Raw genomic sequence first — 72,089 nt, forward strand, 5'->3', positions numbered from 1 at the left:
GTAAATCTCTGAACTTTAGCGTACTGAGTTTGTACAACTTCCATGATTTGGCTCTTTGACATCACTTTTATCTGATCAGTGAATAAATGTGACAACACAATATAAGCGAACATCAGATCCCATAGTCTGTTACTGAAATAGTTTGACTTTTCCAAAAATTGGGCAGGTGTCATGATATAATTTTGTGGTAACAGATTATCAAGGTGAATATTGCAGCTTGCCGTGATTTGTTTTGAACTCACGAATTTCAGGTGAAGCAATGTAAATTTTTTTCATAATGTAAGGACTAGATTTTCAGTTCCCCTTTTGGCTGATAGAAAAATTAACAACATGGTTTTTGTTGTAATTTGAACTGAACCAGACATCAGATCCCCCAGTATTATCCTTTACTAAGTGGTTTATTGCTGACTATCCATAGTTCTGGGCTATCACTTTTTTCACTGACTGCTTCAGAATGGCTCCCTAATTCCTACAGGCTGGGTTGATAAATATATTTCAGGAGGAAAAAATGATCAGTTCAAAATGGATTCTATCATCTGCCTTTAAAACTCGATGGAAACTGCCAATCAAACTAAACACGCAAGCTGTTCATCTTTGAATTGAATGGGCGGACTTTCTTTCAGATATCTGAACAGACACAACCTCTGTATTCTGCATTCTTGTGAATGCAAATAGGCTGGTTTATTTTTCTATCGGTGAATCTGCTTCTTAACCCCATATGTCCTGGGAAAGGAAGAATGAAGGCAAATTTGTGAAGCATCACCAACAACATTACAGCAGGTGTTTAAACACAATTAGGATGAATAATCTGCCTGTTAGATTATTGAGATAAAATAACAGTCTGGATAAGGGCTACAATTAAAAAGAATTTGAATTAAAATTTGTGCAACAAAACCTGCAGAGCCTGTGGGGCAAGTCAGTCACAATACAAATTTGTGTTTGCTCCTTCATCAGACTAAAATGGCTGTCAGTCTGATCTAAGCAGTCACTTCCAATCAGTTATATTTCTGGTTATATCAGCTATATATATAAATATATAAGGAAAGTAGGCCTATGTTATTGTCCTAAAAGTAGAAATCATTGAATTAATTTAAAAGGTGTCAAAATCTTTTAAAAAGTAATTGATTTTGATGAGCTTTCAGCTAATTCATTGTTCATTGCATCTTTATCTTACAAATATAACATTCCTGCAAAGGTACACAATGACTTGATTATTTGAAATCAAGTGGACTATTTGCAACTGTCTAAAGCCAATTCATAGCTTTTAATGAGTTTATCTGCTACCTTTACTGCACTTTCCAAAAGGCAGAAGAAAGTCAAAGCTAAAGCATCTCTAAAAAGACTAAAATAAATCCAAAGATTAAGTGGAAGAAACCTTGCTAGACAGAAACTTTGTGCATAGCTAGGCTGATGTGCAGGAGAAAACTGTTTTGTAGGATGACGGTCCACTTTCTGGGGCCTCAGGTATGAATGAGGATACTAGAAATGGTGATAAATGAAGTTGGAAAGTAAACAGCTTCAGAAACTAGTATACGTGGACACAATGAATCCCCTTCCCAGCCAATGACTGGAGGATGATCAGGACCCTGCTTGATAATGTATGGGTAGTTTTTCCAAATCCTCAAACTCCTAAATGATGTGTGATTGGTGGGGAGATGTGAGGAGATGAGAGAATTAAGTTTTCCAATGTTGAGGAAATAAAACGTTTGCTTCTGCAATAAAATTTTGAAACAAGAAACTTGCTAATGAGCAGTGAGAGCTTAACTAGATGCACTGATACTTTACCTTGCCTCATTTAAATGCAGTTTCCCATTCTCCCACACACTATCGAAACTAGTGCTGGATCTTGTGTTTTGTTGAGCTGAGTACGAGTTGCATTGAGTTTTTTGGAGGGTTTGTGGACAGTGAGACCTAACGGGTTCTGTCATGTAACTTATTACATATGCCACGTTAATCACCAAGCACATCCGCGTGGCATCATTCATGTCCGATTGCAGCCCCACTCACCCTGCACTGTTCCTACAGCAACTTGGTACTCAGCAGGTATGTACTGAAAGATTGGCACTTCCTGTGTCTTTTTGAAAGGTGACTGTGCAACTGGACTAGCAATCTGGCATTGCCCCTCACTGGCGACATAATGGCACAGCAGCAATGTGTGCCAGCGACAAGCTGTATTGCAGGAATTTATCAAGAATCCTTCGACAGTGTCTTCCAAACTCATGACCCACCATTTCGAAGGACAAGGGCAGCAGATACATGGGAACTGTAGTGATATGTTATGAGTTCCCTGATTGGAGCTGTTAATCTGGTCCAATCAGGGATCCCTGGCTGACATAAAAAGTTTAGGTGTAAAGGGTACTGACACTGTGTTGCTAACTCTGTATGAGTCAGTACTATAGTCAAGAACTGTTCATGTGTGAATAAAGGGTGATTAATGAGGGAATATCAGCGTCTGTGGAGTTATTTCCAGGAATGCAACCACCTGCAAACTCCCCTCCAAGCCGGTCATCAGCCTGACTTGGAAATATATCGCCTTACTTCATTATTGCTGGGTCAAAATCCTGGAACACCCTCCCCAACAATATTGTTGCGGTCCCTGCAGCCAGTGAACTGCAACGATTCAAGAAGGCAGCTCACCATTACCTTCTCAAGGGCACCAATGCATGACTAATGAATAGTGCCAGCCAACCTCACCTACATCCTGTGAATGAATAAAAAAAATGCTACATCCTGTCTTAACACTCTCTAAGTCAATGCCACTCTGTCCACAATACCCACTGGACCCCAGCAGCCTTGTTCTAAGTAGCTGGAGGACAATTTTTGGGAAAGAAAGTTTTCAGGAAGAATAAGTTTCATTTGACAATGATAGTGATTAAAAGTCTAGCTCAGCCTGGAGAAAGCTCTAAGGGAAGCATCTAAATTGGTTAGGACAGTGGATACTGTAGCTTATAATGTTGTTCTACTTGGTTGAAACTGGGTAGCTGATAGTACTGGTGATAATTTAATGAATGTCAAATGCTAGGGTTTAAAATTGTTTGTTTCAGCTGAGATATGTATAGAATTCCGGATCAATGGAAATATTAGAAAGAAAAAGCTGGAGTTACGACAGAAGTTTCCACTGGGAATTCATAGCCCAATATTATCCCTAAAATCTGGCTTGATAACAGTGACCGGTAAAGAAATTAATTTAGGCCCAGTTTGAGCTTGATACAAGTGCCCTACCCACTCCGCTGAGAAGCTTGTGGATAACCTAAATTTGGGCCTCAGGCTTTACTGAGACATTTCCACAGCCAGCTTAAGTGTTTTAGGTGAGAGGAATGACAGAAACTTTGCCTCACCCCTGGCAAATCATAGAAGGGAACTAATAGATGGGAAATTGAATATGGACTGGCAATGGCTCTCAGGCAATCTATGTGCTCAGGGGTAGTACTTTTTGTTTTAAGGCAGCTGATTGCTTGGTGGAACTTGCACTTTGAACACCCAAGCAGAGCAGGTTGTCAAGCATTGAACACCATATATCTGTGATATATAACCATTTGAAACACCCAGTGGTTTTAAGAGATGGGTTTGTTTAATGAAATTTAAGTTCACCCCTCAGCAACCTGACTGAGCTTTTACAGATAGGGACCAGAATGGTAAAACAAAAGAATTCAATTGATTTTATGATTAAGGTCTTCCAAAACATGTGGGAAAGCATTGGGAATAGATTTCTATTGAAAACTGTTAGATTACAAAGGGTTGGGAAATGGATGAGATATGGCCCTTTCGGGGATTCACAGGATATTGAATGAGTGGGACATTTTTCCGTTACAGGGATGAAGTCGTTGGTTAACTATGATAACATGGAATTGTGGACTACTGACATCTCCTGGAGTTTTCTTAATTACCTTATCAAGTTAGAGAGAAATATCTCAGTTGTTTCTGGATTGGTTTCAGCTTCTGTTTTCCCTGTTTCCTTGCTCCTCCCAGGAGATAGCATTGCTGGATGAATGGTCAATGACAAGGTGGGGCTTGCTTGAAGAACCTAATTGTCTGTTTTGACCTTTTTTGTTTGTCCATTTTTAGCAGGCTCAATGCTGAATTAGAGGACGTGACTAAGAATGTGAAATTTTTTTATGCTGTTCAATATTTGATTTTGATAAATGGAGGGTGGAAGACTCATCACTTGCTAAAATCATCATAAGTTGCCTGTTGTTTCAAACACGTTCTTTCTCCATTTCTCTTTAGATATGGATATGATGGAAACTTCTGCCTGATTTCTTCCTTCATTTTGAATTAGATAGTTCTTTAAACGTCTTCAGTTCTGTAAAGGACATTGCTGGGGATGATTTGTGAGTTAAGAAGCATTCTCCCTCGATATCTTTCTGACTGTAATTGACTCATTCAAGGATTCCATGCCACCTTCCTTCTGAACAACTCAGCAGGAAAATCGTCGCTGCAATAAATGAGAATGAACTGGAATGCTCTGTCCACAAAAGCAGTGGAAGCAGATATGACCAGTGTTCTGAAAGGAAATTGGGAGGCAACTAGTTTATTTTCAAGTTTATTAAAATAGGAAGAGTGCAGAAAAGATTTACTATGATGCTACCTTGACTGGAAGGTTTGAGTTATAAGGAGAAGCTGATAGGTTGGGACTTTTTTCCCCTGGAGCGTAGGAGACTGAGGACTGACCTTATGGAGATCTATAAAATCACAAGAAGCGTAGATAAGGTAGATAACTGGCAGATTCTTCTCATGGTGGGAAGTCTAAAACTAGAAGGCATAGGTTTATGGTGAGAGGGGACAGAAACAAATGGGTCCGGGGGGAAGTTTTTCACAAAGAGCATGGTGAGTGTCTGCAATGGGCTGCAATGGGTAGTGGTGGAGGCACGTGCAATTTAGTCATTTAAGGAACATTTGGACAGGTACATGAATAGGGATGGAGGGATATGGACTAAACATAGGCAAATAGGACTAAATTAATTGGTAGATTTAGGCAGCATGCTCAAGTTGGACTGAAGGACCTGTTTCCATACTATAAACTTCTATGACTTTCTGACTTGAAGCAGATATGCTTACAGGGCTAAGAGGCTAGAGCGAGGGAATTAAGACTGATGTGGTATATCCACAGAAATGTTTTAAGGTTCTTGTGGTGCAATGGTTGTGTCCCGGCTGGGAGACCAGTGTCCAAGGCCCTCCTGCTTCTGATGTGCATGATAACGTATTTGAACAGGTTGATTTAGAAAGAAAACTCCAGAGAGCTGGTATGAACACAAAAGGCCAAATTATCCTCTCCTCTACTGAAATGACACAGCTTCACTTTATAATAAGGACTAAACACTAAGGCAACAAGTGAAAACTGAGGATGTCCAGAGTGTGATTGAAATGTGGGTGGAGCATTCTTACTACAATGGTAATGGAATTTCAGAAAAATAGGATATATATATATATATATATATATATATAAAATTAAAATAAGTTCATGAAACAACTGGACGCATTTCTGAAGAGGGAACTTACAGAGAGAGAGAAATTGTGGAGACAATAGGATTAGTTTAAAGAATGCTCTTGAAAACTGTCACTCAAATGTTGGGTTGAACTTCTGCCTTCCAATTTGTAAAGATCAATTATTCTAATTAAGTAGGTAGGGGTGATCTTTAAAAAGGATGAATACATTGGGTACAAAGGCTTTTTCTTATGATTCATCTTTCTTACTACCTCAGGCATAAACTTTCCCAATAAACAATTAGCCATTGTTTGGTATGCCAGAGATCCAGAATTCTCCAACATGTGAGTCTGTTTTGATGAGAATGAGGAAGAGATTTAAATGTTGCAGTGATATTTGCTTTCATAAACTTGCAGAAATGCACGTACTAAAATTTACTTAGACACTTAATGAAGGGACATTGGCAATCACCTTACGTGTGGTTTATGTTTATCCAAATGCCATGTTATGTATGTTTCTTTTGGCTGGATTGTTGATTTGCAGAGCAATGTGATGCCAACAATGTGGGTTCAGTTCCCACCACTGGTTTAAGGTCACCATGAAGGACTTTCCTTCTCAACCTCTTCCCTCGCCTGATGTCAAGTTAAATCACCACCAGTCGCTTCTCTCTAATAAGAGAACAGCCAACATGGCCTGGTGAGACTATGGTGCCACAACATCACAATGTCACATACTTCACTGCAATCCAAGCAGAAGGGGAACAAATACTGTCTGTCACATTGTGAATGTCGCTAGAGATACCTGTAATTCAGTTCCAGTCAGTCTTTGTGAGAGCAGTCTTCCATCTTAGGCTTTGGCTTTATGAATTTATTTCTGGGCCTTATATAATTGGCCCACTCTTTTATAGGCAGTGAACATTAATGGGGAGGTGGTGGCATGGAGTAATCTCTCTGAACTAGCAGTCCAGAGTCTCAAACTAATGTCTTGATAAGTTTGAATCCTACCTCGGCAACTGACAGAATTCAAATTCAATTTTTAAAAACAATCTGGAATTGTATTTTTGCAAATCTAGTCTAATGGTGATCATGTAACCAGTGTCAACCACAGTTTAAAAAAAGACCCAACTGGTTCACTAATAACCTGTAAGGCAGGAAATCGAACATCGTCACCTTGTCTGGCTGACATGTGACTTCAGTCCTATAGCAATGTGGTTGACTCTTAACTACTTTCTCCACAACTAGCAATGGGCTATAAGTGCTGGCCCACTTCCCATGAATAAATAAAGAAAAAAATTTAACATTCCTCAGCATTCCAAGTAATGAGATCAGATCCTAAGAATCTATGAACCCATTTAGACTGGTGACATGCTGTGGAGACAGAACTTCTCTCATCCTCTTATTAATCAACATGGAATGCAGGGTCAGCTAATAGACATATCTACTGATTACATTGGGTCTATTGCACAGGGACAGGCCATTCAAGACATCCAGTCCATGTAAACACCACTAGTGCTCTCTCTCATATTTTTGTATTCAATGTACTGTCATAATCTTCCATTCCCTCTCCCCCATATGCTTGTCTATTTCGACCTTAAATACATCTAATACTGTTCACCTTGACCACTCCTTGTACTAGCTAGTTCCATATTCTGATCACTCACTGGGTAAGGAAGTTCCCTCTGAATTACCTCTTGGATTTCTTGGTGATTATCTTATATTGATGTTTTCTATTAAGCTTTTCTCTACAAGAGAAAACAATGCCTCTGCATCCAAGCTATCAAAACGTACACCTTTGAGAGTTTGCCCCTCAGCCTTTTCCCTTCAGACTTGAATCGATTTGGGACAGCACTGGCAAGGCTTTTTGCTGCCTATCCCTATCTGGTTCTCCAGATAGGAGTTTATGCCAGTTGACAGTGGTTACATGGTTGTTCCAGATGTTACAGAATTCAAATTTCACTATCTGGCATGTTGGAATTTGAACCCTGGATCTGGATTATGAGTCTACTAACATTACTACCACTATATGCAGCCTTCTCGAGAGAGAAGGGTCCCAGCCTGTACATTATTTCCTGATATAAATAGCCATACATTTCTTGTCTTAATCCAGATGTTTAGAATTACAATTCACAGGTAACATGAGAGCACACCTGGTCTTTGAGGAGGGAGGAGAAGATGATGATTGCAGCAGCAAATGGGGAGCATCAAGAATGAAAGCATTGTAAGACAGAGATGAGAGGGCTCACACAAGACTACATGGTGCTTTCAAGTATAAATGGTGTACCTGACTAAGAATCCTAAAGAAGAATATGAAAATAGGAAGAAAAGAAGAGCACACAATTTCACTAACTGACCTTTGGACGGTCCAAAGTGATATTCAGCAAAAACTTTAAAAAGCTGCTGGATAGAAGGACAATGTTTTGTACATAGACAGAGATGGCAGTGGCCTGGAGTATCATTTTGTTCTTATCCCTAGAACTTTAGGTCAGAGCTGGGAAATAAGTTCAATGAGCTGATGTGAGCAGGCACTGTAACACACAAGTCCCTGTCTATTTTCTTCCTTGAATGAGATACAAAGTAAAACACTGTTTATTCTATAAAATTCAAGGAGCTGAAATTCTTCAGGATCTCTGTCAGCATTCTTTCATAACTCCACTGGGAGACTGGCAAAACAATTCATTGAAACTGTAGTGACTCTGGTTACTCTAAGAACCTGGTCTTCCTAAGTTTCCCCATTGACTTGTGAAGACTGGAACATTTTATGGACACTCCTTACAGTGCAAATGCTGAGCAGAGGTCCCAACTGCAGGCTGAGCTGGGGTTTCCTGAAGCTGAATGAATTTACTGTTCATTCTCAGCCTACAGCTCTAGATCTCGTGATTTGTCAAACCACTGCTAGGGAGGTGGCATGACCTCACAAACCTTTCAATAGAGATAAAACAAGGGCACAAGAAAAAGATAAAGTTAAAGGCTACAAAAAATGAGAAGAACATTTTATTCAGGCTACTTGTTTCATGTGGAGAGAAAGACCAGCATTTGGTTTCAATTGCCTCATTCAGTGCTGAACTGCTCTATAATTGCTAGATCTGTTTCAATCTTTTCACTTGTATCTCCCTTCTCTCTCTCTTTCTCTCTCTCTCTCCACATTAGTGAAGGTTTTGAATTCAAACCCTTATCCAAGATTAACCTTCAAAACAATTCTGAGCTAAGTTTGGACCTCTACTCTGAGCATTTGAGCTTTCTTGCATTTCTTCCATTCAAATGAGAGAAATAAGTAAATTATGTTGAGAAATTCTAATGATGTTCTGCATCTATGAATCACATTCAAGCCAAGTGCTGGTACAAGAGCTTTGAAGAATCCTCTATGAGCAGTACTATGTCTCCTTGACTGAAAGAATAGTTTATTACTAATTTAGTGGTCCAGGTGGGCTACTGCTGGCAAATGTAAACATTTACCTGGAAAAAAAATACAATTCTCGACATATTTATGGAAAATTAGTCTCACACTCTCTCAATTTTTGAATTGGTGTATTCTTTTCCCACTGCATACATATTTTAACTCGAAGCCTCCTTGTATCCATGCCAGCTATCAGCTATTCTGTACGAAATTAATTTTTCAGTAGTCTGAATCAAACTTGTATTAGACACAAGGAAACAAGCTCAACCTGTTACTAAGGTGCAGTTCAAAAAAGCAGAATCAAATTACTTGTACTTGAGGCCTCACAAGCAAAGTTAAAGCATTTCTATTGGGGGCCCCTCTGGCACTAGCTCTGCTTGTTGGCAGATTCACAATACAGAAAGCCCCTTCTTAATTATGGGTGGTCAAAGGTCTGTTGTTATGTGTTGGGTTTTGATAGAGGTTTCGTGCTCAGTAATCTTAGGAGAGGCTGTTTGTATTCCAAGGTCTTGGTAAGAATACTTTTTGAGTTTGATTTATTGTTGTACCAAGATATAGTGAAATATGTTTTTTTGTGTGCTATACAGGCAGATCATACCATACAAAGTGCATTGGTGTAACAGAATGGAGTGCAGAATACAGTGTTACAGCCGCAGAGAAGGTGCAGAGTAAGGCATCAGCATTAACATTTGAGAGGTCTGTTCAAAAGTCTACTAGCAGTGAAGAAGAAGCTGTTCTTGAATCTGTTCTTATGTGTATTCAAACTTTTATATCTTGTGCATGATGAAAGAGAGTGGAAGAGAGTATAACCAGGGTGGGAGGGGTCTTTCATTATTTTGGTTGCTTCCTCAAGGCAGCAGGAAGTATAGATAGAATCATTGGAGGGAAGGCTGGTTTGTGTGATGGACTGGGCTGTGTTTGCAACTCTCTGCAGTTCCTTGTAGTGTTGGGAAAATCAGTTGCCATACCATGCTGTGATGCATCCAGAGAGGATGCTTTTATGATTCACCTTTACAGATTATTAAGTGTCCTAATGGGCATGGTGAATTTCCTTAGCCTCCTGATGAAGTAGAGACGTTCTCGTGCTTTGTTGATGTCGGGTTGACATGGTTTTAACTTTCTAAGATTGTGACTCACTTGGTCATTTGTACTTTTCTGATGGCTCATGGAATGGTAGGGCTGGATTACCAATGCACTCTCCCTATCAGGTTTGCGACAAGATTGAAAGCCCCAGTAACTTCTCAGGTGGCGAATTTCTTCCTTTTATTTTCTGCCTCACCAAAATATCATCCACAATGCTGTTGATCATAGAGATGGAGGGTTTTGTTCTGGTTCTTGTTGGATTTGGCCTCTCGTAGGAGTGGGCAATAGTCATTCCTGCAGCGTTAGCCCCAGCATTCAAAGGAAACCTGTATCATCAGCCAGAGAGCTGCAACCGCAGCAGTCAGAGGTCCGGTCAGGGATGTCCAGAGGCTGCTCATCATAGTTGGTCAGGGGTCGAGGTCAAAAACAGTCTTGGAAGTCTGTTGATTGTTGAGGGGGTGCCGCAAAGTGGCATATAGGGGTAGCAGTGACAGGCACAGGCAAAAGATGTGGGATGGTAAAGGCTGAGTAGGGAAAGCTGAGGGTGACTGTGTGAAGTTTGCACATTCTCCCTGTGTCTGCATGGGTTTCCTCTGGGTGCTCCAGTTTCCTCCCACAGTCACAAAGACATGCAGAACAGGTGAATTGGCCATGCTAAATTGCCCATAGTGTTAGGTACATTAGTCAGAGGGAAATGGGTCTGGGTGGATTACTCTTTGGAGGATCAGTGTGGACTTATTGGGCCAAATGGCCTGTTTCCACACTGTAGGTGATCTAATCTAAAACATGTATGTGTGGAAGGGCAGGATAGGCCATGGGATGTTTTTTTTCCTCGCAGTGTTAACCACCAGGGCTTCCACGTGTGGAACATAAATCGGCAGGCTCAGTTTCACTAAGATATAATTTTGGGTTGCGGGTAGAGAGGGCAGTAAGAGGTGAAGCTGAATATGGTGGGGCAATGGCGGAAATGGGTTGTCAGGTTAGAGTCAGGTAAGAGGACACCTGGTGACTCTGAGGGTGTACCTAGTGACTAGGCAGAACCTGGTACTGGCGATGTTTACTGTGAGTTGTGTTCTTTGTCACCATTTGCTTTTTGCTAGATGCAAAATGCAACTGGAAAATGGCTGGGCCAATGCCCAGGGTGGTGGTGTTCTTGTCATTGATGAGCAAAGGTGCAGGATCCATATCTGCTGGAAGCTAGGTCATTAAAGGGGCAAATATGTGAAATGTTACACTTGTAAACCAAAATGACTTTATTTGCGATCATTTGTTGGCATGTGCAAAGCCTGCACAATGACTCTGCCTGGGCATCAAATACTATTCAAAGATAAATGAACCATCCCATTGGTCCTTCTAAATCTAACATTGCCATCTCAGTGATGCAGAAGTCAGTGGTAATGTCTTAAAAAGAGGTAAATACTGGTCAAACACACCCCATCATTGGTGGAACCTCCAAGGGGATGCATCATATCTCTCGTAAGTATGATGATTGACAGCTGAATGTATTGAATTCAATGATAAGTTTCATGATTGATGTGAGTCAGGCATGGGAAGTGCACCAGTGTGCTGCATGCATTCCCTTTTAGATGAAACGTGTTGGTCATTCAACTGGTACAGTGCCTTCACTGCTGTTGTGATGGAGCAGAGGTTAGGGACAAGACAATATCTTCTGAAGATAAACTTCCAAACCTTGGAGTTTTGTTGGGGCAGGGGGTGTTGTGTATAGTCTGGACAGAGTGTGTTGCATTATTGTGGCATGCTGTATTCTGCATAAATGGAGCAAGGAGTTAGATGATATGATATGTGCTGAGGAACCAGGGGACTAGAGGGCAAGGGTATTAGGGAGGAAGAAATTGTGCTTGTCTATGACAAAGCTCAGTTGTATTAGACACTCAAAGCCAGACAGGAGTTGACTGACATCCAGTACCTGTAGATGAGAGCTAAGTGCAGCAAACAGAGACAGAATGTAAACTCATCATTGGTCATAATGCTAGTGTTTGGTTGGCACTGAGGAGAGTGCGTGTTTGGAATATTCCAGTTTCTTGCCTGCTGTAATATCCCCCATCTGAACAATGACAAGCTATGGATCTCCAATGTGCATTGGGGACAAAGTAATGGTGACCTAGCTAGTTTTAGACAGAACTTAGGAAAGAATAGGTAAACTGTGTGGTGTTTTAAAGAATGACTAGGACAGTTAATGGGGTTATATGTGCGAGGGTGTGTCAGCCATGACATGAGCAGCATGGATTTGTAGACACTGTGTCATGGCATTGACAGTAAGGGGCATTGCCTTTTAAAGTTGCTGAGGCTGCTTTCACCTGGATGATAATCTCAGACCAGGCTGGCATGGTCTAGTGTTGTATCCTCCTGTTGGTCCTCAGAGAAGAGGAAGTTCCACATGACATCCAGGATATTGTCCGCACAATGGGATGATAATTTCCACCCTGTCTATCATGTCAGAGGCAAAATATCAGGAACGGTACAGGGCAGCTCTAGCCTCACTGTGCTTGTCTGGGCTTTTAAAAATAGCACATGCACAAGGGCTACTAGCCCATTCAAGGATATCTGCTGGGTGGCGAGTTGTTGTGGGAATAGTGTGTGGTCAGATGAGATGGAAAAGCAAGTGTGATATGCAATGGGGCATAGTAATTAGTTCATGAGGTGCGTTGGTGAGATATGACAATGGAACCTATTAGGCCTTAAGACAACCCTTCCAGAAAGGTGATGCAACTTGGAATTAGCCAAACAAAGAACATAAGGTTCATCCCTCTGTCTTTACATATTATTCACTTTATTGTACAAGAAGCAGCAATGGAGGGATGGGCACCGTCAAGATAATAAATAAGTTGGATTTTTAAAAAGTGTTATATATGTATGGAGTATCTCTGGACACTGATCTTATACAAGAAGAGAATGTTTACGAGTACTTTAGAATCAATGGGGAAGAATCTTGGTGAATGGCTTCTGGGATTTTGTTAGTCATTGGGGAGCCAATGAGATACAGTTTTGCTACCTCTCACAGCTTCGAAGCCAATCCCAGTGAGGTATTAGTGAGGTCACTGGCAGACTAACGCTTGGCATCAAAACACTGGGTATGGAGGTCCAACCCAGCAAGAGCTGCCGGCCAATAAGGGACCACAGGGGAAGTGGAGGCTGCTGGCAGAGTAGCCTCCAAGATGGCTTGGGGACATGGAGACAAGGCTTTCAGAAGCAGGGGCAAGGTGTGACTCCAAGCAGAAGCCCAAAATGGCTCATCCCTACCACTGCCCCACCGCACCATTCTATCCATCCATTAAGGGACTTGCCTCCACCCCATGCATTCCCACCCAACCCCAACATCTGGCAGCATGTCTACACTGTTTGACTTGTTCTATTCATGTCATATGGTGATGAGCCTGTCTGCAGCTGGGCTAATCCCAGTGAAACCCTTAGCAGGTTCTAGTTGGCCCCTTTATGGCCTCAAATGCTGGCAGGCCGGAGGGTCAAGCATACACCCCCCTACCCTGAAACTCATTTCGGTGGAGGTCAGAGACCTGTGGTACTTTGGGATATCACTATTCTCAATGATGGAACACCCTTCTCATTTGTAAGTACACCATCATTAGGAGCAAAGATTCTACCCAATGGTACTGCCGGAAGAAAACATCAAATAAAACATAAAATACTGGTAAAACTTAGAAATCTGCTCATGGTAAGGCATTACCCCACCACCTCCCCCCAACCTGTAAACCATAAACACCCTAACCACCAAATCCCCCAAATTCCCCACAAGACAATGTCCCTTGCACAAAAAATACTGATCTCCCAAAAGCACCCTTGACAACACAAAGGGGGATAATTTTACATTACAATTCTGTATGGAATATTAAGCCTGATTATCCAATCTGCATTCCCAGAGGGTCAGGAAATGAGCCATCTTTATCCTCCCTCATTCCGATCTGGTCCTCACTTGAAATTCAGAAGTTCAAGGACAACTTGCTGATCCTTTGCTACACCAATCTCCCTTACACGGAGGGGTTACTGATACACAATCAATGCTGAGGAGTATGCTGCTGGAAATGTATGGCTTGTGCTGTTGGGAGTAAGTACTCTCCAAACTGAGCCAGAGCCAAGATGCCAAAGAAAGAGCTTTGTGCCTGAAAAAAAATGGAGGCATTTCTCCAGCTGGCTAGAAACTGCACTCTCATTCCTTCCAGCTACTCTCTCTGTTTTAAGAGAAATGATATGAGGAATATATAACATTTGTCTGAATTTGATTGTCACCCCCTGTCAGATCTTTCTCTGCTAATGGTACACTCCTCAGATCATTTTACTCCTTTGTCTTCTGGAGAAATGTTTCTGTTTGTATCCTTTCTTCATTTTCTCTGTGAGGTATATGACACTTTTCAGGCAGGGCCTGCCTTCGCTTCCTTGAGCTGTGTGGAAAGCTTTGTTTACATTCTAATGCTGAAAGCTCATTTCCATGTTGCAATTTCCAGTGTCGTCTTGTTTTCTTTGTTGGAACAAATTGTAGAATATTAATGAGTCTCCTTTCTTAGCCAGCAGTCAAGCAGCCAGGAGGCAATGCACTTCCAAGTGCGAAACTCCATTTCCTTAAGGAATATAGTTTTTATCTCCCACTCTCTCTCATTTAGCTTCAATCATATGAAGGAACGCAGGTATGGTTTACATTGTGCTGCCTAAAATCACCCTGGGATCATTATGTCAGAAACTACAGGTGGGTTTACACTGTTCCACATGGGATAATCCCATGTGTCTGTCATTACAGATAACACTTGGCCCATGTAATCTCCTGGACTGGTTTAAAATCACCGGAGGAGGTTGGAGAGGAATTTTCCATCGTATTTTTTGTCTTATTGGCCTTGGGTTTTTTTCTCTTTTATTTGTTTGTCTCCCAGGACATCAGGTGACGGGCAGGTTTTGATCATGAAGCTCTATCCATCAAAGTGAGGGGCAAACTTGTTGGACCAGCTGATTTTCGCCCGCATATTAATTCTGTGAATTTTATTATTCCACATAGGCCAGTTCCTGGATCTCTTCAACACATCTCTTTAACCCTTTGCCCACTTCTACAATGATGAAAATGCTGATGAGGGCATTGATACATAATAAAATATGTTTCCATTTATAAATTCTTTGCATTGAGACTATGCTGTGCAATATGAGTTTATCACTGTTCTGGACATGCCGCGATCTGAGTTATACCATTGTTATGGACTTCAGCATTAAAACCAAAAAGGATGAGTATTTTGGAACAATTGGGGAAGTGAGCTTTATAGTCAAACATTTATTTTGCCCACTTGTAGAAATGCTTCCATCACAAATCAGAGTCTCCGTATGTCCAACCAAAATGTACAGAATCAAGTATTTCCAGCCTATGTTTAATGGATGGTAAGCTTGAGTTACTATCGCTCTAGCTCAGGACATTTGAAATTGCTCTGCAACCACCTGGCCAAAGATCAATCAACTCAGCATCGAGCAATGATGGAACCACAACTTAATGATTCTCTGTGGTTCAGTGCAATGTTGGATGCTGCACTTGGCAATGGTGAGTTCTCTATGTACTTGGATGTGCTCTGAAAGTGAAGTCACTTTATAAATTTTATAGGTTTTTGGACTAAGGGTGACTCAGGAATAGCTACAGTTAGTATTTAGTCATAGTTGCTAGGAGAAGCTGGCCCTTGTGATAGTTGACACAGTTCCCTCTGTCAAGACACGAGCCTCCTTGCTTTCAATTTTTTTTAACTGCATCATTTCTTTTTCCCATCAAGCCCTTTCCATTTTATTTGGCATCTACCGCTGAAAAAATTGTGAAGCACTCTGAGAAATCCTTCTGCTGCTGCACTGTTCCACCTAGCATTTTCCAATGGGTATTCATAGCCCTATTTCCCATTTACATTCTGTCCCTTGGTGACTTACGCAAAGTCAGGTTCACTATCGATGCTCAGCATAAGAAGGTTTGCCTTTTCTTCTCCTTTGCTAACCATTCCATTGCCTTTGCAACGTGAAACTGCTTGTCCATCATTCAGTCCAGGATCATTGGGAAGACTGAAGCCTTCATCTCCACCCTCTGCAGTGAAGTCTGAATTCCTGCCATTGTTCTCTGAGCAGGAGAAAGTGAGGACTGCAGATGCTTGAGATCAGAGTCGAAGATTGTGGTGCTGGAAAAGCACAGCCGGTCAGGCAGCAACCGAGGAGCAGTAGAATCAATGTTTTGGGCATAAGCATTCCTGATGAAGTGCTTACACCCAAAACATCCATTTTCCTGCTCCTCAGATGCTGTCTGACCTGCTGTGCCTTTCCAGCACCATATTCTTCGATGTTGTTCTCTGAGTAGAAAACCATCTCAGATTGAATCAGCCTTTTCACAACCACAGCATCCAGTCTGATGTAGTTTGAAGTTCTATCCTCAATTCCTTTCGGTCATAAAACCTGTCCACTTCCAATTCCTTGCCTGTCTCCATTCCTGAATCAGTCCATAAATCCTGCATCAGTCACTTCCAGACTTGACCTTTGCACTGCTAACAATGCAGCTGACCTCCTATCCTTCACTCATCCAAAATTGCTGCCATATTCTGACTGCAGCCCCTAAGTAATCTCACTAATCTCCGAGTTACCCAAGACCTCAAATTTAAAATTCTCATATTTTGGGCTCACTCCTCCAAAGATTTCCATCTCTGTAAACCTCCAAGGCTTCTGTATTCATTTGAATCTTTAAAAAAATTCTCCAAAATAAAACATAGCTTTACCAAGCTCTCAGTCACCACATCCATTTTTATTTTTGGCTTGACATCAATACTTGTTTGATTGCGCTTCTACCATTGGGACATTTTTCTACATTACAGCTTCTGTGTAAATGTGAATCGTTATTGTATGCTGGCAGTCGAGGTCAAGGAAGAGATAACAAAGAGCTCCTTCCCTGTTGCCCACTCTGTGGTATTATAATTGTGTGTGCAAGTGCTCATCTTTCTTCCTCAGAAATAATCCCCAACTCTCTGGTGAATTATGTTGTGTTATTATTGAAATAAACCTGTAAAACTGCAGATTGGGTTGATTCCCTGCACTATCTCCATCTTTCCTGTTTTTTCTAATTTCACTCTGTTGAGAATTTGAGAGAAAACTTGTTCCATCCAGTTGTCCATCGACTCAATGGAGGTCAGAAATTCGAAGTTTGGGTAGCAGAGCGCAATCCATCCCAGAATCCTTCCCTGGATGCGTGGCAGAGGATTTATGAATTGTGTGTGTGTAAAGGGTATAAAAGAGAAGAAAAGGATGCAGGTGTAATTGTCTATCATAACATATATGTGCGAAGTACCAAAAGTAGTGGAATACAAGATCAGCTGAACTGCGTCCTTGTCTGAGAATGAGATTAGGAACATTGGAAAATGAGTTTGGCCATTCAGTTCATTGAATCTGTTATTTCATATAATACAATCAGGGCTGATTGAGCACTTCAATTCCTTTTGCCTACATTATCTCTAATGTATCAATCTCTAATTTAAATATATTAAAAGACTGAGTTTCCATTGCACTCATGAGTACAGATTCCAAAGATTCACCAGCAGATGCTGGAGATTAGAGTCGAGAGTGTGGTGCTGGAAAAGCACAGCAGGTCAGGCAGCATTCTGGGTAGCAGAAGAATTGATTTTTCGGGTTAAAGCCCTTCATCAGGAATGAGGCTGTGAGCCGAGGCGGTGGTGAGATAAATGCGATAGGTAGATGGAGGTGGGGGGTAATGGTGATAGATCGGATGGTGGAGTGGATAGGTGGGAAGGAAGATGGACAGGTCATGAGGGTGGTGCCGAATTGGAAGATTGAAACTGGGGGAAGGTGGGGGGAGGGGAAATGAGGAAACTGGTGAAATCCACATTGATGCCCTGGGGTTTGAAGGTCCCGAGGTGGAAGACGAGGTGTTCTTCCTCCAGACATTGGGTGGTTAGGGTGTGGCGACGGAGGAGGCCCAGGACCTGCATGTCCTTGGCGGAGTGGGAGGGGAGTTGAAGTGTCCTGCCACGGGGCGGTGGAATACGTACCCAGTCTCCCCAATGTAGAGAAGACCACATTGGGAGCAACGGATACAGTACATGACATGTGTGGAAGTGCAGGTGAAACTTTGATAGATGTGGAAGGCTCCTTTGGGACATTGGGTGGAGGTGAGGGGGGAGGTGTTGGTGCAGGTTTTGCAATTCTTGCAGTGGCAGGGGATGGTATTGGGAGGGGAGGGTGGGTTGGTGTGGCGCGTGGACCTGACAAGGGAATCGCGGAGGGAACACGCTTTACGGAAAGCAGAGAGGGGTGGGGAGGGAAATATATCTCTGGTGGTGGGGTGCGTTTGTAGGTGGCGGAAGTGGCGGAGGATGATGTGATGTATAAGAAGGTTGGTGGGGTGGAAGTTGAGGACCGGGGTGTTCTGTCGTTGGAGGGGTGGGGCTCAAGGGCGGAGGTGCGGGAAGTAGATGAGATACGCTGAAGGGCATCATCAACAATGTGGGTGGGGAAATTGCGGTTTTTAAAGAAGAAGGCCATCTGATATGTTCTGTGGTAGAACTGGTCCTCTTGGGAGCAGATGTGGTAGAGGTGGAGGAATTGGGAATAAGGGATAGCATTTTTACAGGAGGCAGGTTGGGAGGAGGTATAATCCAGTGGTAGTTTGATGCATTGACCTCTACACCGCTAAGGCCAGTGCCAACTCGAAGACACCTCCTCCTACTGGCCCCTCGACCACGACGTCACCTCCATTACCAAACTATCATCTCCCAGACCATACACAACCTCATCACCTCTTGGGATCTCCCACTCACAGCTTCCCCCCTCATAGTTTGGGAACTCCACACCACCCAATTCTACCTCCTACCCAAGATCCACAGACCTGACCACCCCGGCCGACCCATCATCTCGACCTGCTCCTGCCCCACCAAACTCATCTGCACAAACCTCAATATTGTCCTATCTTCCCGGACCAGGAACTGCCCCCATATGATCGGGACACCACTCATGCCTTCCACCTCCTCCAAAACTTTCAATTCCATGGCCCCCAATGCCTCATCTTCACTGTGGCCATCCAGTCCCTATACACCTCCATCCGCTATGACCTGGACCTCCAAGCTCTCCATTTCTTCTTCTCCTGATGTTCCCACCAGTGCCTTTCCACTGACACTGCCATTCGTTTAGATGAACTGATCCTCACCCTCAATAATTTCTACTTTGAATCCTCCCACTTCCTCCAGACAAAAGGGGTAGCCATGGGCACCTGCATGGACCCCAGCTATGCCTCTCTCTTTGTCCGCTACGTAGAACAGTCCATCCTCTGCAGTTACACCGCCACCACTCCTCACCTTTTCCTCCACTACATTGAAGACTGCACCGGCACCACCTTGTGCTCCCACGAGGATGCTGAACAGTTCATCAACTTCACCAACACATTCAACCCTGACATTAAATTCACCTGGACCATCTCTGACCCTCCCTCCCCTTCCTTGACCTCTCTATCTCCATCAATGGTGACCAACTCAATACTGACACCTCCTAAAACCCAACGACTCCCACAACTATCTGGATTACACCTCCTTCCACCCTGCCTCCTGTCAAAATGCTATCCCTTATTCCCAATTCCTCTGCCTCCGCTGCATCTGCTCCTAGGAGGATCAGTTCCACCACAGAACACACCAGATAACCTCTTTCTTTAAAAACTGCAATTTCCCCCTCAATGTGGTTGATGATGCCCTCCAGCTTATCTCATCCACTTCCTGCAGCTCCACCCTCAAACTCCACCCCTCCAACCGCAACAAGGACAGAACGCCCCTGGTCTTCACCTTAAACCCCACCAACCTTCATATACATCGCATCATCCTCCACTATTTTTGCCTCTGACAAATGGACACCATCAGAGATATATTTCCCTCCCCACCCCTGTCTGCTTTCCATAAAATTTATTCCCTCTGCGACTGCCTCATCAGGTCCACGCCCCCCACCAACCCACCCTCCCCTCCCGGCACTTTCCCCTGCCACTGCAGGAATTGCACGCACCTCCCTCCTCACGTCCATCCAAGGCCACAAAGGAGCCTTCCATCAAAGTTCCATCTGCACTTCCACACATGTCATTTATTGGATCTGTTGCTCTCGATGCGGTCTCCTCTACATTGAGGAGACAGGACGCCTACTCGCAGAGTGCTTCAGAGAACATCTCTGGGACACCTGCATCAACCAACCTCACCACCCCATGGCTGAACACTTCAACTTCCCGTCCCACTCCACCAGGGACATGCAGGTCCTGGACCTCCCCCATTGCCCACGCCTGGAGGAAGAACACCTCATCTTCCACCTAAGGACCCTCCGACCTCATGGCATCAATATATGGATTTCACCAGTTTCCTCATTTCCCCTACCCCCACCTTATTCCAGATCCAATCTTCCAACTTGCCACCGCCCTCACAGCATTGGACTTGTGTCTACCCTGTCTATCCTTTAATTATTTTATGTTTCAATGTAAGCACCTCACATTCTTCAAATCTCTGGAGAATACAAACCCAGTTACCCAATTTATCCTCATAGGACAGTCTCCCCATCCTGGAAACATGACTGGTGAAGCTTTGTTGCACTTCCTCCATGACAGTAAAATCTGATAATTAAGACATATGAGAGGGATTGTTTGTCTGAATCTAACTCACACTTTTAACTGGTGTTAGAGTGTTTGATGGGAAATGGATAGAGCTTTATTCTGCAAATACCTGCCTTGGACTATTTCATACTGATATTTTACAGAATATGTTTGTCTTATACTTGATGAGTGCAATAATGCAGTCTCATTGATGTATTTTTTTTCTGTATTGTAGAAAATTAAAACAATTGTCACACAGTTTGGTGATGATTAACCAACCTACCAGTCTAAGTAGCAAGTGAACTCATTGACTGGTTTCATTCAACATGAATTTTAAAAGTGGTAATGACAGAAAGCTAGCCAATCACAATTTCCTTTTTGCAAAGTTCATTCCAGCAGTGCTAAAAGAACTTAATTAGCTTGTAATCAGCAGAAATATGGAATCGATCATGTACCCAGCTGTGTAGTGTGTGACATTTAGTTGAAATGGCCCCAGTGAAGATTTCATAAAGCGTATTTTCCAGACCAGGACAGAATGGTCCCAATAGACAGTGTGACTGAAAGGTCCGGCGCCCAGAATTGGCTCCTGTTTACAGTGTCACAATGTAAACAGAAGTCACTCACCACAGCAAGCTGGAGAATTGGCACTTAACCAACCCGCTGTGATCTAAACCCCATGGAAGTAAATGAACTTGCAATTGGTAAGTTAGATCATCTTGACAATTTTAAATGGGTGATAAATCCTGTTCTTGCTAGTGGTCCTTGCATTCATGAATACCTTTTGAAACTGTTATTTTTAACATGGAGAGGATGGACAAGTATAGATGGTTAGGTTATAACTCGCTACTTATTCAGTGATTATATTCTTGATATCATTCATAATCCCAGTAGTGCTAACTTGGACCAGATCAGTTGAGGACCAGCAGGACATGGGTCAGATCACCCCAGGGCTAACTCCATTTTCCAGGATCCTGATGGGAATCAGGTCTACTCTGCTGGTGGGAATCAGGTCAGTTCAGGACTTTGTATGAGAGTCAGGTTAGGTTGCCAGCACATTTGGTGCAGTGAGGTCTTCCAACAGGAGTTGAGTTAATGAGAAAGATACAACTATAACCTCCAGTCCTGACTTTAACAGAATACTGACTATGCTGACATATTTAAACCTTGACTTTCATTTGTTTGATTGACTCTTGTTTAAAAAGAGATGACTGTGTTTCTAATGTCTTATCTCTCAAGTTGCATGATTTATTATGATTGATATTTAACTGTGACTATACGCCCTAAAATCTTTATTACCCATGTTGTTTAGTCCCTTAGTTGGGTTTGGTTTTTTATTGATGATAAGCAACAGAATAGTTGCAGAAAGGGATTTTTGGAGTTGTTAGCCTTACTTGTATACTTTCTTGCTTTCCTTTCCCCCAAGGTTTGCAGTTCTTTGTCAACATGTCTACAATAGGCATATTTAACAGATACACGAACAGGCAAGGATGGGGTCAGTTTAGAATAGCTTCATGGTCGTCACAGACATGGCGGGCTGAACAGTCTGTTACTGTACTGTGCTGTTCTATGTTATTTGTTGTTAAATTGTTGCAACTTCTTCAGGTTGGAGGTCAACTATTATCCAATTTGACCTATTCAATCTTCCAATTGCTCCAAACTGGCAGTTCAGCAGCCAGGCATGTTATTTCATGCAGAATTTGTCTAAGTACAGATCACATCTCGTCTGTTTCCTTGGGAGTGTGGCAGTATAATCAGCATGGGCATGTGGTTTGCTTATCAAACGCGTGTGTGTGCATGTATGTGTAAGAGAAAGAGGGAAAGAGAGAGTGAGAGAGAGACTTGCCCATATTTTGTTTGTGAAGGCTGATTGTCCATGTACTTGGTAACTCGAACATGAAATAGGCATCTATTTAGGGTTGGAAATCAAGCAGGTATCACTCTAAGAGGTCTTCTTCAAAATGGCAGAGTGCTTCAATTTCAATTCAAAAATGAATACCAATGATATGAAAATCAATACAGATATTAATTTCCAATTTTTCAAAGGAAACTATACTGTATGATCAGATTGATTGCATAAAATTGGCGTTGAGGTCAGTCATAAAGGGTGGAATAGTTCAATTGGAGATTATATGGAAGCAAATTTGAATTTATCTGAATTTATCATTTTGTTTTGCTGGCAGTTGTCCAACTCCGCTTATATTAATGCAGTAAACAAAAGTGCCAGTTCTACTCTACAAATGAAACCTTTCAGGGTACAGTTGAAATAAAGTGAGATCAGGTTTCATTCCCAAAAATCCCTCATGTTTAAACCTGCCATAACTATGGCTTTCTGTTTCTCCTGTAGTGGGACAGAGGAGATGGCAAACGCTGGGATTTAGTGGGAGATGTTTGAAAGGGAGCTGACATTGTATCTTTGTATATGCAACAGAAAGAGGTAAGGACAAGAAAAGAACTGAAACCTATCAAATTGGACGTAGCCATGCTTAACACATACTACTCACTCACCTTAATCGGTGGCTTTTGGCGGTATATGCAGTGATACAGAGGAACAAAGCTGTAGCCAAATCAGGAAAAACTCTGAGAAATTCTCCTCTGACTCCCCCAAGGCAGTCAAATGAGTTCCAGGAGATGGCAGTACTCCATGACTTTGCAAAAGCTAATAGTGGCTTTCCGTATATATTCATTCCCCTCAGACATTTTCAAGCTCCCTCTCGCAAGTCTGCAGAAAGCCTGAAGTCTGTTTTCGAGAGTCAGTTCCAGATGTTTAAAGAAATCCTCCTGGCATTGAACCTCATTCTCTAAGGATTTGTCATGGATGATCTCCATATTCCACCATTCCTGTCCATCTCAAATAATCTAATGAATTGGACTTAGACCAATCCCTTCATTATTTTTCAAATCTCAATGATCTCCACTAAATGCCTGAATTTCTCTGAAGTAAATAACCCTAGTGCTTGGAGCTTTTCCTTTATAACTAAGAGTTATTCGATTAGGAACCTTTCTGTTTTCTTCCCCGTACCTTTTACAGAACTTTTAAAATTTTACCATGTGCTGGGTCATGAAGTAGTTCTGCAACTGGTATCACCATGTTGATTTCTGTGGAAGATAAACAGGAGCCAATCACCCTTAAGCAGGAAAACCACTTGGTTGTGTGTTGCAGTTTCCTCAGAGAGACTGTATTGATGTGGCAACATGTACTTATACTTGTGTTGTAGTCTGGAATTATAGCTAGCAATAACAAAGGCTCCAACTTTCTATTCGTCATATGGCTGACCATGAATCCCTCCTTCTCTTCATACTTGCCACTGACATATGCTGGAAAGGTTTTCTGCCTGTTTGGTTTTGTGATGAATGCACCTTCCATGGCCGTCAAGCCCTGGAATGGGATTCTAAGCCGCACCTTCTGCCTCAGAGGAAGGCATTCTATAACTGTAGCACAAGACTTTCTATAAAGCCCATTTTGCAAACATTAACCTAGTTATACAGAAACGTTGTTAGATCATCTCACTCTAGCACATCTCCATTACCCTGTCTGGAGATTTCTGCACTTGATTCCCTAGATGTGGAGGTGGAAGGTGGATAGATTCTTGGTAAGGAAGTGAGTGAAAGGTCATCAAGGGTAGTCATCAATGACTTGAGGTCACAATCAGATCTGCCACAATCTTATCAAATGGCAAGTTCGGCTTGACGGGCTGAATGGCCTGCTCCGAGTCTTAGTTTGTGTGTTTTTATATTCATATGCATTCCCGTAATTTAATTAAATGTTGTTTTCTGGTTTTATGTTTTTGATCTGTTAACTGCACAATAAATTTCTATGGATAATCCTGGAAGAACCATGGTTGTAGGTTAAAAAATACAAGTTACTCCTCCTTTCCTCATTACGGAGATCCTCTATGGACTGTCTAGTGTTTAATTATCTCCTTTATTTCTTGGTGAACTGTATGGGCTGCAGTTTGTAAGACGCTGTGACAATATTGTTGAATACTCTATTAGCTGTGTTGATTGCTGCTCCAGGTCCACTGAACAGATTGAGATAGACGTTACTGCGTGTGAAGTGGCTGTAATGGAGGTATCCTGAGATTAATATCCTGTACCTTAATTGCAAAGAAAAGCAAATTACTGTGGATGCTGGAAATCTTGATTTGGTTTGATTTGATTTATTATTGTCATGTGTACTGAAATACAGTGAAAAGTATTGTTTTGTGCGATAACCAGACAAGTCATACTTTACGTAAGTACGTCAGGGTAAAACAACAGAATTCAGAATATAGTGATACAGTCATAGAGAAGCTACACAGGAAGTTCAACTTTAATTTTTTGAGAGGTCCATTCATAAATCTGATAACAGTGGGGAGACAGCTGTTCTTGAATCTGTCCATATGTGTTTTTAAACATTTATACCTTCTGCCTGATGGAAGAGGGGAAGGAGAGTGTAACCAGGATGGGAGAGGTCCTTGATTGTGTTGGCTCCTTCCCTAGGGCAGCGGGAAGTATAGATGGAGCTAATGGACGGAAGGCTGGTTTTTGTGATGGACTGGGCCGTGTTCACAGCTCTGTAGTTTCTTGCAGTCTTGGAAAAAGCAGTTGTCAACCACACTGTGATGCATCCAGATAGAAAGCTTTCTATGGTGCATCTAAAAAATGATGAGTCATTGTGGACGTGCTTTATTTTCTTAGCCTTCTAAGGAAGTAGAGGCATTATTGCGCTTTGTAGTGTCAACATTGTTGGACCAGAACAGATTGTTGATGATATTTACTCCTTGGAGCTTGAAGCTTTTGACCACCTCCACTTCAGCAACATTGATACAGATAAGGGTGTGTCTTCCACTCTGAACCTGGAGCGGTTCCGCAGATCTGGTGGTTCTGTGAAGAGAAAAATAGTCCATGTTTTGAATCTGATCAACCTACTTGACTGAACCTCCAGAATGTTAAAGCAGTTCTGAAAGATTGGAGGACAAGCCTTCAGTCTGGATGAGCTTTGACTGCAGTGTTATGATCCCAGCTTATTTTATTACTGAAAGAGTCAGATGCCAGACCCAAAGCTTTTTAAGGGACCATATTTTATTTTGTATTTATTTAACAAATTTGTTTTATTTACTTCATTGAAACACAAGCATGCAATGCAGCAGATTTGGCTTTAAAAATTATGCAAGAAAAAGGTAACAAAGAATAAACAAACTATTAACATATAACACTCAAACACCAGATATAATTCACTTCTCTATCATAATCTCTATCTGTAAGTTTGACTCAATTGTTTCTTTCAGTTCTGAGAGTCTTATAGCCTCTTTCTTGATTAATCGCACAACTGAGCTTAGACTTTTTCAGCTTCAAATAACCTCTTCAGCATTCTAACTGAACAATTTTGGTCTGGAGGTTTCAAATGAAAATGCTGATGCTGAGGTAACCTATTTCCTTACTGTTCTGAACCAGGTCCTTTCTCTTATGGGAAACTATCTCATATGTCTAACTTCAACCACGACGTCTGAATATGGACCAGCAAGAGCTTCGGAAACTATGGGTTTAACTGCTAAGCCAAAAGATAAAGTTCTGATCCTTCAAAACACAAAGCAAACTAATGCTTCTTAATGTTTCCTCTGTCCACTTGCAAACCTATCCCTATTAAAACACAATTCCTTATCACTCCAGTGACTTCCCCTCTCTCATATAGGTTTAAAAAAGAAATAATTGACGCCAATAATTAAATCCTGCTCACATACACAGGCTCACATGCCTCCAGTACAAAATTTAAAACTCTAACACAAATGATATTAAAATAAATATAAATCACACACCTTACATCACAATAGGACTGGGGTGCTTGAGGCTCTGTTGTAATTGATCCTAGAATTACCATATATTCAGGGCAGTCTGTCAGATAGAGATATATGACTGCACAGACTGGACAGTGGATTTCTTTACAGTTACCAGCAAACCATTCAAGATCTGTCATGTAATGTTAGAAAGGAATATTGGTGCTTGGAAAGCATCCATCACAAAAATGAAGGTCTTTTCAGGATTAAATCTCTTTCCATCACAGCTGAGGGACAACATGCTCATCCTCCAACAATCAGGTTCATGCTCCTGTTCTCCCACCATTACTTACTCCCTTGTGCTCTGATCGGCCTCATACACTCTCCATAAATTGATTGCCTATTCCACATGGGGTAGGACGTATGTATGTGCATATTATGTTGGAAGGACCGAATGACACAGAGTCCTTATGTATCAGTGTGGCCTACGACTAATTTTTTATGCTTTGCTACAAAAAGGAAAAGTAGGACATATCCTACAGTGCTGTACCTGTCAAATAGAGGCCTTCTTGGCAGTGTGCCACAGTGTGTCTCAGTTTGACCAAGGAAAGGATAAGAAGAGAAGAATGCTACCCAACCTGAGCTTTGACAAAGCTTCGAGTTCATACGCACAGAGCCCTCTCTATCATTTTAGGTTTAAAGTGTAGAGCCTGTGCAAACTGAAATGAGGAACCATTCTTCTCTTTGGGTAGTCTTCTATCTCTTATCCATTGCCTTTTCTTTGTAATTGAACAGTAGTGATGAGATATTGGAGGCTTGAAGAAGCATAAACAATCATCTTGCATTTCAGCACATGTTGAAACAAATGAACATGAACCATTTAGTTAGTTGGCAGTTTGTGTGTAACGTTTCCAAACAAGGCAAGAGGAGTTCAAGTTTGAATTGACAATAATACTGATGGGTGTTCCTTATTGCAGTGCTGGAATGCACATGAGGCTTAGAAAGAACAAGTTTGTGAAGATTTATGATGTATTCTGGCGAAATGTGAGGGAAATGTTGCAAGGCACAGCACTTACTTATCCATTATCTCTTGTTCATGGCTGTTAGGCTGTTGCTATGAAAAGGTTACCCTGGGGTCCTACCCAGAGTAGCCCTCCTCTACAGTCTTTCCTGCAGAAATACCTCTGTGAGTAACAACAGGAAATGGAGGTGCTTTGCCCTGATTGGCTGAAATTTCTAGTGTTCTGTCCAGCAAAAGATGGCTGTCGCCCTCAAAATAGCAGCCGCAGCAATCAAGAGGCACCAATAAGTTCTAAACCCTAACAGTGAGCTCCTTCCAAAAGATCCAGTCAGGTTGAAAGGTTACCATTTAACCAAAGGTCCCACATTGGGCTAATCCTGCAGGGGCTATGGAAGTGGCTACCTGGCTGACGGTGATATGTCACTTGTTAGTGACAAATAACCAGCTACTGGAACTTAGACAAGAGGGTCAGGGAGGCCTTGTAGTTATCCACACTGGCAAAGGAGTCACTTCAACCAGAGGTCGCAGGTCATCCTGCGATGGGGTCACCCCTTACACAATATGTTGGCCCTACAGTTGAGCCTAGAAATAATCTTAGTCATTGCATTTTATCTTCCAAATACTTCTTCACGTTGAGGTCTCCTTTCCTTCTCCCTGTGGCAGATGTACCCACCTCCATTGGAGGGGCCGGCATTGAGTCAAAGCTGTGGAACCCCCATTGTGCCTGCAAAGTACTGGTTCCACTCCCTCTCCTTAACTGTTTGCTGCTCCCAGCAGTGGCCTTCTAATCAACTGCCTTGTTGTAAACTCGGACAGGGGGCGAATGGCTACAATGACGAGGGGCAGGCCTCACTGTTGATTGCAACCTCAGGAGATTTTCAAAGGTGGTAAAACTCTGCCCCGGTCTCTTTGTTTTGCCCACTCTCTCTCGCCATCGATTTTTATCATTGTATTTGCACTTTTGATAAAATCCCTTCGAATAGAAAATGAAAGAGGAACACTTTAGGCAGATCTTCCATTCTTGAGAGCCAGCACTCATTTGTTACCGTAGGTTACCGTGAAGGATCAACTGGCAGAAGGAAGGCAACCTTTAATCAAAAGCAGGTATTGCTGGCGAAATCCAGCAGGTCTGGCAGCATGTGTGGGAAGAAAGCAGAGTTAACATTTCCAGTCCGGTAATTCTTCATCAGAATACAGATCAGGGCCCTTAATCAAGCTTAGCATGAGTGCAGCAGGGGGGAGAAATATTATCATCTGCTAAAGAGTTAAATGCAAGAGGCTGAGGAAAACATTTTTATTTTCTTTCTCTAAAGCTGAAACCGCCTTCTTTAAGTCAGTAGAGATAGGAGAACCCAGCAGACAGAGTCAGATTAGTTCAGGGGAAAAGGGTGGAAAGCAAGTCTGGCCCTTCCTCCCCCTCCCTAGGTCAGTGGCTGCAAATTGGTGAAGTTTTTTTCTTTCTGAGAGCAAAGGGAAAAATACTGAACTGCTTGCCAAAGAAAACAATGGGCCCTTCCAGTGCTGGCTGCATCCAGACAGTCTGGGCCTCAGTCCAGCTTTCAAGCACCTCTCGAGCCTCTGAAAATGCAGGAATAAGCAGAGGCAGAGCCTGGGCTGAGAGCGACCTCGACAGAAGGCAGAGTAGGTGCAGCAAAGACTAATCAAACAGCCCAACATCAATGACATTTAGAAAAGGAAAAGTAAGGAGCCTTCCGTCTCAGTGAAAGACTTATTGGGTTCGCCTGAGGGCTGAGTTTCCTGAAGGCCCCAAAGAAAGATTTTGAAATGTTAAGACTTGAAATCTGATAGGCAGTCTTTTTGCGCAGCGATTTCTTTTGTTTGCTTTATCATTCCTTAAAAGATCTTAGTTATCATTCCTTAAAAGATCTTAGTTATCATTTTAATTGTTGTTCAGAGTAAGAAGTGTACATTTTGTAATTTAAATAAATTAGACTGAATAAATTGTCCATGCTATTTAATTAATAGGAGTTTAATTTCCTCTGTTAGTAGACAGCTCAACACCTCCATGCAAAGCTTATTTGTGTGCTGTTTTGACATGAGTGTTAACTCATTTCAAATAACGAGAGTGTCTGAGATTAAAGGGACTGAACTGAGAACGAATCACATACCTTTCCATTTCTCCCTCACTCTTTTTCTTGTGCACACATTGGAGTTCTGTCTGATAATATCCAGGCAATCATACTTATGACAGAGTAAATTGTACATGATCTAGGGAAAAAATGCAGTAACAGAGTTGAGTGCCCCTTCTGTGTCCCTTTCTTTCTGTTTTTATCTATGATCCGTCCATCTGACATTGTGCAATTTGTACTGTCATAGGCTGTGTATTTTTTCCCAATTTCATCAGTGTGCCGGTTAACAAGTTTGCAACAGATTCCCACTTCTAGCATGCTAGTTAATGTACATGTGCACAAATAAAACTAACTCAAAATGGCACGCAGCAGAACTTCAACCCTCATCTGAAGGTTAACCAATACTTTGGAGGTGAGCTGTCACAGCGAAAAAGGGAAACTTAATAAAGTTTCTCCAGAGCAGCAAGTTAATGGAGTGAAAGTTGTGACATGATAGTCCTGGATATCAGTCTTATGTTAAAATTAACCACAAATCTGTAAACAATGTGAATGCACAATTTTTTTTTACGTATCAGGGTGAACATTAGCTCTAACCAGCCCCAATCTAACCAGCCCTATTGTTGATATTCCAATGATTGAACCAACATCATGTTGACTTTGACACTTGCCCTTGTCGCCAACAGTGCTGTGCTCAAACACTTCTTTATTTGAGTTTTTTCCCCTTCTTCCTGTTCCTAACTCAAGTTCACTGAGGTCAACTCTCATCAACTAAAGCTCAAAGCAGGTTTTGAAATGATCCTCCTGCTACGTAACACAGATACCCACTGGAGAAATGAACCAAATCACTGAAGCGATATCACCATTATAACAACACATCTTTGGTTGGGAGTCATTTTCTCTAACGCACTACTTTATAGCAAAAATAAATTGCTCCTAATTCTTGGTGCGTGTAAAGATTGTTCATCATTCCTTCCCAGCTCTCATTGCAAATTGTGAAAGTTAACCCATGTACATCTCCGTTATCCAACTGCCTTAGCATTCAAAACACTAAGATCAAGTCTTCAACCAAACAAAAAGAGCATAACCGCATGGGCTGTTTTGACAGAATATTTAGTGGAATCAGTGGGATTTCCTACAACAATCAAGCATGTGTTCTCTTACCCCTTGAACAATTGAAACATGGCTGGTTTGTACTGATAGTGGACAGGATGATTTTACAATAAAATATTCCCAGCTTCTCTTGGAAGCTGTCCTGAGCTGATCATTTGACCCCATAACTCCTCTCACATTTTTGACACTGTTACTGCTCCCTCGTGCTATATGATGTACTTGAGGTGACCCTTGAGTCTTGGGTTCCCTGTGCAACCATTAGACAGGGGCTTACCCAGTTTCATGATTGGGCCACATTTTAATATTCAGGCCAAGCTGCTAATTGTCTCAAGCTAAATTACTGTTTAAGCAGAACTGCACTTTCAAAACCTGTGGGGAAAGTAACTGCAGCCAGGATATCTGAGTTTACAGAATGTGTCATGCATACAGTCATAGTCATAGAGGTCTGCAGAACAGAGAAAGGTCCTTACGTCCTACAAGTCATTGGAAACAACCACCTAACTTTACTCATTCCATTTTCCAGCACTTGAAAGTTAACCCACGTACATCTTTCATACAGTCTTGTGTGTCTTAGCAACACAAATGTACAGCTAAATAGTTCTTAAATGTTATGAGGATTTCTACACCCTGACAGTTAGCTAAATCCAGATCCCCACCAGCCTCTGGCTGAAAAGATTTTCCTTACATCTGTATCTCCAGGTATTGATCTCTTCACCAAGGGGGAGAAGTTTCTTCCTGTCTGTCCTATCAATGCCCCTTGTAAATTTATACATCTCAATCATGTCCCCCATCAGTCTCCATTGCTCCAAGAAAAACAATTCCAGTCTGTTCAATCTCTCTTCATAATCGCAACTCTCCAGATCACGCAACATCCTGGTAAATATCCATTGCACCCTTTCCTATGTAATCACCTGTCTCCTCTAATGTAGATTCCAGATTGGCAGATCATACTCTAGCTGTGGCTTAGTATAACATTTTATACGTTCCAGCTCTGTTCACCTTCCTGCTCTGAAACTCTATGCCTTGCCTGATAAAAGCATCCTAAACGCCTTCCTAACCATTGTATCTACCTGTCTCACTACCTCAACGGACAAATCTATATTTTCAACAAGTGATCTCTGATCCCTGGTTTTCCCAGGATCTCACCACTCATGATACATTCCCTTGCCTAGTCTTTCCAGCCCAAGTGCAACACCTCACATGTATCACATTAAATTTAATCTGCCACTGATCAGTCCATATGACTAGCCCATCTATTTCTTGGTGTAATCTAAGGCTATTCTCTAACTATTTACCAGCCAATCAATGTTCGTATCATCTGCAAACTGATCCACCCTCCTATATTGAAATCTAAGGTCATTTATATCCACCACAAAGAGCAAAGGATCCAACACTAATCCTTACAGGACCCCACCAGACACAGGCTTCTGATCTCACAAACACCTCTCAACCTTCTGATTCCTGCCACTCAGCCAATTCTGTATTCAATTTGCTAAGTTCCCTTGGGATCCTGTGGGTTTTTACTTTTGCTATCCATTTCCCATGCAGGGCCTTACCCAGGGTCTTTTTGAAGTTCAAGTAGACTACGTCAAATGCATTGCCTTCATCTACACACCCAGTTACCTCTTTGAAAAAGTTCAATCACATTGGACAGATGCCTTTCAAATGTAGATTATTTCTATCCCTCAAATAGCTTCCAATAGGTTTCCCACCACTGAGGTTAGACAATGTTGTCATGGAACAGGTCAGTAATGAGAAGGAGGGATTTCCCTCAGTGGCATATTCTGGTTTCAAGACAAATAGGACAGTAGCAGTGAGAGGAATGTCAATGCCCCAAGAATTGGTCTTTTCACCTGGCAGAAAATGTTTAATTATCTCAACAGAACTGTTATAGTAAGACTGTAATCTGTCTTACAGTCAATATGTATATCTTTAAGAGACATGCTCATGATATCACACTGTAACATAACACATGTCCCAAGAGTATAAAGCTTTGTACTCCAACCTGCCAGGGATCACTTAAATTCCTGATGAAAGGCTTGTGCCCGAAGTGTCAACTCTCCTGCTCCTCAGATGCTGCCTGACTGGCTGTGTTTTTCCAGCAACATACTCTCGACAGGGTTCACTTAAAGAATGACACATTACTTGAAGTATGCTGACCTTTTTTTATAGAATGCGTACAGTGTGGAAACAGGTCGTTCGTCCACACCGACCCTCCAAAGAGTATCCCAACACAGATCCATTTCCCTAATACTCTACATTTTTCCTCACTAATGCACGTCCTTGAACACTCTGGGCAAGTTAGCATGGCCAAATCACCTAACTTGCACATCTTTGGACTTTGGGAGGAAACCGGAACATCCGGAGGAAACCCACGCAGACACGGGGGGAATGTGTGAACTCCATACAGACAGTCTGTCCGAGGCTGGAATCAAACCCAAGTCCTTGGGCTGTGAGGCAGCAGTGCTAACTACTAAGCCACTGTGCCAACCAGTTCTAACCTAGTACTTTAATGTTAACCCAGATGCTGACGTACCTGTGAATGTAATGTCTATCTATAGTTACTAGTTATAATAAATGTCTGTTGGATTCTTCAATATTTCGATATCCGTGTCCTTTTTTTATGTTGTGGGAGACTTGAGGCAAAGTTACATCAAAGATTCCCTATATATTTCTCCTTATACAATTGATCCGTTCCTCCATCCAATCCTGTGTCTGTGCTAATCACAAGGCACTTCACTTCACTTCCTCACCATTCATTTTTACAATCAGAACCTGCTATTGCCTTCACAGGGACTTTGCCCTCCTCCCTTTATTGATTGCTTTTCTCCCTCAGGAGACACAATACATGAAACTGACTCACTATGTCTGGAGGCCTTCTAAAGGGCACACACCAAAAGCCGTTCCCCCTCTGCTTATTGGAAAGGTTGGCAAACAACAGCAGGGACATATCTAAAGCAGAAGGAAGGCTGACATCAATGCAAGTGCTGAAACCAGGGGAGGAAGCCACCATTATAATCAGTGACAGAGAGAGAATGCACAGAATTGTAATAGGTGAGGCTGGAAGACACCCATAACCCGGTTGGCTGCCCATCTTTCCTTCCTCCCCCTTCTGTAATGAACTTTCTTATGGTATACAATCTGCATGACTATCTGAGTAGATCATTGCATTGCCACGCAACAGCTACTGCTGAGCTTTACTGTAGTGCGGTAAACTGTGTTGATGTTCTTTCGGTCCATCAGTTATTCTGAACGAGGATGCAGCTGATACTGAAGAGGAGAACCTTGTATTATTTGCACTCAGCCTTGTAAATCAGTTTTAAAATGAACTCCTTATCTACCGTGAAATAGTGAGTAAGAGGTTTCTGGACTGGATAAATCAGTGAATATAAGACAGGAGGAACACATGAGTGAGCAGGAGTAACTACAGAAGGAAATATAGCTTGCCAATAGATAAGGTCAGTCTTAGCAATGAACATATAAGGGTGCAGCCTCGAAACAAACAACTCTTTTGTGGGATATGGGAAAGCAGCCTCAGCACCTGTTGCCCCTCCCTAATTGCCCTTGAATTCAGTGATTTGTTCAGCCATTTATGAGAGCAGTTAAGAGTCAGCTAAATTTGCTGTGAGTCAATGTAGACCAGACCAGGTGTAGGTGGTAGATTCAAGATTAGAGTGGTGCTGGAAAAGCACAGCAGGTCAGGCAGCATCCGAGGAGCAGGAGAATCAATGTTTTGGGCAAAAGTCCTTCATCTTTCCTGATGAAGGTCTTTTGCCTGAAATGTCGATTTTCCTGCTTCTCAGCTGCTGCCTGACCTGCTGTGCTTTTCCAGCACCACTCTAATCTTGACTCTAATCTCCAGCATCTGCAGTAACCACTTCTGCATAGATAGTAGATTTTCTTCCCTAAAGAACAGGAATGAACTTGATGATTTTCTTTACAATTGATGATGGCTGTCATGGTCACCATAGTTGAGACTATCTTTATCTTCCAGGCTTATTAACTGAACTGAAATTCCACCAGCAGGAATTGTGCTTCCAGACCATTTTGGAGGGTGTGGAGGAGTCCACCATTAGTTTGTGTGGATCTTGGTGCAAGATGTTAATATTTCAGTCAGCCATGACCACCTCATGGGAAGTTGCAGTCATAACCTTTTTGCAGAGGATTAAGGCAGCAGCAATACCACCTTTCAGGAAGATCATAATAATACCTTGCAAGCTTCTTGCTCCACTACCTTCTCTGTTTCACGAGTCGGGGGGACCAATTGAACAGATACAACCTCCTATGTGCTATTTCACAGGTCCGTGAGATTAGCAATTCCACAAAGGGAATAATTTAACTTGCCTTATGGCAGGGTGAATGCTTCTCATATGATCCTTCAATTCATGCACAACCTGTTGGCAGTAAACTGGACCAAAGATTGGGAATGGAGACTTTGGCAGGGTGAACGCATCGTGCCAGCTAACAAACAAAATCTGTGCTAATACTTTTCAAATTTTGGAGCTGCTGCTGCTTGTTTCCGGCTTTAAAAAGGGCATCATCATACCTTCATTGAGCCTCAAAGATTGTCACCGCTGGTGGTCATGATGTGGAGGTGCCAGTGTTGATTCGGGGTGGACAAAGTTAATAATCACACAACACAAGGTAATAGTCTCGCAGGTTTAATTGGTAGCACTAGCTTTTGGAGCACTGCTCCTTCATCAGGTAGTTTTGGAATATAAGATTGTAAGACACAGAATTTATGGCAAAAGTTTATAGTATGATATAACTGAAATTCTATATTGAAAAAAACCTGGATTGTTTGTTAAGTCTCTCATCTTTTACAATGACCATGTTGATTTCAGTTCTTTCATATGTAAATCCCAGAACTTTTTTAAAGTTACAGGTGGCTCTTGGTTGGCATTTCCCAATTGCCAAGGTGCAAGTGAGGACTGCAGATGCTGGAGATTAGAGTCGAGGGTGTGGTGCTGAAAAAGCACAGCAGGTCAGGCAGCATCCGAGGAGCAGGAGAATCGACGATTCGGGCAAAAACCCTTCATCAAAAATGTGGGACAGGTCGTGAGGGCATTTGAACTGGGATAAGGTGGGGGGAGGGGAAATGAGGAAATTGGTGAAATCCATATTGATGCCATGGGGTTGGAGTGTCCTGAGGTGGAAGATGAGGAGTTCTTCCTCTAGGCATCGGGTGATTAGGGAGTGCGATGGAGGAGGCCCAGGACCTGCATGTCCTTGGTGGAGTAGGAGGGGGAGTTGAAATGTTCGGCCACGGGGTGATGGGGTTGATTGGTGCGAGAAATGTTCTCTGAAGCGCTCTGTGAGTAGACATACTGTCTCCCCAGTGTAGAGCAGATCTCATTGGGAGCAGCGGATACAATAAATGATGTGTGGAAGTGCAATGATGGATGAGGAAGGCTCCTTTGGGGCCTTGGAAGGAGGTGAGGAGGGAGGTGTGGGTGCAGGTTTTGCAATTCCTACAGTGGCAGGGAATGGTGTTGGGGGGGGGGGGGGGGTGGGTTGGGGGGTTTGCATGGACCTGACAAGTGAGTCATGGAGGGGATGGTCTTTACAGAAAGTGGATCGGGGTGGAGAGGGAAATATATCTCTTGTGGTGTGGTCCATTTTTAGGTGGCAGAAATGGCGGAGGACGATACAATGTATACGGAGATTGATGGGGTGGAAGGTGAGGACCAGAGGGGTTCTGTCCTTGTTGTGGTTGGAGGGGTGGGGTTCAAGGGTGGACGTGCGGGAAGTGGATGAGATGTGCTGAAGGGCATCATCAATCATGTGGGAGGGGAAATTGTGGTCTTTAAAGAAAGAGGCCATCTGGTGTGATCTGTGGTGGAACTGGTCCTCCTGGGAGCAGATGAGGTGGAGGCAGAGGAATTAGGAATAAGGGATGGCATTTTTACAGGAGGCAGGATGGGAGGAGGTGTAGTCTAGATAGATGTGGGAGTCTGTGGGTTTATTGAAGACGTCAGTATTGAGTCGGTCTCCATTGCCTCCCTGACGGCACCACATCCTGCCCCAACCCTGCTTGGATTCAACCATATATACTGTCTGCCAAATTTTCTTGGAGATCCTCTCCACTTTGAGTCAGTTGATGGTAGCCATGATGTGGAGGTGCCAGTGTTGGACTGGGGGTGGACAAAGTTAAAAATTACATAACACAGGTTATAGGACTATAACCTGGTGCATAATTTTTAACTTTGCCAAATTGTCGTCATTCACTTTAACATGTCTTTGCAGGACTTTACCCCAGTGACTTCTCCCTTACATTCTCAAACTCAACGATTGCCACAGCACAAGGCTCAGTGACTCCTCTGTTCCTCATAATTTGATGCTCTCATTACCTCACAGGTCCTGCAAATATAAAACATTCCAAAAACAGAGCAGAAACTTATGGAAAAAAATTGAAGCATTTCGAAATGAATTAGTGTTGCTCACTGCATTTTGACTTTTGGCAAGCACGCTTCTGGAGGTGCCCCTTCTTTGAGAGAAATTAACTTCATGCGATTAAAAAAAAGCACTTGATTAATGTGTATAGACCTTTTCATGCTCAATGGATACGATTGGAGCTACACAGTTTCATTGTCACAGGTCTTGTGCAATTGACTGTCATGAATATTCCCAAATTTTAACTGTTGGTTCTGTAAGGAGAAATGACTATCATGTTTATTCAAAATGCTTTTATTTTTGTTGGGAGTCTTTTAAACTGTAGTGGGCAGTTTTTTTTACTGTTGGTGTAGAAGAACTGATTGTGAATTGGCAGCGAGTCCTTTATTCCTCAGGGATTGATTTTTCTTATTTCAATTGGAATAAAAATTATGTGAGATATAAAACATGACCAATTTTCAATCACCCGTCAAAATGTAAGCCTCGTCACATCCCAGTTGGTGACCTGGGTTGAATCTTTGCTTTAATAGTCATCCAAGCTTGGTTATCAGTAACAGTGCTAAATTTCTCGGGGTCAGGAGCAAGTTACCATGTGGAGCACCTTAAATTTTAACAGAATGTGCACCTCATCAGTTGGAATCCTGTCTCAATTCTCCCCATTAAATATGGCACTTTGTGCTTACACAGTGCAGCATTCATGCCAGCTGTGCAGATGTCCTTGGTCTTAAAGATCTTCTTGAAGTTGAAGTGTGGATACTATCTGGAGATTACAGCCTGCACATTCCAAGAGAATGAGATCAGCTCTCAGATTGCAATGGTGTGAAATCTGCAGAACTGTAAAAATCAGCTTCTCAAGTGATGGAGCTCCAAATCGCCCAGGAGCTGTGTAGGAAACTGAGTTAACTTATGGCATTGTAATGCTCTGTAGTGTAAACATAGAGTGAGGCTGCCTGCCTCATGGGACAGTTATGGAATGCTGAACACAGAGTCCTAATGGTTTGCATGTGTCTCAATTGCTGTTGTAAACTTGTCCTGGCTAAAGCTTTTTTTTCTCTTATTGTGATTCAGGTTTCTTTGTAGCTTTTTGGAGTGAACGTAAAGAGAGATCTTGAAGTTTCCTTACAAACGACAGTGTCCCTGTGAAATGTTCCAGTAACATCTGAGGTTCATTGTTTTGGGAAAAAAAGTGTTAAGGCTGATTGGAAGAAGATGATCTGAAATAACACTATATAGAACAAGGAATTTCTTGAAAGAGTACATATTCCTATTAGGCGAAGGATATATTTTGTGAAGAGGCCAAGATCAAAAAGACTATTATATCCTGAGTTGGTGCTACTTATGGCAGGTTCATGCGCTGAACAGATACTTACTGAAAGCTGGACTACATCAGAATGTTATCACTGAAATGTATTTAGGCAAATCTTTCATTGACAGTGGAGGATTTAAACCCAGGTTTATAGATGCAACTACAATCAGTAAATCTTATATAAGCTTGCATTTTAGCCTGACACAACAGTGCGTTGCTAAAGTAGTGCTTCTCGAGATGTCGCTCGTGCGATGAGATGCCAATCAAAAGTCTAATTTGCATATTTTTGTGGGATAGGTGGATCCCAGAAGCTGCTCACTAATCAGGGTGCAGTAAGAAGCAAAGATTTTTGGGGCTGGCTTTACCTAACAGGTCAATGGTTTCACTAAATGTCAATGTACAAAGCCAAAGTGTCTCAAAGGTTTCCAATTTAAGCCAATCTTACTTAACTCCATCGAAACCTCCTTTGTGAAATTTGAGTCAATGAGGTGTATGTCTGGTTTCTTGTCGAGGAACGTAATCTGTCAGGAGGACATTTTGTTTCTTAAAGGGCTTTGCTTGGTAAATGCTGAGAGAATGTTTCCCTTAACGCCAGAGTCTAGGACCAGAGGGTATAGTCTCAGAATAAAGGGGCACAGTATTAGACTGAGGAGAAGGAATTTCTTCTCTCAGGCGATCGTGAGTGTTTGCAACTCCTCACCACAGAGAGTTGTGGGCTGCAGACTCCCTGCGTATATTTACATCTTGATTTTTGATCTTTATGGGAAATCAAGGGTCATGAAGAAAAGGCAGGAAAGTGAAAGAGGAATGTCAGATCAGCTGGCATCCTATTGAATGGTGGAGCAGGCTCAATGAGGTAAATGGATTACTCCTGTTCCAATTCCCTCTGGTCTGATGCTAATGAGAGAGAAAGAAAATAGTCGGGATTGTGAACTTGAACAAGGAACACAGCAGAATTCCTCAGGATGGACCCCCTTTCACAATGGGGTCAATGGTAGTCTGTATGGAGTTTGCAAAGCGGTGGGGAAATTCTCCACCTCAGAAATATGCTTGAAGTAGGGAGAGAAAGAAGTGGTAGACAGCAGTAATTAAAATAAAGAAATAAGCATTTGAGTTTATGTCAAAAGTTTCAGTAGATATGTGTGTGGTGTATTTTTTTATGCTTTACCCTCTTGGCCTTTTGTTTATTCAGCATTGTGAGGAATACAGAGACTCAGACAGGAACAGGAAGGAAATCTAAAAATTACAGTTAAATTTCACTCCGACTCATTGAATATATGCAATCCCTGATGTGGCACTGAACTACTAAAACTATGAAGGTTCCAGGGTTCAAATCTCATGTGTACATCGAGTTAACTGATTTCAGCTGGGATATGGCAGGAGCATTGCAATTGGGCTCATTGTCCCTGAGCTGGGGAAATGGGAAATCAGCCAGGGTTTCTATCAGCTAAAAGGAATAAAGTCCACTACAATTACACATAGAATTTAATGGCAATGATGGATCCTGAAGACATTATTCTGACCTCTAGTAAAAAGTGATCCAAGGGTTCATGGGAGGGGAAACAATGATATAATTCCAAAAGCAAATTGCTGCATGTGTTAAAAATGTGAAATCAAATAGAACATGCTGGAAACACTCAACTGGTCTGGCAGTATCTAAAGCGAGAGAAACAGACCAAATACCTTGGATTTTTCAGTTTTCAGAACCCGATTTCAGAACGTTTTATGGATAGTGATTGGCTTTATCGTGACATGTATGCTATGATTTTGAAAGGCCAATTAATGACTCGTGTCTTTTCAATGGCTGGTAAGACTTTCTGAATGCAGGAAGGCCTGTAAGAGAGGCTGCAGAACTGAAGGAGGTGTATCCCGCTGTTAGAGGTGTGAGAGACACAGAGAAGCTGCTTCAAGGTGGAAGCAGTCTCTCAGCACCTCTCACAGATGGTTTCATTCATATTTACGACACAGCTCCTGGAGCAGGTGGGACTCCCAGTTCAAAGGCAGGAACACTACCACTGCACCACAAGAGCTGTCACTCAACACTTTTCATAAATTCCAAGACAGAAATGGCTATTGGGCTGCCATCATGAAGGGTAAATGCCTCCACAGTGTAGCCTATGACTGCAGCTATGGCTATACCGTGGTAAGGTAGGTATGGCTGCTATGTGGGAATCAGGTGGGAGAGAGAGCGTTGGCATGTGTGTAGTGGGAGGGCACGGGAACCTCAGTTTGACTGGGAATTGCTGCACTTATACCCACTTTGTGGGCGGCATGGTGGCACAGTGGTTAGCACTGTTGCCTCACAGCGCCGGAGACCCGGGTTCAATTCCCGCCTCAGGCGACTGACTGTGTGGAGTTTGCACATTCTCCCCGTGTCTGCGTGAGTTTCCTCCGGGTGCTCCAGTTTCCTCCCCACAGTCCAAAGATGTGCAGGTCAGGTGAATTGGCCATGCTAAATTGCCTGTAGTGTTAGGTAAGGGGCATGGGTGGGTTGCGCTTCGGCGGGTCGGTGTGGACTTGTTGGGCCGAAGGGCCTGTTTCCACACTGTAATGTAATCTAAAAAAAAATCTAATACCAAGTCTGCAAACTTGAGACTGCCTGTAGGCAGATGACTCACCTCACCCCATGCTAGAGCCTGAACATTTCCAAGGGGTAAAAACAATGACTGCAGATGCTGGAAACCAGATTCTGGATCAGTGGTGCCAGAAGAGCACAGCAGTTCAGGCAGCATCCAACGAGCAGCGAAATCGACGTTTCGGGCAAAAAACATTTCCAATTGGTCTCTGATCATTGGCCTTAATTGGCATTGTAATGGTTTTAACAATTACCTGCTGCTTGCAAGTAGGTAGTTATCAGCCTGCCCATTCTTCCTGCTTTGAAATGGCTCACAGGTGGAATGGTGCTGATCACACAAGAATTTCTGGTGCAGCTGTCTTCCTTCCATTTGGGCTTCCTCAGTCCAATGCAACATTTCAGATTGACGACCCATTGTTGGAACTGGATAAGCTATAGGCCTGACAGGTTTAAGCAAAGACAGAGACATGCAAAAGTGTCTGAGAGCAGATGAAGTAAAGCCAAGTCTTTGGTAGGGTGCAAAACAGGTGAAATTAACAGACGACAGAGTTGATGGTAGAAGGTAAAAAAGAATGATCCTAGGGCAAGATCAGTAACAAAGAATGTATTTGGAGGAAACATAAATGGAAAAGTACAGGATTATTAACAGTTGCTCAAAAAATCCACATATGAACAAAATAAACACTAAGAATGAAAAAGAAAAGATTGTGCAGAGGTTATGTTGTGAAATTGTTGAATGTTCAGTCTGGAACACTGCAACATGCCTCATCAAATGGTGAGATGCTGTTCCTTGAACTTAGCTAAAGCTTTATTTTAGCAATATTAGAGGTTGAGGATAGAGATGCCAGACCAGGAATCTAGAATTAAAATAGCAGGAGATTGGAAACTCTGGGTCATTGTGACATTGAGGTGTTCCACAAAACATTCACCTAGTTTTCAATTATATTCAGCTTTTAGGAAGGCTAATGGTCTGTTGGCTTTCACTGCATGATGGTTTGAATGCAGGAGCAAGGAAGTCTTGATGAGAGCACGGCTGGATAATTATGTTCAGTTTTAGTCTGTTCACCCAAGAAAAGATAAACTTTAGATAAGGCAGTGAAGTGAAAGTTTACCAGACTGATTCCTGGGATTACAGGTTTGTTCTGTGAGAAAGGTCGCCGGGAGAGTCCTTAGAGCTTACATTGAATAATTGATGATGGTATATTCCCAGAAATAGAGACAAAGAAGTTGAAGAAGGAAAGGTGTGAGTTGAAAACGGATCATTTGGAGTTGACAGCATCTTTGATGATTTCCAGTTCTGGTTGAGAAAAAAAGATGGGGAGAGCAGCTGAGTAGAACGGGAGCAAACATATCTTACAAAAATGCCAGTACCACCTATGGCTTGAACAAATTCTTAGACCAACCCCTTTTATGTGGAGGAGCTGAGTGGAGTTTAGAGTGATGTTTTTTCATGTCAGCACGGTGAAGTTAGGGCTAGGTAACTGGCAGCTGGTAAAGTGGTGGAGGGAATCAGAAGGGATGCAATTTCGGGGTGGAGCAGGGAACGGGAGTGAAGAGACAGCATGGACAGGGGGAAGACATTGAGTAGGAAGAGATCAGTTCTGTGGAGCAAGCACAAGCAGAAACAATAGGTCTCCCAATACAATCCTGTTTGCAGAGCTTCAGAAGGGAGTGGAAAAGGGATTGTTCAGTGTTGTTGCAAACGCTGCATGCATTCAGATAATGAGTTTGAAGCTTTGACTTTTTATGATTATTATCTATTCTGGTTCTAATTTCTGTAGCACCCTTCTATTTATACTTTCTGCCCTTTCCTGTCACATTGATCGTCACCTTTTCATTGCACTTCATTTTTGCTCTCTCATTCCTTTTTGATTTTTTTAAACATTTCCTACTCCACACTAATTACTATGAGGATAAGATCATGAATGTAAGCTCTCTGGAGGAGTTGAGGTCAGCAACAGTCTTACAAATGATGCTTTGATGTTCAATGATGGCCTTGTGACCCCAGGAGAGGTAGGAGTCGGTGTTGGAGAATTAGTGCTTACCCTTTCTTAGGTCATATTAGTTTACCAAGCAACAACTGTGGCCATCTTGTCAACAGGTTCGATGGCAATGTTAGGGATGGACTTGAGAGAATGAAGTGCAGTACATTCAATGGAAAGTAAATTCGAATGAATGAGGGGAACCGAGAAATTGAGGTGACCAACATTGCGCTGTAAACTTTCAACAAACATAGCTTAAATTGGCTTTTATGTTAATTCTCGTTTAAATTATGCATCAAATTTGAGATCACTATCTGAGGGAATGAATAGACTCCAGTTTCTTTGAATGCAGGCCACAGATTTTGCCCTTGGTTCATCACAAGCCGATTGTAGCTGTTATTTTTAGCACACCAAGAGCACAAGTAAATAAAAAAAAATGAAAGATGGGAGTCGAGTAGTTCATTACCAGGAGAGGTTCTGTGTTCCCAGCACTGCAAAACAAGGCAGATAGTTGTTAGAGGAGAATATTGATCCCACCCCATGTGATTGATTGATAAGAGGCAGGTTTATAGAGTGCTGTGAGCTGATAACATTTCGCAGGGTCTAAGGTACCATTCCAGTTACTGTAATAGCACAGCGCACTTGCAGGCTTTTATATATGACCCTTTTTATGGAGTGTTTTTTACTGCCTCTGGCAACTCAGAGCATGGGTCTCTAATATTAAGGTTTTCAGCTATTAGTGGTGCGGCTGATATAAAGCTGCAGGAGCAGCAGGTCCCCTGGCGTTTAATATACCTCCATCAGAGTGTCTGTTAGTTATAATCAAAGGTTACGACAGCCAGGTACACTGGAGCTCACATGAAGTAGTTACATAATTTATCCTGATAAATATTTGGAGTTGAGCAGAATTGGCAACCACATTGGTAACCCTTCTTGCTTAAAACTGGTTAATCCGTTCCTGGGACTATCTGAGAGAATTCTTAGGCTTACAGAAAAGACACAATTGCTTTTCATTTTCATGTGCGCACTTGTTTATGTGTTTGGAATAAATTTGTGCCTGTGCTACTTTAATGTACAAACTTGAAACAGAGGAAATGAATCCAGAAATGATTGTAATTCTTGGCCTTCTGCAGGAGTCATCACTTATCAAGGTTAGTAAGGTTATTGATAAATTTTCATTAGTAGGAAAGCAAACAAATGGTCCCACTCCCTGCTCTGCATTTGTCTTGCCCTTTCTCAGATTTTGGACTTGGCAAAGCTGTTTGGTAAGCTGATTTTCAAATTGCTGAATTGGAGCTTTTTTTGGACTCAGTATTTTATTTTTCTTCTCTTCCATGTCAAGCTGATGTTTCTAGAATAAATCTCAGCCCTGACTTTGTGAGATTCTGCTGGCACACAGCCTCTCTGTATTGGTAAATGTGGGTAAGGAAATCAAGATGAACAGTTCCTATTTACTTTGGGCCATATTTTATGATGAATAAACTGGATGGTGTAAGTTCGCTGTCATGGCCTCCAGCACAAAGACAAACAGCGAACTTGCCAAAGAGGTAGCTTTTACGAAGTGCTTTAAAGGAGGAAAGTGAGGCAAAGTGAAGGAATTTCAGAGTTTGGTGGTGAAGCAACCAAAGATATGGCCCCTAATGGTGGAACAATTACAGTTGGGAATGCACATGAGTCCAGGATTAGAGGAATGTATATATTTCATAGTGTTAGTGGAAGTAACATAGATAGCTAAGGGCATGGAGGATTTAGATGACAATTTAACAATGAAGATGTTACTAGATCTTAATCTAAGATCAGCAAGCACAGGGGTAACTGGGGAACATGATTTGCAACAAGTCGATTGGTTGGCTCGATTGGCTGGTTTGCAATGAAGAGTGATATGGGTTTAATCCCATAACTAGCTGAGGTTAGTGTGAAAGCCCTGCTTTCTCAAAACTGTCCCTCACCTGATGTGTGGTGACCCTCAGGTTAAACTCACTAATAATCTCTCCAATGAATGAGCAGTCTATAGTCCTGTGGAATTTTGGCATCTTTCACTTCCCACAAATTAAAACACAGGCAATACTGTAAAACTTTAACAAAAAATAATCTTTTCAAGAATGGAGTTGGAATTTGCTCCCTCTGATTGATTGTTTCTGCAGAGTGCGTGTTCTTTGCATCCTTTGGATTTTATTGTCCACTCTTTTATACAGTGATCAAAATCCCAAAATGCTGAGGATAAAAGGTCTGATGAGTTTTTCCTGTACTATTCCTCATGAAGGTTGAATTAAACAGGCTGAAGTGAGGGCCCCTTGTTATCACCCTAGAACCTGAACTTAGGGACCTACACAGTTGTACATGAGCACATTATTGGTGACCTACCTTAGGTTCACAAGGGAGACCGACACAGCACTGAGCTACTTACAGTTAAATCCATATCTGCGAAACAAGATGTAAAATGAAAAACTTTAATGGCGTAAAGGTATCAGCATGCTTCTAAGGCAAGACAAAAAACAGGCTGCATATATATTTATGCATTCACAGGATGTGGGTGTCATTAGCCAGACCAGGATATACAGCCCTTGTTGCTCTTGAGACGTTGAGCTGTCTTCTTGAACCACTGCATTTTGTGCCGTGTCTGTGAATAAAGTCACAACAGTCCCAGAGGAGCACTCTCTCATTAGAGAGAGACAACTGGTGGTAAGTTTAATCTGAAAGTTATCACACCTCAGGCAAGGACTAAGCCTGAGAAAGCTGGATCTTCACGGTAACCTCAGCCAGTGCAGGAATTGAACCTACACTGTTGCTGTTACTCTACATCCTCCCATCTGATTTGACAATGACAAATGCCATCCCTTAGTTCCAACAAAGGCTCGGTGGGCTAGATGGACCACTTCGACACTGTTGGGATTCCATGATTTGATGAATAGGCTATCCTCAGTAATTATGTTAAGCTCCCTCCTTGAAGTACATATTGATGCCTGAAATTGCCAGAGCACACAGACAAGTCTAACTGTCCTAATGAACCAAGAAAACCCATTGTGTAAAGACAAAAAGATAGAGTGAGATTTTGTGAGTACCTCTTCCACGGGTGGGGTCTCACGCTTGGCCTGTGCAACTGAAAACCTTGTGAGAAACTTTTGATGCAAAAATGAACCCTGAAGTTTCTGGTGACAGTGTTAGCTTTGAGCACTGACCTCAACATGGATGTGATTTAATATGAGCTATTTGCGTATCACCCCACTCAAATAGGACTCAACCAATTTCTTGCAACTAAAGAACTGGAGGGTGTGTTTTAGCTTACAGGTTTTGTGTCTTAATTTTTGTTTTTCTCTCAGGGGTTGTCACATTTGGAAAATCACAGTGACAACACCTTTTTTTCTTTTGACCTGAGATTCAACTGCATCCAGTCTTCTGGTGATTCATTACCTTTACAGTGAAAATACAACTTTAACTGGAGCAAGTTAAATTTCCCATCGCTTTCCACCTTCTCCAGAATTCATACCTTCTTTCACCGTCCAATTCTGCTACTGGCTCCGATTGCTGGCAGTAATTTGTCAAATGCTGGAAATGCAAGAGGGCTAAAAGGAAGGATTGAGTATTGCAATACCAGACCCAGCCACTACTGGTCAAGCCTGCCTCCGCTACTGATGGGCACCAGATCCAAATTTGCTTTAGTGTAAAATTGGTGCCTTCATCTTTTGGGGAAACCATTTTACCATTAATATTCCTGTTGCTAAGAAGCATACCTTGCTTAAAGAAACCATAAATGAAAAGCAAGTAGGACCAGGGAATAGGCCATTCAGCCCTTTGAGCCTGCTCTGTCATTCAATATGATCATTGCTGATCATCCAATTCCTGCTACTGCTTCATAAACTTTGATCCCTTTAGAAATATATCCAAATCCTTCTTGGAAACAAGGGTTTGTCAGTTCTCTGGGCAAATATTGGTGCAGTGGATGGACTCTGCAAATCAGGATCGTCCTCCCATCCTTTAACACTTCAATCACTCATTATTATGCCAACTGAGCAGAGGGATGAACAGCATTGGAAGGAGAGTAAACTCTCACTCTCATGTACGGCAGTCTGAAAGCGATTCATAGTTCACATGGTAACTATTAACCAGCATTATGGTAGATTCAATCCATTAATATCCTCAGATATTTGGACAACACTCATTATTATCAAAGGGACCATTGTTTCACCTGTCTTTGGGTGGATTGGAATCTCGGTAAGATACAGGAAAAATTGGGCAAGACATTAGCTTGAAATGTGACTTGAACAGACTGGAGCATGAAACATTGTGAATGCTACACGAAACACTGCCCTCTGCAAATGTAATGAATCATTCATCGTCCTGGAAATACTGGAGTCGGCAGCCCCATTACTTCTTGGGCCTGTATTGTCACCAGCAGTGAGTCAGAGTGCTGACTGGGTCTAACATTGCAAGACAGAATCATTTTCAAGGTTGGCAGTTTGGCTCTTAGGAGATGAATGTTTATTTACTTGGGGGATTGCACTGACATTGCTGAGGGCTTGGGTCTTGATGGCCGTGGAAGCGTTGTGGATAAACAAGGAGTGTTAGTGGTCATTATAGCCAGGGATGTTCTAGACCCACATGCTAGCAAAATGTCACTCTAGTTTTGCATTTGGAGCTAATCATCAATGGTTCAATGCTTGATTTTATTAAATCAATCTCCTGATATTAGACCTGTGCTTCCTTTGATAGTGAACAAGGGAATTATGTTAACCCTCTATACATCTAGGTTTAATAAACAATTGATCCCCATCCAGTAGACATACATTTGTGCGTGTATGTGTTTATGTGTGTGTGTGTCTGAATGTGTGTGTGTGTGTGTGTGCATGTATGCGTAACCTTCCATCTTTGTTACATACAAGGGCACTAGTTACAGTATACACGATGTCAAACAGAATGATCTACATTTATCTTGTACTTTGTGACTCACATGCCCCAGCAACTAGTATGTGTACAGTCAACACAGAGCGAAGATGAACTGTTGTGTGAACATAAGGATAACAAATATATAAAGCTCATCAAGAAGTCTCAGGGAAAATGTAGAAATAGTACATGGATGGCCTCAGATTTTAAAAACTACACTATTTTCATCATTGAACCTAAGTCACTGGCATTCATTTTAAAATTGCTTCATTGTGATTACTAGAATTTCTAAATTAATACTATGAGATATCCCACAATAATTAACAGGATTAGCTCTTTGTAAGAAAAGTGGATTTTTTGAATGTCTTATCAAGAACTTGTAATGAATCTAGAATAAAAAATGAAAATGAAGAGTGGAAAAAGCACCAAATGGCTTGTGTGGAAAGTAAAAATTTCATAAGATATGTATAGGTTTGCATATATATTTATAATTGATGTTTTCTACGTCATGACAAATTCACAAGGTCATAAAAAGTAGGAGTAAGATGTGCATTTGGCTTATTGAGCCTGATCCACTATTTGCTAAAATGATAGTTGATCTAATTGTGGTTTCATGCCCACTGTCCTACCTGATCCCCATAACTCTTGACTCCCTTGTTAATCTAAAATCTGTCTAACTCAATCTCAAACATATTAATTGATCCAGCCTCCACTGTTCTTTGTGCAAGAGAATTCCAAAAACTAAAACCCTCAGAGGTTAAAAAAAACCTCCTCATTTCCATCTTAAATGGGAAACCCAATAATTTTAAATTACTCCTTGCTAGTCCTATATTCTCCCATAAAGGAAACCTCTTCTCAGCCTCTATCCTGTAATCTTAGAATCTTAAATGTTTCAATAAAATAATTTTCCTAAACTCCAATGAGTAAGGGCTCAACTTATACATAGAATATGGAAGAATACAAGCACAGGACAAAGTCCTTCAACACACCGTGTCTGTACCAAAAAAGATGCCATTCTAAAGTAATCCCACCTGCCTGCACTTTGTCCATATCCCTCTATTCTCTGCCTGTTCCTGTGTCGGATTAAATGCCTCTTCTTTTATCACTTCCCCTGGCAGCACATTCCAGGCACCTACAACTCTCTGTGTAAAAGACCTGTCTCTCACATTTCCTGAAAACTTCCCTCCTTTTGCCTTAAACTTATGCCCCCTTATGTTTGACGTTTTCATTTTGGGACAAAGACTCAGACTATCAACCATTCCCATTTCTTTGATAATTTTGTATACTTCTATCAGGTCGCCCTCAGCCTCAGACACACTAGCAAAGACAATCCAAGTTTGTCCAAGCTCTCCATGTGGCTAATACAATCCAGTCCAGGCAACATCCTGATAAATCTCTTTTGCACCCTCTCCAAAGCCTCCACATCCTTCTGAAAGTGTGGTGACCAGAATTGCACATGATACTCCAAATGTGACCTATTTAAAGTTTTATACAGCTACAACATAACTTGCCAACTTTTAATGGAGTCTCACCAATAACCTGTGCAATGGTAGCAAGACTTTTCTACTTTTATTCCTCTCCTAATACAGGCCAGCATCCATTTAAACTTCCTAATTATTTGTTGCACCTGCATGTTAACACTTAATGATTCATGCAAAAAGAGACTGCAGCATTTTACAGATTCTCTTCATTTAAATAATATTCTGCTTTTCTATTTGTCCTGCCAAAGCAGAATCACCTAAGATTTTCCCAAATTATACTCCATCTGTGAATTTTTACTCACTCACTCACTTCAACTATCTGTGTTCCTTTTCAAATGCTTTATCGTGACCTCATAACTTGATTTCCTTTCTGTCTTTGTATCTTCAGTAAATTTGGCAACAATGACGTCTGTCCTTCTATTCAAGTCATTCACTTCTTACAGCATATTTATTTCTCAATGGAATATAAGTTTTTTTCTTTACATGTATGCTACTGCTTCTCTACAGGTTTTTGTTTAACCTATTTTCCCATTCACTTTAGACAACTCTGACTTCGCTTCCTCGTAATCTTTGCTTCTATTTGTGTGCAACAGAGCTGTTGCTGGTCTGATTATCAGCTTAGCTTATTGGCAAAACTCTAAAATTAAACTAATAACTGTGGATGTTGGAAATCTGAAACAAAAACAGAAATTGCTGGAGAAATTTAGTAGGTCTGGCACCATCTGAGGAGAGAAAGCAGAGTCAACATTTCAGGTCCAGTCACCTTTCATCAGAACAGGCAATACCCTCCTCTTCTTTCTGAGTTAAAAAGAAAACAGTGGTTTGTATTTATATTGTGTCTTTCATAACATCAGAACTTTTTAAAGGGTTTCACAGTCAATGGAGTGCTTTTGAATTTTGTAATGGTGAGATTGTAGTTGACATGCCCACTGTAGGTTTTTATCTAGTCTGACACCATAGGATAGTCTAAACTGAGAGGGTGTAAGTTTAAGGAGAGAGAGAAAACATTTTAAAAGAACCTGAGGGGTAACTTTTTCATGCAGAGGGTGTCGCATGTATGGAACAGGCTTCCAGAGGAGTTGGTAAAGGGGGATACCATTGCAACATTTAAAACGCATCTGGATGGGTACATGAATTGGGAGTAGTTTAGATGGATATAGGCCAAATACTAGCAAATGGGACTAGGTCAGATTGGGTCTGGTCGGCACAGATGAGTTGGACTCAAGGGTCTATTTCCGTACTGTATAACTTTATGAGTGTGTCATTGTCAGGTGTACCATCTTTTGGATTTAACTTCCCATTTGCCCATTCAGACGGACGTTAAAGATCAGTTAGAAATAAGAATGAGCCATACATTCCAACAATCATTCAGCTGTGAATTTCCTCATTTCTGATCAGAGTAATAACATCATTTTCATTCATGCCCTCTACCTCTTTGATTCTGACCCTGTAAAATTTACAAATTGGTCAACAAAGTAAGAGTTGTTGCGCTTCATAAGAAAATAATTGACAATGAAATACTTTGGGTCTTATTTTCTTTTATGTTTTACAAATCCGCAATTATTAACAACCTACTCAAGTTTGGAAATGTGAAAGCATTATTTGAATAAAGGTATAAAGAGTGGTATATCTAAAAAGTGACACTGAATTAATAATAGGTGCAGTAAGTGTGTAGGTGGGAATAAGAGGTTACAAAGAGACATGGGCAGACCACCATCTTCTCCCAAGGGAAATTAAGGGTAGGGCCAGCTATAGGGACTCTAAGGTCTTCTTATTTTTTTTGCTCTTTAAAATTATGGACTGAAATGAGAACTAAATGAATTAAAAACAGTGTTTTGAAGGATTTGTGCATGTTTTGTAAAGCCAATAGCCTGATACGCATGGCAAGCATTGTTTAAACAGCTACTTGAACAAGCAGTAATTGAAGAATAGTTTGAAGACAAACCGGAATTGAGTATTTTGTATTCAGATTGACATGTGGTTGGTAGAAGAGGTTGATCAACAATCAGAAGTTAACAAACGCTGTGAACAAAGGCTAGTGGACTGCCTTTCCAGATCTCTCTCTATCCATGTGTTTTCTCCCCCAGCCGCTGTGTGTGTGCGCAGGTATGTGTGCATGTGTATGTAATGGAGAGTTAATAAAGGGATTGTAGTGTTATATTATAGCCACAGTTAGGATATTCTAAATTAGTGTTATTACTTGTAATAAATAGTATTTCTGGGTTAAATGCAAAAAAACCAACGTGTTTTCTATCAACCGAGGTCTGAAAATCAGGTAAATTGGATAACTTTTGCACACAATTTTTTAAAAGAAATCTTTAAATTTTGTAACTACTCCAGAAAGAGTGAAGCTTGACTTCTAGCACCCCAGTGAATTGTGACAGTGAAAGAATTTTTAAAAAGGTGGCACTGATTGGATTGATCACAACTTTAATATAACAGAAAAGAGAGCCAAGCTGCAGATCTTCCATTCATCAGGACAAACACAAGAATGCCAAATTTTAAATGATCACAAGAATATGCACTACAGGAGAAAATAAAATAAGAGCCTTTTGATTGATTGGCAGATCGACTTTGATTGATTAATAGATGATCACTTGTCCTGATTAGTTGAGAGGGAAATCTTCAGTAAAATGATTGCCTTCTTAGCAATATTCATGTTCTCTTCTACCAAGTGATTGTTTGATTCTAGATACAGGTCTGCATCTGCACCTTACAGTGAAATGAAACTGTTTATTGGTTTGGACGCAGCCCTGTCTGACTAAGTATTCAGACAGATTTCAGACAGATTTCGGAAGCATCATTGCCAAAGTTAGAATTCTGCAGACACCCATCTGGAGGCATATTTTTCTTAAAAAAAGACCCTGCCAGCTTTGAATGGGCATCCATGCCACCTGTTCAGTGGAGCAAGATAAAAATAGTGGCACTATGTTGTACAATGTCATCAGATTTGTTAAGCGATTTGGAAAATTTTAATCGCCACCCTTCCTGTGTTTCTTTCAGGTGGGGCAAGGTTAGAATGGCCTCCATTATTTCTGTAGGTCAAAATGACCTTGCTTCCTTGCATAAAAATATAAACTTTGAATCATATCAATTCCAAGTGGGGGGAATTGTTAAAACTTAGTGGAGCAAAACAACAAGAGTGAGGCTATTACTGCAAACTGTCAAAGCACCCTGATAGCTGGAAACAAATCCCTTGCAGTCCCTGAAGGTGTTTCTGTTGGCTGTTAATGGGTTAATGCTGTCAAAATCTTTTACTTTTTTAAAATGTATGTAACTGTGCTGTTTAGAAATACTTGGATTTGTTGTAGCAACCAAGCCCCTTTACATAGTTGGAAACCCTTTATTTAAACAAACACGGATGCAGTGCCCAGTCTAAATGTGTAATTTATTAAAACCTTGGCAACATGCTGCTTCTTCTCAAAGAAAAATGAAATCTCTCTTGCAGATTTGGTTAAAGAGACAAAAATCGCCCTTTTTCCTTTGCCTGTCTAGACTCCATTTCAGAGCTGTCACAAATAAAAATTTTCGCAAAAAAATCAAATTTTGTCAACATAGCTTTCCAACAACCTCACTTCAGAGCACGTAAAAATTTCATTTATTTTTATTAAGCTGTCTCTCTGTATTTTCCTTCTGCCTCCCTCCTCTCTGTTCTCCCCTAAATCACATCTACCTACTCCTTCACTGAGCTGAATCGTTCATTTCTTTCTTTGCCTCCAATGTCACTGAATATCACAATCTATTTGATAGCAGGCAAACAATAGATTATATGATTGAAAAATGATTCTTGGTGAAGCTGTTCCTGAAAACCACTGTGCCAGGTGGTTTGGTACTTAATAACATGGCAGTTTCCCCACTTTAATGATCCCTTTTCCAGACAATTTGTTTGCTCATTAATTGTGCAAAGTGAACTATTCAGTGGCTGTACTCTGGCAGATTCAGAATTTACAAACTGACACATTGGTGGAATGTGTGTGATCCGGCTGTGAACCAGTTAACACGTAAAATGTAGATTGTATGCACAGTGACAGGTGCTAATCTGGACTGTAAACAGGTAACACCTTGTAAATAAGGTAAGTTGTGCAATTCAGTAAGAAGCACAATAATTCTTGAGAAATCTAACCAAATTGTATGCAAAATATAACATGGTAAGCATAATATATCCGTAAATTGTGCTCTATAGCAATCCAAGTGCAGGTTGTTACCACTAAAATGTTTACAATTTGTGTTGTAGATGTTGCATAATGGTGTAAGGGCCTGAATGGGGTTAATGCCTTTACCACTACTCAGTGCAATGATGTGATATGGATGATAACAGCATGGGATCTCAAAAGAAAAAGACTGGGTCTTTCTCATCTCTGTAATGATGTCTATCACATGAATGTAAGTTGTACATAGTACTATCATGAAATAAACAATATCTTGGTTAAGAAAATGTAACTTCTTCTCATTGGACTATCAACTGGTTTTCCTCTATCACCATAGTCCAAGCAGTTCCTGTGGATAACATCTGTCAAATTGGGCTCGAAGTACAAATATGGAGGGAGTTAGGGGAAGAGGTGTGTGGGAAGGGCACTTTGGCTGGAGTAATTTTCTACTCGAATCCTTCTTTCTACCATTTTGAATAAAACAATGGACCAAATTAAAATAGACAGCCCCTTAGTAAAAAAAAGTCGTGAACAAGGAAACTCTCAACATTTAATACTAAAATATCATCTTGGGCAGATAATGATGCAATCTTGCCGCCAAAGTATCCACCACTCTTAGAAATCCTTTGACTAGATTTTTTAATTAACCTGTTTAGGAATGTTATCAAAAATCTTTGGAGCTGAGACTTTAATCCAGATCTCCTGGTCTAGCGTTAGGGGCATTACCATTTCATCACAAGAGTCCTCAATCCTCTTTTCTATTCTTTTAAATAATAAAAAATTAATAGCCCCGGTGGGGGCTCAATACTCCCTGTCTATGCTGAGCCGAAAGAGCTATCTAATTGCCAGTGATAGAGGGTAGATTGCTACAGATTAGATTAAATTAGATTCCCTACAGTGTGGAAGCAGGCTCTTCAACTCAACAAGTCCACACTGAATCTCCGAAGAGTAACCCACCCAGACCCATTTTCCTCTGACTAACGCACCTAACACTATTGGCAATTTAGCATGGCCAATTCACCTGACCTGCACATCTTTAGACTGTGGGAGGAAACCGGAGCACCCGGAGGAAACCCACGCAGACACAGGGAGAATGTGCAAACTCCACACAGTTAGTCTCCTGAGGCAGGAATTGAACCTTGGTCCCTGGTTCTATGAGGCAGCAGTGCTAACCACTGAGCCACCGTGCTGCAAGAAAGGTACTTGTCTTACATATAAGGTATGGCAGTCAGGGGTGCCATATCTGCAAAAAGCATCCAATTACTGTCCAAACAGTCTTTACTGAATCACCAGTCAAGTGGTGCAGAGAGTTATTGATAGTGTGATCCAGCAGCACTTGCAAATGAATAATCTGCTCATTGATGCTTACATCTGGTTCTGCCACCTCCTGACCTCATTGCAAACTAGGTCCAAACATTAATAAAAGAGCTGAATTTCAGAGTTGAGATGAGAGTGACTATGTTTCACCAAGTTTGCTATCAAGGAGTCCCAGCAAAGCTAGAGGAGAAAGTGAGGTCTGCAGATGCTGGAGATCAGAGCTGAAAATGTGTTGCTGGAAAAGTGCAGCAGGTCAGGCAGCATCCAGGGAACAGGAGAATCGACGTTTCGGGCATAAGCCCTTCTTCAGGAAGAAGGGCTTATGCCCGAAACGTCGATTCTCCTGTTCCCTGGATGCTGCCTGACCTGCTGCGCTTTTCCAGCAACACATTTTCAGCCCAGCAAAACTAGAGTCAATGGAAATCAGGGAAAATTCTCCACTGGTGAGAACCATATTTGGGGCAAAGGAAGATGATTTGTGGTTGCTGAAGGTCAATCATCTCAGCCCCAGGCCATCACTGAGGAGATCCACAGGGCAATATCCAAAACCCAAACACCTTTAGTTGCTGTATCAACTACCTTACCTTCATTGCAAGGCTAGAGCTAGGGGATTGTTCGCTGATGATTGCACAATGTTCAGCACCATTCATGATTCCTCAGATACTGAAGCAGTCAGGATCCACATGCAGTGGGCTCTGCACATTGTCCAGGTTTGGGCTGTTAAGTGATAAGTAATATTTGTGCCATGCATGTGTCAGGCAAAGATCATCTCCAAAAAGGGAATATCTATCCATCTCACCATCTTGACATTTACTCAAATTACTATGGCTGAACTCCCCCAACTGACAACATCCTACCATTGACCAGAAACTGTACTGGGTCAGCCATATAGATTCAGTGGCTATAAAAGAAGGTCAGAGAGTAGGAATTCAGCAGCAAGTAACCCAACCTCATGTTATCCCAATGCTTGCAATGTCTAACTCTTAATAAAAAATGGTCAAGTCACACAACTCACACAAACATGTTCATGAGGTAGCAAACAGTACAATAGAAGAAAAACCAAAAGTATTCTTGGATGAAATGGATAATTCAGATTAGAGGAGATATATGTCAATGGGCATCTCTCACATTATAAGGTAAATGCAGGTCAGTGTCATTTTATTATCAGACAATATGCTATCTTTCAAGAAACATAGTCTATAGCCAGGAGCAAAGCACTTACATGGGCTGGAAGGTATAACATTCAAGATTAAAAGTAAGTTCTAAGTAACTCTGTAATACAAGGTGTACCAAATAACACAGAATGTATATATATACTTCACAACAAAAATTCACATTCTTGAGCATGAATGTGTCTTTTGACCTGAGTCATATTTAAATGGAGGAAGAGTCAAATTAGTTATCGTCAATAAATCCCTGGTCAAAGAACATTCAGTCATTTAACAGCTAATCATGGAACATTCGGTCAAAGAGCAACCAGTAGGACTTCTCATAGGGCTCTCTATATTCAAGGCAAAACCTAGACAGTAGACAACCCACTGAGATTAGTTGGTTTTGCACAAGAACTTGGTTTCAAACTGTCTGTTAGATGGAAATCTATGACTAAACTTCATCGATTAGATTAGATTAGATTACTTACAGAGTGGAACCAGGCCCTTCGGCCCAACAAGTCTACACCGACCCTCTGAAGAGCAACGCACCCAGACCCATTCCCCTACATTTACGCCTTCACCTAACACTAGGGGTAATTTAACATGGCTAATTCACCTAACCTGCATATTTTTGGACTGTGGGAGGAAACCACAGCACTCGGACGAAACCCACGCAGACACAGGGAGAATGTGTAAACTCCACACAGACATTTGCCTGAGGCAGGAATTGAACCCGGGTCTCTGGCGCTGTGATGCAGCAGTGCTAACCACTGTGCCACTGGGGCACCTACATTGGCTGAAATGTTTTCTACTGTTATCAATGCTGAAGAGAGAAAAGAGCAAACACTGAAAAGATTGCAAGAACCAGCAAGGTTTGTGAGAAAGCACGAGCATTCAGACATTTAATTTGCAGTATGCCCCACTTAAGCTCATTGATGAACCTTCAGATGAGGTCAGTGTGGTGAACAAACGGCGCTACTATCTGACATCAGATGCATAAAATACAAGTTCAAGGAGAACACTTCCTTATCTTTCCAGAAAAAAATCTTCAATGACAGTGATAAAGGTTGTGCCAAGGAAGAACAAATCCTCAAAAACAGAATCAAGGAGTTGAACATTTTGGTTTCACCAGTAATGCTGTCACCAGGGGAAATGAAAGCACTCACAATCATCAGTTGAAGCAAAAAGTTGACTCAGTTCAGGACAGATTTGCTGGTTGATTGAGACTAAAGATCTTCTGACACAAATCTTCTGTGAGTGACACAATGGTTAGCACTGCTGCCTCGCAGCACCAGAGACCAGATTCCCGCCTTAGGCAACTGACTGTGTGGAGTTTGCACATTCTCCCTGTGTCTGCGTGGGATTCCTCCGGGTGCTCCGGTTTCCTCCTACAATCCAAAATGTGTAGGTTAGGTGAATTGGCCACACTAAATTGTCCATAGTGTTAGGTGAAGAGGTAAGTGTAGGGGAATGGGTCTGGGTAAGTTGCGCTTTGGCGGGTCGGTGTGGACTTGTTGGGCCGAAGGGCTGTTTTCACACTGTACGTAATCTAAAAAAAAATTGAAGATATGGTGCATTCAACTCTGTGAAGGCCACCACTGGAAGCAATGACTAAAAATAAGTACACAATCAAGAAGAAATAGTCTGGTTCAGAGATTCAGGATACTGTCAAAAGATATAATTGCCTAGTCCAGAGACCCAGAATACAGCAAAAAAAGCAAGCAAAATCTAAGAGATAAAAGTCTTCCAGTTTAAAGGGATTTAAAACCTCACACTGTCAGGAACAGAGTCAATGTCAACAATTTTCAAACCAGAGACCAACAAGTCAGTCTGACGAGAACACATTACTAGGGTATAGTCCAACAGGTTTAATTGGAAGCACTAGCTTTTGGAGCGCTGCTCCTTCATCAGATGGTTGTGGAGGACACAATTGTAAGACACAGAATTTATAGCAAAAGTTTACAGTGTGATGTAACTGAACTTATACATTGGAAAATATCTTGATTGTTTGTTAAGTCTCTCACACATCACACAACAAATAATCAAAGTATTTTTCAATGTATAATTTCAGTTACATCACACTGTAAACTTTTGCGATAAATTCTGTGTCTTACAATTGTGTCCTCCACAACCACCTGATGAAGGAGCAGCTAGTGCTAGTGCTTCCAATTAAACCTGTTGGACTATAACCTGGTGTTGTGTGATTTGTAACTTTGCACACCCCAGTCCAACGCCAGCATCTCCAAATCATGACATTGTTAACAGAATAGTCAAAACTCCAGATTGCCTGAATTTGTGAAGTTACAGTCTTAAGAGGAAAAGTTATATATAATCAACATGGGAAAAGTAGCTTGGGAGGAGATATTGCATGGGAAGAAAATGTCCAGAAAGCCTAATATTAAGGAGTGGCTTAAGCACGGCCCAATATGATGTTGACGCGTGGACATTCAGGGAGAGCAACTTAGGTTCTTGACGGAGTAAAACCTGCAATTTTGGTTTTGCTCATTGTGTTTGTAACGATATCAATCATGGTAATGTAACTTGTACAAAACCAATATAACGCAATAAATTATATCTTGTTTAAAAGCCTCCCCAACGTGGGCTACCAGGTGATTTTCCTCCACCACACTAGACCAAGCAGGTCCTATAGATCCCTGTCAAGGAAGAAGGTGGCTGCAGAAAATCTATCAGATACCTCATTCAACATGATAAACACTGGTGAGGGTTCATCTTACAGCAATAGGCCGGCACTGAGGTGTATATACTTTGTAAACATTAAACAGCTACCAAATAGGGTTATAGACAATAAACCCAGTAACACATTATATGGACTTCAAACGTGTGTGGCCTCTTATTTGTCCCCAATTTTAATTGCTCCTGCACTGGTGATTATGCCTTCAGCTGCCTCAGGCTTAAACACCATAATTCCTTGACTCAACATCTGACACCCATCCCCTCTCTCTTCACCTTTAAGGTGCTGCTTAACACACACCTCTTCGATCAGGATTTGGAGGTGCTGGTGTTGGACTGGGGTGTACAAAGTTAAAAATCACACACCAAAGCTGGTGTTTCCAAATAAACCTGTTGGACTATAACCTGATGTTGTGTGCTCTTTGATCAGGATTTTGGTCAAGTCTCCATCTGAGGCTCACGGTCAAATTTTACTTGATAATTTTTTTGAGACATGTTTTGGGACAGTTTTATTAGCATAAAGGTGTTATATAAATGCAAGCTGTTACTGTGCGTTACAATCATGTGCAATGTGTACTGATAGCAGAGTAATATGCAAGTGATGTAAGTATTCAATAGTGTATCAAGTATAATCTCTACCAAAGACAGTTTACTTACCAGGAGAACTCAGACCAGTAAGTCTGTGGGTACTGATCTGACTTTGAGTTGGTAGAGGTTTTCAATTATGAGCCACTCCTGACACTCTGCACCTTTCAGCTTGTAACTGAGTTGGACCTTGGTGCAGCTGATTGTATATGTTTGGAAGATCCATTGGTTAATGGAATGCTTGGAAATATTATTGTTAAAGAATATGTATTTTGTCTCAGTAAAACTTCCAAATGGTGGCAGTTGAAGAAGGCCTCTGCTGAAAGTTCTTTTCGCTGGAGAAGCATAAGAAAAAATATGTGCTAACATTTGTTTCCATTGCTAGTTTTTCCTGGTACAGGTCACAAAACTGTTGTGAAAGGCTATAACTTGAAGAGTATCACTCTGCCTCAGACATGACTGACAAGGAAACTCTCTCACCCTTACCAACTTCCACAAGCATTTGGAAGGAATTATATTATGATTAAGTCATGAACACACCTTCCATGGTCATCTAGTCCTGGTGTGGGACTTGAATACTGCGCTTTTAATTCACAGGTACAATTACTCCCCACTGCACCACAAGATCTTCTAAAATGAGCTACCACAATGGAAATATTTTCTCAATAAAAAATCATGGTAATGTAACTTGTACAAAACCAATATAACGCAATAAATTATATCTTGTTTAAAAGCCTCCCCAACGTGGGCTACCAGGTGATTTTCCTCCACCACACTAGACCAAGCAGGTCCTATAGATCCCTGTCAAGGAAGAAGGTGGCTGCAGAAAATCTATCAGATACCTCATTCAACATGATAAACACTGGTGAGGGTTCATCATGCTAAGAACAAATGCAGGCAAAACAGTAGCTGGACAGATCTGTTGTATTATTTCTGAACACCAACAAAACAGATTTACTGAATATTCACGTTTACGTGCATGAGAGCTTGCTTTGTATAAATTGGTTTCTGCTTTCGTCTACACAAACTGCAACATCGTAGTCTGTTAAGTGCTCTAGGGAAGCTTGACATATAGTGTGACTACATGAAAGTGGGTACCGCAGAGGCTGGAGATTAGAGTGATGCTGGAAAAGCACAGCAGGTCAGGCAGCATCCTAGGAGCAGAAAAATCGATGTTTTGGACAAAAGTCCTTTATCAGGAATTCATTCCTGACGAAGGGCTTTTGCCCACAACATAGATTTTCCTGCTCCTTGGATGCTGCCTGACCTGCTGTGTTTTTCCGGCACCACCTAATCTTGACTATAGTGTGACTACAACCAGCAGGTCTGAGGCTGAGAGTTCTGAGGTGAGTAACTCAATCTCTAGATTCTTGAAAGCTAGTTCTCGATCTACAAGGCACAAGTGCAGAGTAGATTGAAATACTTTTCACCTGCTTGAATGACTACTGTTTCCACGACATTCAGGAAAAAGCAGCCTGATTAATCAGCACCCCACCCACCCCCTTAAATATTCATTCCCTCCATTGCCTGCACACAGTGGCAGCAGCTTGCACATTCCACAAGATTCACTGCGGCAACTTCCCAAGGGTCCTCTAATAGCACCTTCCAAATACATAAGCCCTTTCACCGATGACACAGGCTGCAGATGGTTAAGAGGTTCACTAACTGCAAGCAGTCCCAGCGCTACTCTGACTTAGAACTATATTGCAGTTCCTTTATTGTTGCTGAATCTGAAACCTGGAACTCCTTTCCAAACTGCAGTGTGTGTGTACTTGGAATGGTTCTAAAAGATATCTCACTTCAACCTCTCAAGGGCAATCAGGGATAGGTAATAAAAGTTCCTCTTGTCAGTGACGCTCATGTATGTGAAAAGAATTTAAAAACTATATGAATGCATGAATATAAGTTTACTTTCTCTTCTATTGTAAAAAAAAATAAATTCAAGTGAATGGGGTATTAACCCAACAGGGCGGCATGGTGGCTCAATGGCTAGCACTGCTGCCTCACAGCGCCAGGGACCCGGGTTTGATTTCAACCTCGAGCGACTGTCTGTGTGGAGTTTGCACTTTCTCCCTGTGTCTGCATGGGTTTCCTCCCACAGTCCAAAGATGTGCAGGTCAGATGAATTGGCTACGCTAAATTGCCCATAGTGTTCAGGTTAGATGCATTAGTCAGGGGTAAAATATAGGTTAATATGGGTCTGGATGGGTTACTCTTTGGAGGGTTGGTGTTGGGTTGAAGGGTCTGTTTCCACACTGTGGGAAATCTATGAGATTCAGTGGAACCCATACTGGTTCTCAAATTCTTTGTAATTTGGTAAATTTCTAAATTCAATATAAAGTATCATTACTGCAAGAATGAAGTCAGATTCTATCATGGCCTCACCAGGAATCTGTCCTCTTTCTTTGCTTGGTTCTCAACAATTTAGTGACTACAGCTTTGTATTGTAGGACTGCATTGGACTAAATCAAGTCAAACTGTCCATTTCCAGCATGAGGACAGAAGACTTTTGTCCCATTCACATGGACTGAATTCAGATAAGGAGGCAAGAAGACAATGTAAATTCCAGCTGCACCATCCATTCTCTATAAGATCCTCCTTTCCCCCTTTCCTCCACACTAAACAATTGAATTCAACCTCTTGCTGATCCATTGGCTCACCCACTTCCACATTGTCTATCTTCTCTTGGTGATGTGAAACCTCCCAGATCTCATGGAAAATGCAAGAAACAAGTTTTTAGTTAAGTTCTTTTATGTTTCCTCATTTTAACTGAACCATTGAGCTCTAGGGCAACATGCAGAACATCCAACATTGGGTCAGTTATATAAAGCTGATTCGAAACAGGTCTCAATGCTAATGAACAACACTTTTGAAAATGTGTTGGAGATTATCAGGTAGGTACAGACTGAAAAGGTCCCTTGGATATGAAAGTTTACATGCTGCTAGAGGCTGGAGATTCCAGCCAGCCAGATCTGAACAGGAAAAAAAATAAGAACAAATGAATATTCTAAGGCTGATATCTTAACAGTCACTAATGAGGAATGTTCATTGTCCAGACATTAAAGTCAACATAAAAGGAGCAGATCCTTGTTGAACCAAGTCATTCCCCATTTAGTGTTGGCCCAGGATTTCTAGGGATCTCTTAGGGGGAAACATAATGATGCCAGGCAGGATATTACAGGCTTCCTGACTCTTTCTGTTATAGCTTTGCTGATGGAGTGTCCAGATGCAGAGAGACCCTACAACATTGCGGTATGGCTTATTCCAGAAACTTTCTGACATCAGAGAGTCTGAGGATGGCTGACAGCAAAGTGAAAGGGACTTGGAAGGCAAGATGAACAGTTATTGTCCATTTGTCTCTCAGGCCTGCAGTTCTCTCTGAAATGGCCAGTCTCTTTGTATTATCTGGCGGCCAAAATAACAGGAAGAAGTGACAACACTGTCTGAATTTCTGTGTAAACCAGGCACACTACTCCTGTTTTTTACCAGCACAGAGAGATCCTAGGCAAATTTCTTCCCTGTTTAGTTGGTTACTTTTGATAATTAAGAATTTTCCCCTGGGTGATTAGATAGGTCAGCTAGAAACCAACATGGCGTATTGTGGAAGACATGGTTTCTACATGCTCTACTCTACTTCTTTACACCTTTGCATTTGAAATGAAAGAGAGCTTTCAAAGGTTTAATGTGTGTGAGAGTTCAGTGAAAACAAGTTTTTCAAAAAAAAAGACAGATTATTCCTCTTCACCCAATAAATAGTGTGAATGTGGAACTTGCTACCCTAGGAGTAGCAAGTGAATAGTGAATAGTTTAGATGCATTGAATGAGAAATGAGACACGCTTCTGAGGAGAAGGAATAGATGCTAATTAATGGATCTGGTTAAGACAGGATAGGAGGAGGCTCAAGTGGAGCATGAACACCAGCATAGACTTGTTGCGCTGAATGGTCTTTTTCTGCACTATGTGTCTTCTGTATTCCTGGGTGAGTGAGGTGTTTTTCTGTAGCAGTATCTCACTGCTACATATTGATTCTGCAACTGGATCTTCAGATCAGAAACTTGCAGACCTTTTAGCACTGTACTTTGGTTGATGAAGTCCAGTCTGTTTTCAGAGACTGTTGTCCAATGTTCCCAAGGAAGTCAATTTCCCCTTTATCCATCCTTTACCCAATGTTGCTGTTTCAGATATTCTGAGGTTATCAGTCCACAAAATTAAAGGCAAGTATCTTGTTTCTCAGCAACTGATTAAATATTGTTAGTTCTGATGTGTCCAACTACAAAAAGGAGAGGAGATATTTTAACACAGAAACATAATTCTGCAAATGCTGGAATTTTGAAATAAGAACAGAAAACGATGGAGAAACTCAGCAGGTTTGACAGCAGCTGGGAGGTGGTTTATCTTATGTCCTTTACAAAGTGACCATCACTAACATTTGGTTCACAGCTTACTCCCTGTATCTAACTAATAGCAGGAGAATCTGTCTTGCTGGCACACACCACAGGCTATATTGGTTCTATATCAGAAATTTATTGGTGTAGAACACAACACTGGTGCTCCAAGAATGAGTTTGAACATATTAACATCCAGGGATTTAAGAATGAAATTGACTTCAGCAGTATAAAGGTTACATACTATGCAATGTTATAGCATTTCTGTCTGTTCAGATGGATAACAGTTATTCACTGTGTAACTACAGAGGCCCTCTGTTTATTGAACAGGGCAAGGATTACTCACTATATAGCAATAGTGTTGTACCGACCAAGTTTCCTGGGATGAACGCCTGCGAAATGCCTGGAATAGATGCATGCCAAGCATTCCCACCCCTTCCATCTCATTTTCCTCTGGTTTTGCCAGAAGAAACAAGCATTATAATCTTGGCTCCGACCTCCTTATGATTGGAGGTAGGTTCCTTGTTTTGATTTTAGGGACTGGGAGCCAGGGTTCGGCAGGAGGCCTTTGGCTTGCAGATCTTCAATAGCAATCAGATGATGTCCAACCAGGATAGCCAATGACCCTGTTGCCGGCTTCGAAGGCCTGCAGAAAAGATCAACACTTCTGCTCCACTTGCGGTGCATGGTTTTACTTGGGAGAAGCTCTGGACTGGGGATTTAACTGGGGACACATTAACTCCTGGTTGACAGATGTGGATGCATTCAGATATGGAGAGTTCTATGCTTCACTGGTTTGCTGCATATTTACCTCAGAGCACGGTAGACACCAGTTTCCAAAAGTGCAGCAGTAAGAGTGCTTTAAAATATCTCAAGAATCATAAAATGTCTGTACACATACTTATGTCAGCTGCTAGGTTGTCCGGTATATTCAAGCTCTGAGATCAATCAAGATAAAGCAAAGAACTCCAGTTATTGGAGATCTGAAGCTGACGAAAACAGAAGTTACTGAAGAAACACAGCAGGTCTGGCAGTATCTGTGGAGAGGAAACAGAGTTAACGTTTTCTGTTCGTGACTCCAGCAGTGCTGCTAGACCTGCTGAGTTGCTCCAGTAATTTCTGTTTTTATTTGTTTTAAACAAGCAAGAGCTGTGTGTAGATCAGTTAACAGGTTAACATAATAAAACACAGAATATTAAATAATTGAACACTACAGACAACAAGACATTTTGAAGATGCTGCATTATAATTGGTGCCTAAGTTTGAAGCTTCCAGGCAAATCAGTATCCTTATATTCAGCAGGGTAAGAGTCAGATTGTGTTAACACTCAGGAATTAGGCCATAATGTGTCTACTAACGGCCTGAATAATAATAATAATAATAATAATAATAATTTTCAAGTCAACATTCAGCTATTACCCTCCTTTGAACCTGTTCCATATTCTAGATAAGTGCTCAAATCTAGTTTGGTGTTCTAAAGGATGGAGTTTTTGTCAAGAATAATTTCCCTCCTTACCAATTTTTTCCTATTCACTTTTGCTGTTGGACAGTTTTATGGAAACTTGCTATCCTCTGGTAGCTTACTTAAGTGATCATGCTTTTTGCATGTGTCTAAATCAATGTCATACAATAGGATATTGATGCTTACCAAGGCCATGCCTGCCATGTGATACAAGATGCAGTTAATATCAATAACAAAGGCCACTTTTTTGATAACAGGTTTGTCATATTAAACCATCATCAATTAAGACCAACTGAAGGACTGTTATGACACACTGGCAGTGCCCCTACCTCTGAGCCTGGAGATGTGGTTTCAAGTCTTACCCCTCCAAAGGTGTGTATTGAAATTTCTGAACAGGTTGATTAGAAAATATCCACAATGCAAATGAGTGGATCTTGAGTTCAAAAAACATTGAAGTGGAAGGTGACAAATACCATCTGTTAAGACCGATGGACTCAGTCCCAGGGCCAGGAGAACAGTTTGAAAAGTGTTTTGCAATCCAACTGTTTCCACTAAGTGAGTCTGCTGTATATAGTCTCAAAAGGTGATGATGATCTATTAATTGAAATGTTCCCTATCTGACAGTGTGCACACTTTATTCAAGAGCAAACTGTACGTCTTAACGTCAAAATTGGATGATATGGAGATGGAAAGAATTGACAGGTTTCTGTGTATTAGCTTGTGCGTTAATTCTTGCCTTGTCACCTGACATTTCCAAAAATCAGCGTCTGGGCTTTTAATAGACCTTTGGCTTCTGGCCTGTCTTCTGGAATCTCTCCTTTTATGCCAATAGTGCCTTATCTCTTTCGATCATTCATTGATTTGCATATTGTTGCATGGTGCCTACTTACTGAAATTGCTCATCAGAATCCGAAGTTCCAAAGAAGTGTCGCACTAGACTCGAAACTTTAGCTCTGTCTGTCTCTCCACAGATGCTGCCAGACCAGCAGAGTTTCTCCAGCACTTTCTGTTTTAATTTCAGAGTTCCAGCACCAGCAGAAGTTTGTTTTAATTTCAGAAAGAGCTGAACCCTGGTTTCAGAACTGCGCCACTCAACCCCTTCCACAGGACACCAGTCATTCTCCCTTTCTAACGACCCTGGTACTTCAGGACAGGGCTGCTGAGTCACCTGATGACGCACAAGTCATGGTGCCTGGTAGAGGCATTCTTGTTTACAGTGACCGGTGATTGACTGGTGACTGGACTAGATTGAATCAATCACAACTGAGTTAATTAAATTTACCCTATTTAATGTTGCTAACTTTTCAGGTTTGGTTTAATTGTAAATTGTGGGTGGTCTGATTAGTAAGTTTGCAGATGACACGAAGATTGGTAGAGTTATTGATAGTGCTGACGATTTTGAAATGATACAACAGGATGTAAATAGATTGGCAACTTGGGCACATGGAACTTACTCCAGACAAATGCGAGGTGATGCGTTTTGGAGGATCAAATTTTGGTGTGATTTATACTGATAAGTGGTAGGACACTTAGGAACATTAACGTACAGTCGGACCCAGGCATGCCGGTTCCTTAAAAGTGGCAACACTAGTGGCCAAGGTAATTTAGAATGCATAAGGCATGCTTGCCTTCTTCAGCTGGGGCATGGAACACAAGAGTTGGCAAACCATGATGCAACAATATAAAACCCCTGTTAGGCCTCATTTGGAGTATTGTGTGCAGTTTTGGTCGCCACACTACCACAAGGACGTGGAGGCTTTGGAGAAAGTGCAGAGAAGGTTCACCAGGATGTTGGCTATTGGGGGAAGGTTAAAAAGACTAGGATTGTTTTCACTGGAAAAAAAACGGCTAAGTGGAAACCTGATAGAGGTGCACAAAATTGTGAGAGACATAGATAGGATGGATAAGTCAGAGGCATTTTTCCAGGCTTGAAGTTTCAATTACAAGGGAACACAGATTTCAGGTGAGAGGGGTGAAAGTTTAAGGGAGGCGTGTGAGGGAAGTGTTTCACACAGAGTAGTAGGAGCCTGGAATGCACTGCCAAAAGAGGTTAGATTCCCTACAGTGTGGAAACAGGCCCTTCAGCCCAACAAGTCCACACCGACCCTCCGAAGAGCAATCCATCCACACCCATTCCCCTACACCTAACATTACAGGCAAATTAGCATGACCAATTCACCTAACCTGCACATCTTTGGAGTGTGGAAAGAAACCAGAGTACCAGGAGGAAACCCATACAGACACAGGGAGGGTGTACAAACTCCACACAGACAGTTGCATGAGGCAAGAATTGAACCCGGGTCCCTGGTGCTGTGCAGCAGCAGTGCTAATCACTGAGCCACTGTGCTGCCCATGGTGGAAGCAGGCATATTGGAGGCATTTAAGAGGCATCTAGAAGGTTACATGAATAGGGAGGGAATAGAGAGATATGCACTGAATAAGAGCAGAAGGTTTGGTTTTTAGTTTAGTTAGGGCATGATGAACAGGTCCTTCAGTACTCCAAGCCTGTACCGTACTTCTCTCTGTCTGTCTGTCTCTCTCTGTCTCTGTCTCTTTCTCTGTCTCTCTGTCTGTCTCTCTTTCTCTTCTAATGTTAATTACAACAGTCTGTGTGTTGTTGTTGCTGATAGCAGCTAATACAATATTGGCCCATTTTGATGGAGAGGCCTTGTTGGTCTGCATGATTCTGTAAAACTATTTTCTAAAAACTCTTCCAGTGGATTCTCCCAATGGAAGCCCATTGCATCCTTGGTTTTATAAAAGCTTATGGCAAGATGTATTCAAAGGAGGCTCTGCTTCCTCCTCGCCCCATTACAGTTCCTTACTAATGTGGGGCAGTCCTGAATGATCCAGAAAAGCACGATCCCAAGTTTAGTTCCTTGGTCAGTGCTCAGTTACTGGCTTGACTCAGGTCAGGCAGCAGTAATAATGCGATAAGTAGTTGCCCGACGCTCAGGTTGGAAAGTGAAAATTAGCCAGACTTTCTCACCCTGATTGCCCGCCATTGACTCCTCTGGAACAGTGTGCAAATTAAGTTAGGACTGAATGTAATAATGGGTTAGTTGAATAGCTCACTGCTGATAATCAGTATCCCAGACCGCACATGAAGGATTGGTCAGATTGCTAAATTATTAGAGGGCATTCTGTATCAGTGGAACAAACTTCCAATAAATTAAAGCCTTCAGGAGAGAGGATGGCATGAAATTCAAGGTGAAAACATAAAAGTGCTTCTAGTCTCAAGTAATACAGGGACACTCCAGAAAGTCAAATGCAGGAGAGAGCAGATCGCAGATTGGTTAGAAAAGGCAATGATAGCCTTATACTGGGAGTAAAGCAGCACTAGATAGGGTTAATGGCTCCAAGTGGTCAATAGACAAATGCGCATTTTATATAATACAAAAAAAGGCAGTGGTTGCTATGGGAACTAGAGGCAGTAGATCTCATTACCGGGGTAGGTTGCATTATCCTCTCTAAGGACTTTCTCTTTTCCATTATTTTTTACCAAAGGTCAGATGTCCTTCGAGGGGGCCGGATAAGTCTGGAAAAGGTGAAACATATTCATGAATGAATTCCCTGGGTGAAGTCAGGAATAAGTCTTCATTTATTTTTCTTTCCTTTGCACCAGTGCGTCTAGAAATAAAAATCCTCAACCAAATCAACGCTTCGGAAATTGATTCATTTAAGCTCAAAGTAATAGAGCTCCTAAGTGCAAAAAAACAAACTGTTCGCTTCGTTTCCAAAGAATTTCAGGCTGCTCTCCCTCCTGCCCAGCATTCCTGCCCCCTCCCCCCACTCCCCTACATCATTGTATGACCCTGAAAATGTGTGTTGTATTTAAATGGGATGGAAATGATTGAATCTGTACAGTCTTGCTTCAGTTATGGAGGGATCACTATTGCTGGCTTTCAGCTGAATTCTATCCCCTTTCCTTCTGTTTCTTGTTTCTCGACTAAGTGTCATCACGGATACACTTCAACCCTGTCAGCACGATTCATTCTTTAAGAAAGGCAGCATACCTATTTCTTACCACAGACACAAGTGTGAATTGTCAAGGAAGCAGTTTTCCTGTGAACAACTGAAAAGCATAGTCACCAGGGTAGTATTCTGCCTTGAATATGCATATAGATGGATTGATCTGAAAGGTGACATGGGGCAGCCAAGAATGAAGAGTTGTGTAGTATATCACTGTGGTATAGTGCACAGTGAAATACACCAATACTACAGTTAGTGGTGTGAGGCCTCTCAAAGAGTATTATTGTAAAGAATCTCCAGTAGGCCATTACACAAGGAGTGCATCTGTATTAAAAAATGTCTGAGTATGATGGTTTATTAGAGAATATTATAATTAGGATTATATGATATATCAGACAACATTGCTGTGTGATTGAGCAATAAATGCATTGGCATTACAGTCAGTGGTGTATATCAGTGCTATAACATGGGATATGTAGTGAAATGTGTGACTTATATCAGAGATTGTTACAATCAGGGGCATGGAGCGTGTCTGAGAGTTTTACTGAGATGTTTTGAATGCCATCGCTGATTACATTATAGTGAGGCAAGAGCAAGGTATTGAAGACGATGGGAATTTGAAATAAAAGTTGAAAGTGCTGTAAATACACAACGGCACGTGTATGAAAGAAAGATAATCAATGGGCTGGATTTTCCCAGTCTCAGGCAGAGAGTGTGGCAGGCCAGGTAGAGGGAGTGCTGGGAAAGTAATGGGGAACTGCATCAGCATGGGTCCTAGTGCAGTCCTGCAGCCACGGAGGTTTACCAGAGGTAGAACTCAGTATTGATCAGCTGTCCACAAGTGGGAAGTGGGACAGTCAATTTAAATAATTCCCTGATTATAGCAATGTTTTTGGTGTTTGCAGGTTGCCTTCCAAAACCTGGGGAGAGGGAATTCTCCAAAGAGGGAGTCAGTCACAAGGGGAACAAGTGACGGATACACTTCAACCCTGTCAGCACTATTCATTCTTTAAGAATTGCTCACACTTCTCTATGTAAATATTTAGTGAACAATTTCAAAATAAACATAGTAAACAGCCTGTGACTAGATTTACCAGTAATTTATCAGAACCTTCTCTGAAGTCAATGTCAGCCTGAAAACCAAAATGCGGTATTGCCTGATGTGTCTACAATGCTGGTAATCGCAGAGAAAGATCATTCGGCCGTCATGTCTGCACTGGTTCTATTTCCGAGTGCCAAACTCCTATTTTTACCCCATATCCCTGTGTATTGATTACTGCTCCATCGGTCTGCTCTTTATCATAAGTAATGTGATGGAAGGTGTCATCAACAGCGCTATCACGCAGCACCTGCACAGCTGTAACCTATTCAGTGACGGCCAGTTTCAGTTCCACCACACCCACCCAGCTCCTGATGTCATTATGGCCTGGGTTCAAACACAGACAAAACAACTGAGTTCCAGAGTGAGGTGAGATTAATAGCCCTTGGCATCAAGACTGCATTCAACCAAGTGTGGCATTAAGGAGTCCTCGCAAAACTGGAATCAGTGGGATCAGGAGGCAAACTCTCTAGTGGTTGGAGATATACCTGGCACATTCAAAGACGACTGTAGTTTTTAGAGGTCAGTCACCTCAGCTCCAGGACATATCTGCAGGAGTTCCTTAGGGTAATGTCCTATGTCCAACGAACTTCAACGGCTTCATCATTGATCATCCCTCCATCATAAGGTCAGAAGTGGGGATGCTTGTTGATGATTGTTTGCAATGTTCAACACCATTCTCAACTCCTCAGGTACTGAAGTAGTTCACGCTCAAATACAGCAAGATCTGCACAATATCCAGGCTTAGGCAACAAGTGACAAATAACATTCACACCACACAAATGCCAAGCAATGACCATCTCCAATAAGAGACAATCTAACTACCACTATTTGACATTCAGTGTTGTTACCGTCACTGAATTCCCTGTTAGAAACATCCTTGGAGTTACCATTGACCACAAACTCAACTGAACTCATCACATAAACACATTGGCTAACAAAGTAGATCAGAGACTTTGAATACTGCAATGAGTAGTTCACCTCCTAATTCCACAAAGCCTGTCCATCATTTACGAGGCACAAGTCAGGCATTGACGGACTACCCACTTGCCTGCATAAGTGCAACTTTAACAACACTCAAGAAGCTTGACACCATCCAGGACAAAGCAGTACAAGGACTGTAGTGGAACAAGAAGGCACAAAACCACCTTCAGTTGTTTAGGTCCATTGTTCTCTGAAGGTGGCAATGCAGGTCAGTAAAGTGATCAAAAAGGCATGCGGCATGCTTTCCTTCATCGGATGGGGTATTGAGTACAAGATTGGCAGGTCATGTTACAGTTGTTTGTGACTTTGGTTCGGCCGCATTTGGAATACTGCGTACAGTTCTGGTCTCCACATTACCAGAAGGATGTGGATGCTTTAGAGAAGGTACAGAGGACGTTCACCAGGATGTTGCCTAGTATGGAGGGCATTAGCTATGAAGAGAGGTTGAATAGATTAGGATATTTGTCAGCACATTTTATGCACCACACACCCCTTTCCCCATCTCCATACTTAAGAGCATTTGAAATAAATCTGATTTTTGACTTCACCACAGTGTACGTATGGTTCTGGCAAAGTCAAAGCCTACATACAGAGGGAATGGACTAATATATCTCCAACTAACTAAAAAAATGGAAAATAAATGAAATCAAACCTGCTTATAGAGACCCATTTGATTTATAACCTGCAATCTGTCTATGGTAGTCATAGATGTTGAAGACAGCCCCCAGTGTCCCAGTGGAGCATTTGGAGAGGTCTGTGTGCTTGGCCATCTGAGTTTTCATCCTTTATGTGTCACCCTCAGAGACCTTGATTTCCCACCTGCCTGAACATCACCTACCTCTCCCAATGGATTCTGTTAAGGCTAGTGCACTGTTGGCTATCTGATTAGGCAATCATCATCTGCATTCTGCCATTGTCCTTAATTGGATGAGGAATGTAGAAGCAGCTAATTAGGAAGTTGTCTCTGAATATGACTCAGCAATGCTGCCAATGAGTGTAGGTTCAGGAGCTTTGTTTGATTCTGATGTTGCGGTTCTGAAGCCTGTGGTAAGATTCAGTCCAACATTGCACATTGATGATCCTTTTGACAGAAGCTGCTGCCAGACCTCCTTAGCATTTCCAGCAATTTTTTTTGTTTTTATTTTATGTTATACTGAGGTGTGAGTCATATCAGGGAACATTACAATGTAAAAGATTTCAGCAAG

Source organism: Chiloscyllium plagiosum, chromosome 25 (genome assembly GCF_004010195.1).
Source record: "Chiloscyllium plagiosum isolate BGI_BamShark_2017 chromosome 25, ASM401019v2, whole genome shotgun sequence".
Taxonomy (NCBI): Eukaryota; Metazoa; Chordata; class Chondrichthyes; order Orectolobiformes; family Hemiscylliidae; genus Chiloscyllium; species Chiloscyllium plagiosum.